This window comes from Physella acuta, unplaced genomic scaffold (genome assembly GCF_028476545.2).
Source record: "Physella acuta isolate Inbredline_101_S28 unplaced genomic scaffold, ASM2847654v3 ptg000211l, whole genome shotgun sequence".
NCBI classification, from domain to species: Eukaryota; Metazoa; Mollusca; class Gastropoda; family Physidae; genus Physella; species Physella acuta.
In genome coordinates this window covers 220,001-275,018 of record NW_026731730.1, presented here as the reverse complement: position 1 = coordinate 275,018, position 55,018 = coordinate 220,001, and the positions used below count along the sequence as shown (strand labels likewise).

The window sequence follows — 55,018 nt, the reverse complement described above, 5'->3', positions numbered from 1 at the left end:
AGATTAATTATTTAGGGAAATTAATTTGTGAGCACGCTACGTCATAATTAACATATATTAGTTTAGGCTCCTGCGCTTTAAGTAAACCATGTGCAAGCAGAAAATAATTAAATCTTGTTTGTTTTTAAATGTTCTGTGATTTTTTAGGTGATTTTTGTTTTTTAATTTAAAAAGACGACCAACTTGGGTCTTTGGTGTACCGAAAAAAAAATGTTTTAAAATTATTTTTTGCATGATTTTTATCAGAATGGTCATAGTATAGTAACTTGCCTAAATTCATCATCATCGTCTTTTACCGTCGATGCCCAGGGTAAATGGGGCCACCAGAGAAAGCCAGTCTTTTGCAACTTTCTCTGCTCTTGTCAGTAGTTTTCTGCTCAAGCTTCATAGTCCTCTTAGAGCTGGACAATCGAACGCCATTGCTGTAACCTCGTCTGGTCTCATCCTTAATACATGGCACATCCAGCGCCATCTTTCTTCAGTTAATTCAGAAAGTTTCAATTTCTAAGTCTCCTAGTTCCTAGATACATATTATTAAAGACAGTCTAGCGCCGGTGGTTGCCATTTATCATTCATTGGTAGCCGGCCCGGTAGGCGGCCCGGTAGGCGGTCCGGTAGGCCTACTTACTATACAAAGTATACAATATGTAGATGGAAGAGATGGTTGCTTTCCTGCATTTATTGATAAACAAAAGAACAGTTAGGACATTATTTTGGAAAAAAGATCTGCATTCGGTCTCTTCCTTCGATAGCCAGTTGTTTTGTTTTTGCAAAAAATCTCGCTTGGCTTTAGTTATGCGTGTTTTATTGTCAGTAGTTGACATATATATATATATATATATATATATATATATATATATATATATATATATATATATATATATATATATATATATATATATATATATATATATATATATATATATATATAACAATGATCTGCAATAACATCCTAGGATTTCCATGATCCGCCACAACAGAGCCTGCACTAAAAGCAAATAACATCATAATCTCGTGGCGCAATTTCATTGTCTCACGAGGCAAAATGAAACATATATATATATATATATATATATATATATATATATATATATATATATATATATATATATATATATATATATATATATATATATATATATACTAAGAAAAAGAAGATATCACAAAACCATTTAGTGAACTAGAAGCAACATCTCTGCACACAGAACTTGAAGTAAGTAGCCAAACAAACATACATCGTTATGGAAAAAAAATTCAGGAGCCCGTGTCAAACTATCACATCCCCCATTCCCTCCCTATATTAGACTACATAGTTTTTCACGCTGGTTTTAAAATGCCCACTCCACGCATTTGGAAAGGCTGGTGGCACTTTTAACAGTCCCGTAAAGGTTATTTACTTAGGGCCCTTACATTTGATGTCGAAACAGTTAAGTTAGTGTGTAAAGCCATGTAGCAGTTTACTTTATTAATTTTGATTGTGTATAATTCAATATCCTAGCTTAAAATAACCGTTTAAACTCTTTTCACCCATTTTGGCGCAACCTTAGGATCGGCTCCCGTGGCGGCCGCCCCACCTGCCCTCCCCTAGCTACGCCACTGGAAGACCATACCAACAAAAACGTGGATTTATGTTGTGAATTCTTTTGTTGAGCCTGAAAATCACGCGACAAAATTTTTTTGTTGGTCCTAATGATCTCACATCACAATAGATTTTATTATGTTTATCTGGTACATTTTTTGTTGAGCTTAAAAATCACACCACAAATATTTTTTTTTAGTTTATGAACTAAATTTTTTGTTGAGCTAAACGATCTCACATCAAAATTTGTGGGGTTTATGAAGTGAAGTTTTTGCTGAGCCTAAAGATCACATATCAAAATGTGTATGCTAGAAAATTATTTGTTGTACCTACAGATCACACATTCAAATGTGTGTGGTTTACGCAGTACATTATTTTTAATGGAGCCTAATTATCTCGCATCAAAATGAGTAGGTTTATATCATGAATTATTTTTAGCCTAAAAATCACTCATGAAAACGCATCGGTTGTATGTAGTAAATTTTACTAGTGTCAGATGTGTTACTAGTCCGAATCTGTTTCATCGTAGTCCTCTTGACTCCAATGTGCGTGAATGTAGGGCTCGACCTCATCAGGGGGATACTCTGAGTAGCCATTCACCGGTCTCGGTAACTCTTTGATAGGTGGCAGGCTGCGAGTATAGAAACAAAAAAAAGTATTATATAATTATTATATTAAATTATTATAAAATTATAAACTTTTTATATAAGGTTTGTATCTACGATAGACTTTCTCTATCCCATATGTGATGCTGTCCCAATTAACGAACTTCGTGTGCCTGAGTAGATTTTCGTAATTTAAAAATAAATAATTTATAAAGCGAAATTTTAATTGGTGGTCGTGCTAATTTAATAACTTTAATACTCTAATGACCTTCATGAACATATGCCTTAAACAGATTTTGAAATTGAGGTGGCAGGACAAAGTGCCGAACATAGAATTATGGAGAAAGGCAATGCCGAAGCCTATAACTGTGCAAATAAGAAGGAGGAAGTGGCGCTGGGTGGGACACACTAGGAAAGGCTCACCCAAATGTTACACGCCAAGCGCTTGAGTGGAACCCCCAGGGAAAGCGGAAGAGAGGGCGCCCAATACAGACCTGGAGGCGGAGTCTTCTTGAAGAACTGAAGCCAACAGGGATGTCTTGGGAGACGGCAGAATTTATAGCCGGGGATCGGATAAAATGGAAGGAAATGGTGGAGGCCCTATGTTCCATAAGGAACAAAGAGGACTAAGTCAATAATCTAATGCTAAGAAGTTTCTAATAAAAAGTACAAGTCTATGACACATCTGCACTACCTGTCAACATTTAGAAATAACGGAACTGGATCCACTAAACTGATCTCGTCAGATTGGTAAGGCGTGGGTTCGCATCTCAAAGCGTTGAGCGATTCTTTTTCTATCAAAGCACTAAAAAATAAAATTTAAGCGTTTGGTTTCAGACGTGGGTCCATGTCAACATCAACCAATCATTAACCCTTCTAATACAGAACTACATCAGCCTGATGAGATCTTGTATCCTTAGTTTAAATAACATGTTTATCCAAGGAGATCAATAATATTACAGACGGGGAGGAGGGGCGCTGATTATACAGACGAACAGGGTTAGGAGGTGAAATCAAAGGAAAAATATTCTGATTAAACCTTGTTCCTCTCTAATTACATTAATAACTGGTCATAGGTTAATAGCATACACCATTAAAAGCAGACTGACACTATCCAAAAGGCAAAAGGGAGAGGGGTGACACCAAAACATTACTAATTTGAAATAAGTAAAGCTGCATGACTGTCTCACATCATACAAAGTGCTTGACTGCCTGATTATGTCACATCATACAAAGTGCTTGACTGCCTGATTGTGATTATGTCACATCATACAAAGTGCTAGACTGCCTGATTATGTCACATCATACAAAGTGCTAGACTGCCTATCTCACATCATACAAAGTACTTGTCTGTCTTACATCATACAAAGTGCTAGACTGCCTATCTCACATCATACAAAGTGCTAGACTGCTTGATTATGTCACATCATACAAAGTGCTAGACTGTCTCACATCATACAAAGTGCTAGACTGCCTGCCTATCTCACATCATACAAAGTGCTTGACTGACTATCTTACATCATACAAAGTGCTAGACTGCCTATCTCACATCATACAAAGTACTTGTCTATCTTACATCATACAAAGTGCTAGACTGTCTCACATCATACAAAGTGCTAGACTGCTTGATTATGTCACATCATACAAAGTACTTGACTGCCTATCTCACATCATACAAAGTGCTAGACTGCCTATCTTACATCATACAAAGTACTTGACTGTCTCACATCATACAAAGTGCTAGACTGTCTCACATCATACAAAGTGCTAGACTTCCTGCCTATCTCACATCATACAAAGTGCTAGACTGTCTCACATCATACAAAGTGCTTGACTGCCTATCTCACATCATACAAAGTGCTAGACTGTCTCACATCATACAAAGTGCTAGACTGTCTCACATCATACAAAGTGCTAGACTTCCTGCCTATCTCACATCATACAAAGTGCTAGACTGACTATCTCACATCATACAAAGTACTTGACTGCGTATCTCACATCATACAAAGTACTTGACTGCCTATCTCACATCATACAAAGTGCTTGACTGTCTGACTATCACACATCATACAAAGTACTTGACTGCTTGACTATCTCACATCATACAAAGTGCTAGACTGCCTATCGTACATCATACAAAGTGCTAGACTGTCTCACATCATACAAAGTGCTTGACTGCCTATCTCACATCATACAAAGTGCTAGACTGTCTCACATCATACAAAGTGCTAGACTTCCTGCCTATCTCACATCATACAAAGTGCTAGACTGACTATCTCACATCATACAAAGTACTTGACTGCGTATCTCACATCATACAAAGTACTTGACTGCCTATCTCACATCATACAAAGTGCTTGACTGTCTGACTATCACACATCATACAAAGTACTTGACTGCTTGACTATCTCACATCATACAAAGTGCTAGACTGCCTATCGTACATCATACAAAGTGCTAGACTGCCTATCTCACATCATACAAACTACTTGACTGCTTGACTATCTCACATCATACAAAGTACTTGACTGCTTGACTATCTCACATCATACAAAGTGCTAGACTGCCTATCTCACATCATGCAAAGTGCTAGACTGCCTGACTATCTCAAATCATACAAAGTACTTGACTGTCTCACATCATACAAAGTGCTTGACTTCCTGAATATCTCACATCATACAAAGTGCTAGACTGCCTATCTCACATCATACAAAGTGCTAGACTGCCTGAATATCTCACATCATACAAAGTGCTAGACAACCTGACTATCTCACATCATACAAAGTGCTAGAAGGCCTATCTCACATCATACAAAGTGCTTGACTGCTTATCGCACATCATACAAAGTACTTGACTGCATGCCTATCTCACATCATACAAAGTACTTGACTGCCTGCCTATCTCACATCATACAAAGTGCTAGACTGTCTCACATCATACAAAGTGCTAGACTGCCTATCTCACATCATGCAAAGTGCTAGACTGCCTATCGTACATCATACAAAGTGCTTGACTGCTTGATTATGTCACATCATACAAAGTACTAGACTGCCTATCTCACATCATACAAAGTGCTTGACTGCTTGATTATGTCACATCATACAAAGTACTAGACTTCCTGCCTATCTCACATCATACAAAGTACTTGTCTGTCTCAAATCATACAAAGTACTTGACTGCTTGACTATCTCACATCATACAAAGTACTAGACTTCCTGCCTATCTCACATCATACAAAGTACTTGTCTGTCTCAAATCATACAAAGTACTTGACTGCTTGACTATCTCACATCATACAAAGTACTAGACTTCCTGCCTATCTCACATCATACAAAGTACTAGACTTCCTGCCTATCTCACATCATACAAAGTACTTGACTGTCTCACATCATACAAAGTGCTAGACTGCCTATCTCACACCATACAAAGTGCTAGACTGCTTGACTATCTCACATCATACAAAGTACTTGACTGTCTCAAATCATACAAAGTACTTGACTGTATAAAATCATACAAAATACTTGACTGTCTCAAATCATACAAAGTACTTGTCTATCTCACATCATACAAAGTGCTAGACTGCCTATCTCACATCATACAAAGTGCTAGACTGCCTGACTATATGAAAGAGTTTTGAACCTCACCCAAGCTTAAAGTACTTCGCGTCCCCTGTGGCCCCCTCAGACAGCACCTTTGATTCGGCCAGCCTCAACTTCCGCTCCTGCTCAGCTACATCGACAGAAAACGACCAGCGTATACCGTACTTGCCTCCATTCTTACGCGACTGATTGTGTCGCCAAACATCCTACAGATTGTTCATGTAAGTCACGCGTCATTATCTAACCACGATTAAGTATTACGAGTCAACTTGTTAGACGCCTTATAAGCTGTTGACTCCGATTTCAGCCTTTATTAGGATTTACCTCTGTGGGATCATCCATAAATGACGTCACACTTTTTTGAAGATGTTTACCTCCCCCCTCCCTTCCTTCACACATCTTCAAAAAAAGTCAGATCTGCCCCCCCCCCCCACACACACACAAAATAACGTCACTCCTCAGCCTACAACTCTCTTCACAATTGCAGTTGAATTTTTCTTAACACACGATATTTATCTAAAATCGTGTCTGAACTCTGTCAACAGAGTATTTAAAACAATTCCTATTACATTTTATTAAAACAGTTTTCTAAAACGCGAAACGGCTAAAATTCGTTTTCTAACATTGCTTTTTTATTATGCAAAAGTGTGACGTCACACCATCTGAACCCCCCTCCCCCTCATCACACACCGTCACAAAATTACGGACCCCCATCCCCCCTACGAGTATGACGTCATTTATGGACTGCCCCCTATAGCCTTTGTCCAACCAAGAACAAACTACGAGGAAGCAGTTGTTTGATTTTGGAGTTGTCTCTCCTACAAGAGTTGCTGTCCCCAACTATTGAACCTCATCTGCCTGCGGGGTTCAAGCTCGAGACGTTTCTCTAGAACAACCATAGCTTTACCGACTCGACCACGTTTGTTTTTAAATTAAATGTAATTAATGAGAGTAACTCAATCGGTACATTAACGTTTTTATATTGGCCCAACTTCTGAAAGACATAGACTCAAGTTGACTGTTCGAAGGGCAGCTCAAAATAAAATGAAGACTCAAAGAACAGTGAAGACAGAAAGTAAATTGTAGAGTGGGTTGATACTATAACTAAGCGGATTTGCGTACCCAGCAGTTGTTATAACTCAGAACTGGGTTTCTTCCAGACGTTTAGTTCCGGGGGTGGGGACACTTGAAACTTAAGGGAGAGTGGGAAACAATGCTGAAAGTGTATATTATGCTAATTATTTTATTTTGTACTGGTAAAGAGGTGGGTGTGACCCCCCCCCCCTCGGATAAGATGCCCGAATGGAAACACTAACACAGATGAATGATGACGACAAGGCAACTTGTCCAATGTTTCACTTGACTTCAGAGGCGTAGCGACCCTACCCGGCGCCCGGGGGAAAACTTTTCGATTGCACCCCCCCCCCCAAACTTTCGATTTGCACCACCCTCAACCTTTCAATTTATTTTTCCAACCCATTACGGCGCCCCCTAAAGTCGGCGCCCGGAGACATGTGTCCCCCCCCCACCCCCCGTCCCCCCCACCCCTCGCTACGCTACTTCTTGACCTACCATCTTACGCATTTCCTTCCAGACCTGTTTCCTGATTTTGTTCCAGTACTTTTTCCCACGGTTGGTGTGCTCAAACATTTTAGTCTTCGGCCAGTTTCTCTGGAAACCTTCACAATCATCCGGGCCGTCACTGGACTGCAGTAGCTCAAGTATTTGATCCTCGCTGTCGCTTTCAACAATGCAACAACACTGCATTTATAGGTATAGCGGCCATTTGATTGGTCTATAATGGAAACAGGATGTAGATTACGTTAAGGTAAGAACTAACATACACCAAATCGCCTACCGTTGTCTTTAGACACCCCCCCCCCCCTTCTCCACCGTCCCCCATCAGTTTTCAAAATCAGCTCTAATGTAGGCCAACTAGATTTATAATCAGTTATGGGCAACGAACCCTTCCCAAACAGATGATTTCGTTCTTACCCCACTTACTTCCCCTTCCCAGATATATGTTCACTGTATAATAATTCAATTTATTTAAAGGTTAATCAAAGTTTGTTAACTTCAAAACACACCACACAAAAAATTGTAAATTTTCATTAATTTTTTTAAAAATAGAAGGTCTATTTAACAACTAAATGTGTGATTTAATATAGATCTAATAACTACTGACCAAAAAGCCTAAACAATAGCTTCGTGTGTACCCAGTCTACATTTCAATTGCGTAAATCAGGGGTCTCCAAACTACGGCCTGCGGGCCGGATGCGGCCCGCGAAGTCCTCTCAACCGGCCCGCGGAGATCTTTTTGTCTAAGGAAAAATCGTTTGTTGGTGATGGTTGAGGAACTTTGCCCAGAAAAAATAAAGACATACCTGGAAGAAACTGGCCCCCGAACTGAAATTTGATAGTTAATGCGGCCCTCGGACTGAAAAGTTTGGAGACCCCTGATTTAGACAAATGCGCACGATAATTTTCTAACACTTAAATCCATCGATAACCAGCGACAAACAAACATATGCGTTACAGAATTGAGCTTTATATATTAGACAAGGCAATGTCGAAAGGTGTTTCACTTCGATAGCATTAAACTCATACGGCATTGTGCTACACAGTAACCAAACTGTACTAATGACCCTTTGGTAAACAAAATATGGTCAAAAATCCTTGTCTTTATTTCTTGTCCTTTTTATTTCGATTTGTTTATGGAGACAAGCAATGAATTTTATAGCTCCATCTCGACGACTTAGCTGACAATGCACTCAACTCTTCCATCCTATACTGTCAACAGAATACATAATAAAATGTGTTGAGGATTTACTCGAGATTCTATAGTAAAATCTCATTCCTCTCTAGAAAAAGGCTAAACCTTTCTTCTTGAAAATAACTGCACCTTTCGGGATAAACAGACCCTGACCTTGATGTGGGCACAAAGGCTTCACCCAACAACCAGGAGATTGAGACGCTGGCCGTCGTTAACCATTTGCCAAATTGGAGCTGCGTGTTCTGCTAAAAGATGTGCGCCATCAACTTCACTTTATGTTGGTCTATATTCCTATACCATCAGAGTTTCTTCCAGGCATCTCTTCGGGAACACTGCCCCCCCCCCCCCCGAAGAAAGTCTACCGCCTCCCCCCCCCCCCCGAAAGAAATGGAATTTATATAGAATATATTTACATTTAACAGTGTCCGCCTCCCGAAGAAAGTCTACCCCCCCCCCCCAAAATTTCAAGTGCCCCCCCCCCCGGAGAAAAAGTCTGGAAGAAACACTGGTGGAGAAGGAAGGGGAAGCAAAAATCCAAGTCCATCCCTTCCCGATAATTAGGCCTAAATGTCATAGTGGTATCAAGCGGTTACATTTTTTAAGCACACAGTATAGAATAAATCTTTTAGTATCGTAGGCCTAATAATTTTTTGGTAAATTACTAACAATCCTAACATTAGTTTTAAGTGGAGTTTAATACTTTAAAATTAAATTATCAGTATTACTACTAAATAGCGAAACTTACTCGTGCTAATAAGCATTTCCGGGTCAAAAGTTTTATTTAGACCTACTGCTGATAAATACTAAAAAATAGTTACATTTTCCACTGTTTGGCATTACACTACGAACTCTCCGGTATAATCTATTTTTAAAAGTTTCTAACTCGTCTTTTCTCTACAGAGCTATATTAATAGGTCTAGCAAAAGTATATAGATATCTAAGATGGATATTAATATAGGCTAGACTACTCTTGACTTGTAGTCTCAGACTCTAACAGACTGAGTCTGAGCTGAGTGAAAAGAAGTCGAGTTCAACAAATTAATTGAAATTATGAATCACTGAAAAGTAGCAAATAAAACAACTAAATAGCGCGTATGCTTACCGCGCGGGTCAGCTCGTATTAAATAATAAATAAACTTGATTTGCTGGGTTCAGCTGGGTACCACCCAAAACAAGTGGGTAATATTAGTAATAATAATTAGGCCTAATAATTAATATTATAGATCTATAGGGCCTACGTCATATGATGGTAATTTTAAACTAATAGTAATTCAGACCTATTATTAAATTATTAGTTTAAAGTTTAAAGTAACCATCACAACATTGAGTAATGGGTAATGTAGTTAGTTAGGTACTAAAATTGTCTGAAAGAAGGGTGACTCATTAAATTTAGTTATTTCACATTTGTAAGGGAATTTATGTTTTCGAAGTGACTACTCGAGAGAAGCTTCTTTCCCCCCAGCGCTGGTCTGACCGGCAAAAGATGCGAAACGCAATGACCTTAATTAATAATTAACCATTCCAAGGTTTGAATGAGTCACTTCTGTGCTAGACTGAGTTGTATCTAGTAGTCAAACTAGTATTACTACCTGACTTAACTGACTACTTGATAACTCTACTGACTGACTCTTAAGTTTACTCTGCATATTGATCATACTCAGGCTACTACAACACAATGAAATCAACAGGAAACCTGTCCGAAGACTAGTCTAGCACCACATATTATGGGCACTTAGTTGTTTTTTTTTTCAAGTTAAACACACTTATCACACTGCTTATTTTTTAATTTATTAAATTTAGGCCTACTTATAACACAGGCTTACTTAAATTTAATGTTATTAAAAATCATTCTCTTTTTCTGGCAGAATTTATGGGTGCAGAAAATAGTATTTTAGAGGGTTGCCAATGGGATGACCCAATAGAATGTCCTCCAAGTTTTCAATGGCAGTTGTCGCCTATAAAAAAATCTGACGGCACAGAAGCTACTGTATTTGAACCCAAGAATACAGAAGGAAAAGATGCTCACTTGTTAAAAAAATGTGCTCTGGTATGTTTGTAGATTTTCAATAAATATAAAGTAGAATGAAAATATTTATTTAGATTAGATCTGACACAAAGTATCTATATGCTTCTGGCCAACGCATGTACAAGAAGGTTACATTTTGATATATATATATATATATATATATATATATATATATATATATATATATATATATATATATATATATATATATGTATGTATTTTGAGATAGTCTGTAATGTTTGTTTCAGTTTTTTTTTAGGTATTACTAATTGATTATAAATTGTTAACTGACAGGTTCTCCGCAGTATTAGACACCCCAATATCCTTCGCTTTGTTGGCTACAGTGAGTCTTCCACCAATGTCTGGCTGGCCACAGAATCCGTTTTACCCTTGGTGACCGCATTAAAGATAATGTCATCAGAGGAACTCTGCCTTGGTCTCTATGACCTCCTGCAAGGGCTACACTTCCTTCATTCCAAGGTAGAGATTTCTCTTTTCCAGACATCTTTCCAGTAGTTGCTTCCCTTTTAAACTTTATCTCAATGCTAATCATTGCATACTTTTTTTTTTCATCAGCTAGGCATCAGTCATAACAATTTGTGCCTGTCGTCTGTCTTTGTAAGTCCAGATGGAACATGGAAACTCGGGGGAATGGAGCATAGCTGTAAGTTTACAGAAGCAACACAAGGCTACCTGGACAAGTGCAGAGCTTTCAGGTGTGAGAGCTCTCTAGCGCCAGAGGAAAAGGTCATTTTATAAGACAATTTAGTAGAATCCTTACTTTACTCTCAAATGTTTTGACTTCAGTAGATGTTTGCTATAGAAAATGCAATTTAAAAGAATTGTAAGAGCTATTGAAAGCTAAATTTATTTAAAAACTGATTCAATATTTTTCAAAAATTCAATTTCAGTATGGCCAGGTGTCTATAGATGGAACCCTAGGTCATGCTAGAGACATCTATGCTATCAAAACATTAGTGGATGCTGCTTTAGACTTGGTGTTGATCAAAGGTAATTCTTCATGTTTTCTTTCTTTCTTTTACAATTTTTTTTTTATTTAATAATACTATAAGCGGTAACACATTTCCTTTAATTAGTTTAATTAAGATTTTTTAGCACTGTAGTGTCAGTGACTGAAGGCAACATTGAGATTTGTTTGAAACCAATTTCAGATGAGACCATCCAAACTATGGAGCTAGAGTTGTCAAAGTGTAGCAGTGTTGACCCTGGGTCTAGACCTAAGGTGTCGGATTTATTGGAAGCATCATCTTTCAGGTCAGTGACACTATACAAGTAACTGTTTATATCAGTGCTGTAACGCTTTATATTAGTGCTGTTAAATCCACATTATGGTGAATACAATTCACCTCCCAAGTACCTTTTTATATCAGTCAAGTAACTGTTTATATTAGTGCTGTTAAATCCACATTATGGTGAATACAATTCACCTCCCAAGTACCTTTTTATATCAGTCAAGTAACTGTTTATATCAATGCTGTTAAATTCACATGGTGAATACAATTCACCTCCCAAGTACCTTTTTATATCAGTCAAGTAACTGTTTTTATTAGTGCTGTTAAATTCACACTGTTGTGAATACATTCACCTCACTGTTATTGATCAATGAATTTAATGATGGCACTTGCTGGTATATGCTAGTGATTTGGTGTTGTAGTAGACAATTTACTGTTAACTTAATGCAAAGCTAATTCATATGAATAAAATGCATCCACAGTTGAAAATTTTAATTAAATAAAAGTTCCCTTTTTGAACCAGGCGGTCCAATGGGCAAGTGAAGTAGAGTTTACCTGTTTCTGTGACCTCTGCCTATGTAGGGATAGTGTGGTCAGCACTGTGCCCAGCCGCCTTTACTTTCCCTAACATAAGTCAGGTACCCATCAGAGCTGGGTGGATTGAGGGAGGTTCTACTGACTTGAATCCAGATTCAAACTCGAGACTTTTGGGTTCACAGTCTAGCATTGACCACGAATTTTATTTACTACTAGACATAAACAATGTACACTTATAGTCACGAATATAATTTATAGTGTAAACCCATTTGATGCATTGTATGCACTATCTGGTTTATAATTATAGTCAAAACTAGAGACTTGCAAAGGCACAGCTTAGGGTCACATTTAAAAGAAACAGTTTCTTTTATACAAAGTTTAATACACACAAAGGCAGCTTTTAATTAAATTGCATTTTTATTTTTAGATCAGAATTGATCAACATCATCAATTTTCTTAAACACATCACTGTCAAGACTGAGACAGAGACAAAAGAGTTTTTCAGGCAAGTCTGTCTTTAATGTGTTTGACCACTCATGTGGATTGTAATCAGATAATTTTTATTGACTTTCTATTTATGAAAAATGTACAACAAATATATGTGAATGTTTTTTTATCAATAAATATTTTAAAATCTTAGATATCTTTTTAATGTTGTTAGCATTTGTGTTGTGTTTTCTAGGCTTTTCCAGAAATATTTTGACTACAGTATTTTGAAATATTATTAGATATTTAGTGTTATTTCAATGCTTTGGCTATGACTTTATTGCTAGACATTTATGACAAACAATGCATTGTAATTTCAGCAATTTGATGCCTAGATTAAGAAAGCTCCCTGAAACAGTGATAGCTAGAAGACTGGTTGTTCCACTTCTAGCGAGGTTTGTTTTGTTGAATCAGTGGGCGGAAGAGTTAGTGTTACCCCATCTACTAATGCCTAAAGGAAGTAAGAAAATATAAAAACTTGCCTTTCAAATTTTATTTTGTTAAAAATAGTACTTAGAAGTACATTGAGGTATTTACTTAGTTGACGTGCTTACATTGTGTTTCAGGATTATTGGTAGGATACAACTACTGAAATGTCTTTCTGCAATTTTATAAATACCTACATTGCTTTTCATTATTTTTTTATTTGATTATTTTAAATAATTAAAATTTATTTATTTCCAGATTCTGAGCTGAGAACATCATCAATAGAGGGACTTATAGATGAAACACTCTACAGGACCTATGTTATCAATCATTTATTTAACATATTCCACGTTCACGACAGCCATATACGCTTGATTCTCCTCAAACATTTTTCACACTACGTCCATTTGTTTTCACGTACTCAGCTAGAGGAGGACATATTTATCCAGGTAATTTAGCTACAAATAGAAAAACTTGATTGGTCTTTGTACAATTCTTTGGTAACTTTCCAATCTATATGAAAATTTGGTTGGCTTTGCTATTGTCACAGCTGAATGCGCAATATTTAGACTTGATTCAAAGCTAAAAAATTTTCCTAATGCACTGAGTGAAGGTCAAACAGCCATCTAACATTAAGTCTAACACATACAACAAGTCTTATCTGGCAATACAGCATACATTTAACAATGACAGATGGCTAGGCATAATGCTGACCACGTAATTAATCTATTCAAATTCCAAGACCACAGGAATGATCTCATCTGCAATAAGGACCATTAATTCTGGGTAACTTCCATTTCCTTTCACAGACGTGCCAGTTAAACACAAATATTTATTTGAGATTCTTGTTTTGGCCAGATACTCCTTGGTGTGAGAGACTCTGATGACAGAATAGTGGCAGCAAGTCTTCGAGCATTAGCAGACCTGGTGCCTCATCTTGGGGGGGACTTTGTCATAGGGGGAAACAGAAAACCATTTTTCTTTCATGGCATTCCAAAAGTAAGTTCTTCATTGCTGGCTTTGATAGGGCTGGCAGTATTAAAAAACACCTGGATTTTTGACTCAGGTCCTTTTTAAGGCTGCTTTACAAATTTTAATTAACTCCGAGAACTTTTTCAAAGTTTATAAAAATCTCAAACATCTCAAATTAAGTATCCTTCTACAGAGTGATGAAATTAATGTTTAAATTTGGTATATTTTAATGGATATTTTTTACTGGTTGTGCAGAAAATAACACATGATGAAATAGTGCAGATGGATATACCACAGAATATGATGTCAGCGCTCTCTTCCCACAAACCTTTGCTCAAAGACTTGGCTAAAGGGAGGTAAGAAATACACCTATAGATGTGTTTGACTCCTTTGAATCTGCTGTGCTGCTTTTTTTGTCCATGCTTTAAATCTCTGTTGCCTGGCAGACCGTTAAATCAATTTGACACACTTTACCCCAATCCACTGTTTCTACTTAAAAAATGCTACATTAAAACAGTACGTGACTTGCACTATTCTAACAATCTTCATTCTACCCATGTTGTTGTCTGTGTAGGACTGCCATCATCTTTTGTTTCATTTCAGCAAGAAGTTTACTCTAAGTAAAGAAAAAGTTTTAGCTGATCAGGAAAAGAAGCTGAAGGAAAAGTTACAGAAGAAGGAAGAGGCCAGGTTGAAAAGAGAAGAAAGGAAAAGGAAGTTGAAGGAGAAGGAACTTGCAGGTATTATGGGAAACTCTTGTTTTACTTTATATAACATGGCTTCTATTAGAAGACAGCTTGGACCAACAGGTGCTAACTGTCATTGAGTGTTTGATTTGGGGGGGGGGGGGGGGCTTGTGTGTTTATTTTTTAAATGTATGCTTTGTCCTAAAGTTTGTATATTGACTGTTTGTAGACTAATGGCAGTGTAAATATAAACATGATAAACAGTCATGCATTTCACTAATTGTGGCCAGAATATTTTGATTTTAATGTTAAACTTATTAAACTTCTTATGTTAAAGTTTATTGGTCACGTAGTATTTAATTTTTTATGAATGCAAGTTTCTTTCAATCTTTTGGAGGATCTAAAACAATCAATTAATTAGTATTAGCATACTGTATATAAAAAATTATACCTTATTGGTGTCTGACTTGTTTGAAACTTTAACGGAAATAGTAAAGTTTTGATCAGCCAGAAATGTTATACTAGACTCAAATACAATTTTTGTTTCCACACAGGATGTGTTGAGAATGGTTTGCCCCCTACAAGCGAAGAAACAGCAGACTCAGGGAATGATGAGATAAGCGAGGAAGTGAAAGATGATGCAGATGATGTTGATGTGGAAGAGGAGAGCTTACAAGTGGACAAAAACTCCCCCGCCTGGTCAGAGTGGGACGAGTTTGACCAACAGATTGATGCTGAGATAGAATCCGAACTACAGAGTATGACCACCATCACTGATGGGGATGGAAAGGTCCAGACATCCCCGAGCCCATACAGAAGTCAAACTCCACCCTCCCCGCCACCGGTAAAAATGGACTGGTCTGACCCAGTTGTGGACAGTGATTTGAAAAAGGGTGTGGAGGTCAAGGAAGATTGGTTAACCTATGATAAGAATAATAAAAACAATAATGAGCAAGTAGAGTGGGATAATGCTGCTGGCCATACCATGTTTGGGCATGTGAAATCAAGTCACCCATCAGCTGGCTCTAAAAGTCTTAAACTCAATTCAACCGCAGCTTTGAACAAATCTCACACAAAGAAGACAGAAAAACCAGTGGATGACTTAGGAATGGGCCTAGACATCAAATCTATAGAGATAAAAACCAAACCTGATCCAGAGCTGGACTTTTTTGCAGACATGGCACCCAGCATAGCCCAGCCCAAAGGTGTGGTTCCTCTTGTGGAATCAACAGATAACTTCTCACCTAAAGTCAGCGGTCAAAACGTTGGTACAATTTTTGCCATGGCAACTCTAGAGGAGGTTAGTGATTTTTTTTTTTAAAGTTCATCTTCTAAATGTTATTCACAACCATTCTTCAAAATCTCTTATTTGCATTATATTAGAGGTGGTTAAAATAGATTGGGTTGTAACATTCTTTTAAAACTCTAGTGGGCGGAGGGAAGCAATCATTATAGCAAGGAAATTAAAAGGGAATCACTTTAAGTTAACCGAGCAGATGACTGTATAAGCATACAATTATTTGTGGCTTGTTCCCAGGTAATCAATAAATATTCTAATTTTACTAGGTGAGGGAATCATTAATTATTTTTTTTATTCCCAGGATGCAGCTGGATGGGGAGATTTGGACACAGACTGGGGAACTGACCAATGATAGGTGTAGTTTGTAGGTTTTTTTCAATTGAAGTGTGATGGTTTACACAGTTACTACTGTCTATATTTTAGACTTTAAAAAATTTGAAGGCTGGTGAACCAACATCAGCAGCTTCTTTGATTTTCACGCAAGCGTCTCACTCCAGTGTGTTATACATCGTTAGAAAATTGTATGTTCTGGAATAATTTAGATAACGTTATATTTTAGAATTGTTATATCCGTTCAGCAGGTGATATTGGTGTTTACTGAACATAGATTATGATAAATAATTTGAACCATTTTTTTTACTGGATAACAATGCTACATGTTTACACTTCTTAACTTTCATCAACCTGTTTTCATTAACCTGCTACATCTTAACTTCCATCAACCTGACTTTATCAACCTGCTACATCTTAACTTCCATCAACCTGACTTTATCAACCTGCTATGCCTTGATCTTGACTTCCATCAACCTGACTTTATCAACCTGCTACATCTTGACTTCCATCAACCTGCTATGCCTTGATCTTGACTTCCATCAACCTGCTATGCCTTGATCTTGACTTCCATCAACCTGCCATGTCTTGATCTTGACTTCCATTAACTTGAATTTATCAACCTGCTACATCTTGACTTCCATCAACCTGCTATGCCTTGATCTTGACTTCCATCAACCTGCTATGCCTTGATCTTGACTTCCATCAACCTGCCATGTCTTGATCTTGACTTCCATTAACTTGAATTTATCAACCTGCTACATCTTGACTTCCATTAACCTGTCTTCATCAACCTGCTACATCTTGACTTACATCAACCTGCTATGTCTTGATCTTGACTTCCACTAACTTGAATTTATCAACCTGCTACATCTTGACTTCCATTAACCTGTCTTCATCAACCTGCTACATCTTGACTTCCATCAACCTGCCATGTCTTGATCTTGACTTCCACTAACCTGTCTTTCATTCTGCCCACATCTTTATACCAAAAGCTGTGCAATAATTAATTTCCTCTCCTAAAAATATTTGTGTGCACCTTAACCCCAGATTGACAGTAAACAAAATCTATGTAGAACATTTATCTGGCTAATGCATCTGGGCTAGATGTCCATTCATAACTTACACCAAGTATTAAAATAGTGAAACCTCTCAGTTGTGATGTACAAACTATTTACACATTGTGTACAAAGCATTGTGTTAAAGCTCACGATCTTCAAGCAGTATTTTACTAGTTACCATATAGGCGACAACCTCTTTAGCTGAATAAGTTTTCTGTTCTTATAGAAAGATATTTTATCTTGTTTCACTCAAATAGACAATCAACAAGAGCAGTCATTTTTAAAGTTGTATCTAGATATGTGCTGTGTTTCGAAAGGTATCCTGGTTGCACCAGATCTAATATTTGTAATAAAAAGAAAATAGTTTGGTACATATTGTAAGATGGTTTGAAGGCAAATTAAAAATATTTGTTCAGCCAAAGCCATTTTAACTCTACACATGTTACTGACAATTCTATATTTACTTAATAAGGAAATTAAATATTTAAAAGCACTAAAGTCTCAAACGACAATTCTTATGACATAATAGCTGCACTTGTAATCATGGCCCTCTGTAATTTGTATAATTAAATTAAACATGTTATTCCATGTTACCATTTTTTTCAAGTGCTCCTCACAAAATTGCTGGTTGTAAAAATAATTTTAATGTATTGAAGCATTACTAAAAACAGGATGTGAAGTAATTTAATCTAATTGCTGTATGTATGATTTAAAATTATTCTCATTGCCATAAGTATGATTTAACTGGCAACATATTGCCATTTTCTTGTTATTGCAATGTTTATTGTACTGGCCTGGTTTCCAGATTTTTATTGTTTTAACACTGCCAGAATTTTTCACCAGTTTCTAGAAATATTCTACACCAAGTATACATTTTAATTTCTAATTAAATCATTGATTTTTAATTGAAATGAATTTATCATATTCTAATTTGAAAGCAAAGCTTTTTTTTTAAGTATTAAAAGAAGTATAGGGAAAAAACAAGTACACATTTTTAGCATTGTTTTTAATTGATTTATTGTAGTTTAATTTGTTAATTTATACTCCACCTTTTTACTCCTGCTGATGCATGATGGGTAGCTTTTTTTTTTCTTCTCACCATTGTGTAAACTACTTTTTTAAGCTTGAAATATTTTGTTGTTTATTGTAATATAACTTAATGGTATACTTTGTAAGCTTTACAAATCGTGGTGTGAAATGTTCTCTTATAATTTATTTATGGAAATTGATTGTACAAATGGAGAGGTGTGCTAATTTTAATTAAGTGGCCCTCGATGACAAAATAAAGTTGCTTTTACTTTTTTATATGTACTTTTTTGAGCTACAGCCAAACACACAATCTGTGGTGGACTTTCAAAGACAGATAGATCTAGTAACCATTTTTTATCAGGGATGGTTGGTCAAATTTCAAAACTGTATCTACTCCCATTTTAAAAAAAAATTTTAATCGTTTTTTAAATAGGTAATAAGGCAACATTTTGTGATGGAGGGTCAATTTATATATATATATATATATTTAATTAACAAAGAATTAAGGCAAAAAATCGGGCAAAATAAAAAAAATTGAAAATAAATTTATTAAAACTAAAGCTGACAATGTACAAGTTATTTTGTCACATGTATTTACATCAGTCTTGTTGTCTTAGTTTTCAGCTGACCAAAACAAGGGCAATGTACTCCAGAATCATTGTTGTTTTAGACTGCTGGGTACTGTGCCATGTAATTTTTCAATGTGTCCATCAGCTGAGACTAGAAAAGAAAATATGTTGGCTGCTGTACAAATCCTACTTGTTAAACATACAAAGTTTAAAGTTCATATCATGTTTCAAGAAAATACCTGTATTGTTTTTAACTACAAAACTAAATACATCCAAAAATTTATCTCCGTGCTGGTACAAAAAATTAGAAGGCATTAGTTATTCGCAGATTAAATTTTAAATTGATGCAATCCGTACTGGGATTAGTAAAATGTCAAGCAAGTTTAGACAACAAACAGGTTTCACATAATATTATCAAACAATATGAAATAAATATTTTCAGGGGTGACTATCATATCACATTTAAAGCACTTTGAGATTATCGATATCCATATTCCTTGTAAAATGGGCTCTTATCATGATCTCCATTTATATATTGACCATAATCTTGGCCGTAGGGGTCAAGTCCACGAGGCTCCATTTGATAGCCATCATGAACAAATCCCAGGTGTCCTTCAGGTCTGATATAAGGGTCGTCTGCTTCATACCTGCAATTATACAATTTTTATCTGGTCAAATAAATGACACTGCTAAATCTGACTCAGCCAAATGACTGACTGACCTGGCTAGACAACTGACTCCCAAACAACATGCAGGTCCCCAGCTTTCATTTTACTTGCGCTGTATAGGCTACATTCAAGTTAACACAATTGGAATATCTTACCCATAAGGCTGCTGAGAATAAAAGTCACTGTACAACCCAGCATCATCAATATACTCAGGTGTCAAGTGTCCATTATTATCATAACCTTCTGAGGAAAAATAGGTGGAAAATGTTTCCATGTTTAGAGAAAATTACCTTTGCTATTACACTCTATTGTGTTCTTTAATTCAATAAATCATCAGATTTAATTTATTTATTTAGAGAACACTCCAGGGCATGTATTGTATATATTGCTGATTTTATGAAATAAGTAACATGAAGAGCAGATCAATATGTAAAAAGTAAAGACAATTTTGTCTACATATAAATTCTCGTTACCATAGAAGAGATCAGGCCTGTCTAGAATGTCAGCATCCTGCAGGTAGGGGTCGAACCCCTGCTCCTCTGGGTACATGAAAGCTGAGTCTGCCAGCTGGTCCACCTGCCTGGACTCGACCATCTCCAGCCACTGGGAGTTGTGCCAGCGGAATTTTTCGAGCTGGATTTTCTTGGCCCATTCTTCATCAAACTCCTGTTGAGGGGGAAAAAAGTTACATGTGTCATTGTATCCTATCCTTTTTGCCTCCTCCACAATGCTACATCGGCATGTGTTCCTGGGTCGACCACAGCGTTGCTTGCCCTGGGGGTTCCACCCCAAGGCTTTTCTATTACCCGCATACTTCCTAAGCATGTGCCAAATCCATTGCCATTTCCTGCCCATGATTTGCCATACTATTGTTTCCTGTCCACATATCTCTCCCAGTTTTTGTGTCTCCTGCATCAGAATTTAAGAACATATTATTTTATAAAACAAAAAAAGAGAATATTTACCCCAATCATGTCCAGGGTGTTTTCACAAACACTTCGTATCTCAGCATTCTTGTCATGCATCAGGTCAATTAAATAGGCAGGAGCCTCTACACCAATGTTAAGGACATTTGTATTATGTTTTAACATTTCATTAAGGTATAATATAAGCATACCTCAAATCAAGTATATAGATACATAAGCATATTATCCAAAAAATTTAAAATGCTACAATGCAGAATTTATTTATATTACTTTACATTACATACAGGTTGACCAAGTTGTTGAGATTGGCAGGGATAGAACTACATTGAGTGGAAAATAAGTAGTTGATAATAAAATATTGATCTTTTTTTTCCAAATAATTAAAGCTCTAATTAAGTCATATTTTATGTCACAGTATATTGTCACTGAGTCTTAACCTTTTAAAGAAACCAGTCCGGTAGGTGATCTTTTTACTACTTTGCTTTCATGAAATCAAAAAAATAAGATCATAAACTTATTTAAGAAATTCCATCTATCTAACTGAAACAGTAATCAAGTTATCGTATTCACATAAAAATAAAGTGTAAAGTACCACTTCAAGTTACCGGAAGTTGTTCAAAAATTTATAGACACCTGTGTGTACAATCTTTATACTTATATGTGAAATTTAGCCTACATGACATAAACAGTGCTCTAGTTATTGACTTTTGAGACAAGGTAAAGCAAAGTATCGCTCAAAAGTTGAAAGAAAACTACAAATTTTATATATTTTTTCAATAGGCCATTACAATACATCCTTTATGTTCTGTATATGATAAAGTAGGAGGGTATAGAACTCAAAAAGCTTTTCAAAATGTAAGCTAATTATTCAGATCTATTACAATACTTCTTCTAAACTCTATATACAAGAAAGTAAAAATGAAAACCAAGTGTGCCTAGCTAAAATGTTTCAATTGATAAAACTTATAATTTTAACGGAGATTAAGCAATAAACAAAGTGTGGGTCTATGTACCCCAGTAAGAACTAAATAGTAAAAGATACGTGTTTCTTTAATGATAATTTCTCTGGTTGCCTCGTGGAAAATCATCTGATAGAACACATACACAATCTGACAGACAACCTCATCATCTTCCTGTTTCGCTGGAAATAGAAATAATTTTTTTATTCATCAGTAAGCTGAGTCACGCAGTTTATGCCAACTTAAGTTGAACAAGCTGGTTGAAAGATATATCACTGACAACAAGCTAACTGTAAGGTATATCACTGACAACAAGCTAACTGTAAGGTATATCACTAACAACAAGCTAGCTGTAAGGTATATCACTGACAACAAGCTAGCTGTAAGGTATATCACTGACAACAAGCTAACTGTAAGGTATATCACTGACAACAAGTTAAGATATATCACTGACAACAAGCTTACTGTAAGGTATATCACTAACAACAAGTTAAGATATATCACTGACAACAAGCTAACTGTAAGGTATATCACTAACAACAAGTTAAGATATATCACTGACAAATGGCTAACTGTAAGGTATATCACTGACAACAAGCTAACTGTAAGGTATATCACTAACAACAAGTTAAGATATATCACTGACAACAAGCTAACTGTAAGGTATAGCACTAACAACAAGTTAAGATATATCACTGACAACAAGCTAACTGTAAGGTATATCACTAACAACAAGTTAAGATATATCACTGACAACAAGCTAACTGTAAGGTATATCACTGACAACAAGCTAACTGTAAGGTATATCACTAACAACAAGTTAAAATATATCACTAACAACAAGCTAACTGTAAGATATATCACTAACAACAAGTTAAGGTATATCACTGACAACAAGCTTACTGTAAGGTATATCACTAACAACAAGTTAAGATATATCACTGACAACAAGCTAACTGTAAGGTATATCACTGACAACAAGCTAACTGTAAGGTATATCACTAACAACAAGTTAAAATATATCACTGACAACAAGCTTACTGTAAGATATATCACTAACAACAAGTTAAGGTATATCACTGACAACAAGCTTACTGTAAGGTATATCACTAACAACAAGTTAAAATATATCACTGACAACAAGCTTACTGTAAGGTATATCACTAACAACAAGTTAAGATATGTCACTGACAAGAAGCTAACCTTACCATTGAGTAGCTCAATCAGCAGATGGATTATGTTGCTGTCAGCCAACAGCTTGGCACATGCATCATCACTGCACACGGTCCCTACAAGTATCACAACCTCCAGTACCACATCATCATCTGCAGCACCTGAAGTTACAGCAGAAATTAAAAAATTTAAAAAAAAATAGCTTACCTTGTTGTAAACCAACGTCAGTAACAAGAAACTAACCTTAACGCACAACCTCTATGATTACAGTACTTATAAGAGTAGAGCAGCTTATGTAAACCAACAGTGGAGAGATGAAGCTGTGATGAAGAGGTGCATGTTAGGTATGAGAATTTTTATGTACAGAAAGATTTTTGTGTAAATAAATAATAAAGAATGTGATAGTAATGTGGTATGGAAGACAGAGACATTTTTGCAGTGAGTACAAAGAACTGTCTTAATAGTCTTGCTATGGGTCTTTGATAGGAAAGTAGTGGATTCTGAGTGTATCATACATCTAGGATTTCGTCATCTGGTATGGTAGTAAAAAAGAGACATCTGTACTGGATTAATTAAATTATTAAATGAGTTGATGTACTACAAGAGCTTGGTGTTAGTTTTTAATTAACACATGTGCTGTGGATTCCATAGGTAGTAGAAGATTAATAATTCAACAAAATAGGTAACAGGACTACAACACTAACCCTAACTACATCTAAAATACTGCAGCATCATGTTCATTTGCTAGCTTTACAGTTGAAAAAGTGAAGCCAATCAATTTTTGTACACACACATTTTTAAAAATAATAATTTTGGTGTTTCTGACCAGGTAGAAAAATTTTGGCATTTCAACTGACCAGGAAAGAAAATCAAATAAGAAACATTTCAACTGACCAGGTAAGAAAATCAAGTAAGAAACACTACAACTGGCCAGGTAAGAAAATCAAAAAACATTTCAACTGGCCAGGAAAGAAAATCAAATAAGAAACATTTCAACTGACCAGGTAAGAAAATCAAGTAAGAAATATTTCAACTGGCCAGGTAAGAAAATCAAGTAAGAAACATTTTAACTGACCAGGTAAGAAAATCAAGTAAGAAACATTTCAACTGGCCAGGAAAGAAAATCAAATAAGAAACATTTCAACTGGCCAGGTAAGAAAATCAAGTAAGAAACATTTCAACTGGCCAGGAAAGAAAATCAAATAAGAAACATTTCAACTGACCAGGTAAGAAAATCAAATAAGAAACATTTCAACTGACCAGGTAAGAAAATCAAGTAAGAAACACTACAACTGGCCAGGTAAGAAAATCAAAAAACATTTCAACTGGCCAGGAAAGAAAATCAAATAAGAAACATTTCAACTGACCAGGTAAGAAAATCAAGTAAGAAATATTTCAACTGGCCAGGTAAGAAAATCAAGTAAGAAACATTTTAACTGACCAGGTAAGAAAATCAAGTAAGAAACATTTCAACTGGCCAGGAAAGAAAATCAAATAAGAAACATTTCAACTGGCCAGGTAAGAAAATCAAGTAAGAAACATTTCAACTGGCCAGGTAAGAAAATCAAATAAGAAACATTTCAACTGGCTAGGTAAGAAAATCAAATAAGAAACATTTCAACTGACCAGGTAAGAAAATTAAATAAGAAACATTTCAACTGGCCAGGTAAGAAAATCAAATAAGAAACATTTCAACTGACCAGGTAAGTAAATCAAGTAAGAAACATTTCAACTGGCCAGGAATGAAAATCAAATAAGAAACATTTCAACTGGCCAGGAAAGAAAATCAAATAAGAAACATTTTAACTGGCCAGGAAAGAAAATCAAATAAGAAACATTTCAACTGGCCAGGAAAGAAAATCAAATAAGAAACATTTCAACTGGCTAGGTAAGAAAATCAAGTAAGAAACATTTCAACTGGCTAGGTAAGAAAATCAAATAAGAAACATTTCAACTGGCCAGGTAAAAGAAAATCAAGTAAACATTTCAACTGACCACGTAAGAAAATCAAATAAAAAACATTTCAACTGGCCAGGTAAGAAAATCAAATAAGAAACATTTCAACTGGCCAGGTAAAAGAAAATCAAGTAAACATTTCAACTGACCACGTAAGAAAATCAAATAAAAAACATTTCAACTGGCCAGGAAAGAAAATCAAATAAGAAACATTTCAACTGACCAGGTAAGTAAATCAAATAAGAAACATTTCAACTGACCAGGTAAGAAAATCAAGGAAGAAACATTTCAACTGGCCAGGTAAGAAAATCAAGAAAACATTTCAACTGACCTGGAAAGAAAATCAAGTAAACATTTCAACCGACCAGGTAAGAAAATGAAGTAAGAAACATTTCAACAGACCAGGTAAGTAAATCAAATTAGAAACATTTCAACTGACCTGGAAAGAAAATCAAGTAAACATTTCTACTGACCCAGTAAGAAAATTAAGTAAACATTTCAACTGACCAGGTAAGTAATCAAATAAGAAACATTTCAACTGACCAGGTAAGAAAATCAAATAAGAAACATTTCAACTGGCCAGGTAAGAAAATCAAGTAAACATTTCAACTGACCAAGTAAGAAAATCAAGTAAGAAACATTTCAACTGACCAGGTAAGAAAATCAAGGAAGAAACATTTCAACTGGCCAGGTAAGAAAATCAAATAAAAAACATTTCAGCTGACCAGGTAAGAAAATCAAGTAAGAAACATTTTAACTGACCAGGTAAGAAAATCAAGTAAGAAACATTTCAACTGGCCAGGAATGAAAATCAAATAAGAAACATTTCAACTGGCCAGGTAAGAAAATCAAATAATAAACATTTCAACTGGCCAGGTAAGAAAATCAAGTAAGAAACATTTCAACTGGCCAGGTAAGAAAATCAAATAAGAAACATTTCAACTGGCTAGGTAAGAAAATCAAATAAGAAACATTTCAACTGACCAGGTAAAAAAATTAAATAAGAAACATTTCAACTGGCCAAGTAAGAAAATCAAATAAGAAACATTTCAACTGACCAGGTAAGTAAATCAAGTAAGAAACATTTCAACTGGCCAGGAATGAAAATCAAATAAAAAACATTTCAACTGGCCAGGAAAGAAAATCAAATAAGAAACATTTCAACTGGCCAGGACAGAAAATCAAATAAGAAACATTTCAACTGGCCAGGAAAGAAAATCAAATAAGAAACATTTCAACTGGCTAGGTAAGAAAATCAAATAAGAAACATTTCAACTGGCCAGGTAAAAGAAAATCAAGTAAACATTTCAACTGACCACGTAAGAAAATCAAATAAAAAACATTTCAACTGGCCAGGTAAGAAAATCAAATAAGAAACATTTCAACTGGCCAGGTAAAAGAAAATCAAGTAAACATTTCAACTGACCACGTAAGAAAATCAAATAAAAAACATTTCAACTGACCACATAAGAAAATCAAATAAGAAACATTTCAACTGACCAGGTAAGAAAATCAAATAAGAAACATTTCAACTGACCAGGTAAGAAAATCAAGGAAGAAACATTTCAACTGGCCAGGTAAGAAAATCAAGAAAACATTTCAACTGACCTGGAAAGAAAATCAAGTAAACATTTCTACTGACCCAGAAAGAAAATTAAGTAAACATTTCAACCGACCAGGTAAGAAAATGAAGTAAGAAACATTTCAACAGACCAGGTAAGTAAATCAAATAAGAAACATTTCAACTGACCTGGAAAGAAAATCAAGTAAACATTTCTACTGACCCAGTAAGAAAATTAAGTAAACATTTCAACTGACCAGGTAAGTAAATCAAATAAGAAACATTTCAACTGACCAGGTAAGAAAATCAAATAAGAAAAATTTCAACTGGCCAGGTAAGAAAATCAAGTAAACATTTCAACTGACCAAGTAAGAAAATCAAGTAAGAAACATTTCAACTGACCAGGTAAGAAAATCAAGGAAGAAACATTTCAACTGGCCAGGTAAGAAAATCAAATAAAAAACATTTCAACTGACCAGGTAAGAAAATCAAATAATAAACATTTCAACTGACCAGGTAAGAAAATCAAGGAAGAAACATTTCAACTGACCAGGTAAGAAAATCAAGGAAAAAACATTTCAACTGACTAGGTAAGAAAATCAAATAAGAACCATTTCAACTGACCAGGTAAGAAAATCAAATAAGAAACATTTCAACTGGCCAGGAAAGAAAATCAAATAAGAAACATTTCAACTGACTAGGTAAGAAAATCAAATAAGAAACATTTCAACTGACCAGGTAAGTAAATCAAATAAGAAACATTTCAACTGGTCAAGTAAGAAAATCAAATAAGAAACATTTCAACTGACCAGGCTGCAGCTTCCCCTTGATCCAAGGAATCAGGTTGTATTCCTTGAGTATCAGCTCGTAGTCCAGGTCTGGTATTGTCAGGTTACCCAGAATTCCTAAACATTCAAGGCTGAAATCTTCATTCTCCCACTGTAGTATATGTGTACACAAGTCGGAGATGTAGTCCTAAAAATTAAAATTCAGATTTTTTTTCAGATATTTTTGCTAAAATAAACTAATACAATGTACAATTGAAATAAATTTGTTACCTAAAAATAATGTATAATAAATCATAAATATGATAAATGGTTTATTAGCTATTAAGATTAAGGTAGCAATAGCAATTACAATAAAAGGTGATTCAACAGTATATTAGTGATTTCAATATTACTCAGTCAGCTGCTTTTGATGACCTGCGCAAATGAAGAGCGTGAAGTTGCACTGATTGATTTTAGCAAGCAATTTTTGGGAGATTTTTGTAGCTGTGTTACTCAGCGCACAGAAGTCAAATGTTGTCAAGCTTTTGAAACTAGTTCTAACTAAACCTAGACAGGTATGAAAACTTGAATCAGATGAAAGATGAACTTACAATGAAGAGATTTTTTGTAGTCCCAGAGTGCTGGGACAAGTTTCTGATCATCTTCATGAGGAAAGGATCCTTGAACTTGAAGGCTCGTTTCATGAGCAACTTTAGGCCAGGCCCATCACAGATAAGCTGAGCTGCTCGTTTGTTGGCTGCCAGGTTTATACACAGAGCCACAAGTTCAAGGTCAGGGTCTTCAGGACTCTCCAGCAACATCTTCATGGCCTAAGGGACCAGATCAATATGAATTAACACATTTTAAGCTTGCCAGGTCAATATTTTAGAAACTTGCTGTTTTTAATTTCATGACTGTTGCCAGAAAAAAGCAGTGGAAATATTTATAAATTGCACTATAATAAACTAAAAATAACCTTTATTTAAATGTATTGTACATGTTAGATATTTATTACATTTTTCTAGAAATAGTTATTATGCCATAGCATGTGTCATATTAAAGTTTGACATGTTATCGATTTTGTCTCACTTTTAGAAGAGTTAAATAAACTTACCAGTGGGACACAGTCTGTGAAAGTAAACATTGACTTGGCCTTGTCATCCATGCTGATGTGGTACAGGATACATAGAACCAGTTGCCTGTGGTTCTCATTGGCTGAAACATGCGCAGAAAATCATCAGCTGCTTAAAAACTTTATTATCTAAATATTTTTTGTAACATATAATAAAGATATCTGCATATGAAGTTATAATAAAGAAACCTACTCAGCAAGTTGACAAGTTTGGGCAGCAGGCCAAACTTGATGATTTTGTTGCGAATGTCAGGATCAAAGCTGAGGTTAAGGAGTAACCGAATGATGATGTTGAGCAGATCCTCGTGGTCACATGGGATCAGTCTCGTCAGCTTTTCTACAATGTTCATTTCAACCTGCAATGAATGTAACGTAACTTCCTTGAGTCAGCTGTAAGAACAGTCTTAAGATTTATTAAGTTCTGAATATCTGTTCAACATTAGTTTACAGCTGTTTTTAATTGTAAAAAGAACAAACTATTTTATTTTGAATATTATGGGATTCTTTTTAACAAAGTAAATTCTGTCTACCTAAGTATATATAATACACCCTGAAAATTAAAACTGTTGCTGATTGTAATTTTTATTTCTTAAAGTTTAAATGTCCCACAAGTAATGATATGAGAAGCTCCGTTTTGAAAAAGGTTATAAATATTACTGTGGTTTTCAGCTTGTATTTGCCAAATACTCTGTATTGAAAGCCATGTGATAATTTTTTATATGTTATACAAAGTATTGTTTTTTATAATAATAATTCTATCATGATGAACTCTACAGCTGCACACCCATCCATGACTAGAACGATTAACCTACAATGCAAAAAATGATGACACCTCTATAATTCAAACTCACCATTTCCTTTTTGTTCTCAATAAAAATGCTGAGTTTTTTAAGGAAAGAAACCACCAAGATGAGCAGTTCAAAGTTATTCCTGTCCAGCGTGTTGACCAGCATGCGGACAATGCCCTTGTTCCTCATCTTCAGCTCAACGCTCAGATCTTCGGCCAAGTTCAGAAGCAGGTAGTAGGAGACTGACCAAAGAATACAAAGACAGATGTTACATTGGCAGAATGTCCTTATGGTCATCACAGATATTAAGACTAATCCGATACTTAGAGAGTCCAACAAGACAAAAAATGTATTGTTTAACACATCTTTAAATCTATCAAGTCACCTCGCAGTAGTTGCTCCTGTTTCCGCACAAGGCCTTCATATTTCTTTAAGCTTTTTTCATAATCTTCTCTCAATTTACCATTATCTTCAGCTGTAATGAGAATGAAGAATAAACATTTTTATTCTGCAAAAAGATGAGTTACTCAAAAATAAAACCATTTTCAAGATCAGTATTGGTTGTGGACATTACCTTTAATTATTTTTTAGCTTTAATGCTTTATGTTCAATTATATTCTATTCTTTAATTCTAAGAAACTTTTAAAAAGAATTATTAACCAACTAATCAACTAAGAAAATGTAAATTATTTTTAGAACAATAAGTACAATAACTGTAGCTAATGAAAAACTAAACTTAAATGTACACAACAACTTAAAAAAGAAATATACTAAGCTAACAATTTTTTTACTCTAGTAGATGAAATTTTGAACAAAATGTACAAACTAGTTAAGAAAAAAAAAACGTTCAGGACTGACCCGATTTTTTCTTCTTGTTGAGCTCCTCCTGCCAAAGCTCATGTTTCTTGAGTTCGTGCTGAATGATGGTCATGCACAACGTCCCCATCTTAAAGTGGAGGATGACGGCATGAAAGGAGGAGAAGGATGAAAAACAGAAGAAGATGTAGATGATATTGGTGGCCAGGTCTGTGCTGCGCTTCCACTCTTCTCGTAGCAGTCGAACCAGAGCACTCACAACAGTTTCTAGAAAAGAAAAGAGAATACATGGATAATACAGTACATTGTTTTTGTAGTGTTATTATAAACAACAATGCATTGATGAATATAATTAATACAAATCATAGTCTTATTTATCACCTAAAATAACTGTAAAAAAATGCTAATTGCAATGAGCCACATAATTGTAAAGAATTATTTCCAGCTATTAAAGTAGAAAAGTACACAAAAAAGCAAGTTAACCTCACCATTTTGAAACAGTTCCTCCAAGTTGTCAGGATTGCGGGCCAGCTGCAGGATAAGGGCACAACCTTTGACCTTCTCAGGCAGCTCTTCATACAGCATTTCAAGGTAATCATCAACATCATTGATGTTTGCCACTTCATCAGTCTCTGTCCCATCACACACAGATGGATCCCCTGGTTTATCTGAAAGCTTTGTTTTGCCAGAGGCTGGAAAAATTTTTTTTTTAATTAAATCACAACCATGCAAAACAAAAACATTACTGTTAACATAATTTTAACAAATAATGTTTGCAAGGAGAAAAATTGTTAAAGAAAATTAGTCAGGAAATCTATTTAACCCCCCCCCCCCCCCCCCCCCAAAAAAAAATCACCTTTAACAGGAGCTGTTTCCTTTCTGTTTTGTAAATAATAAAGCAGCTGTTCTACTTCAGGCAGCTTGCTTGGATGAATAAGTTTACATTTTTCGATGATTTCCTTAGCTAGAGTACTTAAATCACTGTTTTCATGTAAACCTTTCACTCGAATGCTGAAAAGCAAATATAGAAAAAAAAAATGATAGAGAAAAAAGGCCGGACAAAAACACTGAAAACTGCTATACATACTGCAATGTCAATTAAAGCTTACATTTTTTTGTTTATTGAACACTCGCTTTTCATTAAAATTTTAATTCTCCCTAAAAAAATACAACAACATAAAAGAGTTGATAGAATGAAACAAACTTAAAAGATATTTAGTAAAAAAAATAACAGTCTACTAACAGGCCTATATTATTGCTGTGTAAGTTTCATTTTTATTTTAACCACTTAGAATCTTATTTAAGTATGCCTTAATTTTTTTTTTTAATGTACACTTAGGACTTAAGGGAAAAAATAGCACTACAATAAGTATTGTGAAAAAAAATCGACGTACATCTTCTGGCACTCCTTTCTTTCCCCCAACATAGGGTCACCCATTTCACCCAGAATAGTTGCTTCCAATTCATAGTTGACAACCAGGGCTTTTTCTGTTGGGTGCACATCGATACTGCCACCTTTCACCTTTCTAGAAACAATATTTACAGTATAGATTATAGATCTAGATTTCTAGTAGTATTTGATCTAGGTTTTAATTAGTTAACTAGTATGTCATAGTGGCAATACGAGTATGGATGGTACTGTTGTTTGGTAGACGATGCAGCATGATGCTGAATGATGGTGAAAAAAAAAAAAAAGGTAGGGCGTCCCTGGTTACCTGGTGAAGACAAATAGTAGTAAACAATAGTTTATTAAAAAAACAACCGTTTTGTACCTTTTAAGATATCTGGCATCCTCTGCTTGCATGGTTATAAAGGGTGAATATAAAATTTAAGAACGTTTTATCGCTTTTGTAATATCACTATCTTAGTGCAGTTAGTTTTGTCAGACATTTTGTTTTCTAAAATATTTTAAACTCTCAAACCGGTTGATAAATCTAATTATTTTTAAAAAATTGAAAGTTTAGGACTATATTGTAAATTTTTAGAAAATTACTTTTAGATAATTAAAATACTATTGACTAATTCGTAAATAATGCAATATAAAATATTCTAAGGCATAAGCTAATTTAATCAGTACATTTGCTAATGTTTTAGAGAGTATATTTCCGGAACTATGGTAATCGCGTTGTGGAATTCAAAGTATCGAGTAAAGCAAAATAAATATTTTCATAATTTTGCTAGAAACAATAATAAATACAGACTAATTGCTATAAAATACTTATTGTTTTTCTTAAATCTTTAATTATTTTGTGGAAAATATTCCTTATTAATAGAATAGAATGAGTGAGCCAAAATAAATTTGTATTGAGATATCGTTCACTCGAATATTAAAGCCTTTCCAAGTACCCCAACAAATACTAGATTGTTTTCAAAATGGCGGAAAATACGGAATCTAAAAATGAAGACAACACAACATCGGATCCATTTTACTTAAATGCAAAAAAATACTGGGCTAATGTAACGCCTACTGTTGACGGAATGTTAGGCGGATTTGCGAAAATATCCCCAACTGATATTAATGGTTCTAAAGCATTTTTACGCCCTTTCCTCAAGGTGACAATCTGGGAAACAAGAGAGTGAAGAGGGGGGGGGGGTGGACTTAAGGCAAACGCCATCGGCTAGGCCGTACATTGTAAGATAGGTTCAGGAACCGAAAGTCAAGTCACATTTTGTGGTAAAACTCCATTTTAGCGTATTTTATTCTCTGCTTCTTGTTTACCTCCAGTTGAGCGTATGGCGTATATTATTAATTTATTATAATCTGAAACTCTGAAACACACCAAAACATTAGGAAACACGATTTATTTATTTAGGCCTAGGCCTATTTGTATTGTTTTTTTGTTTTAACAAAAGAATAAAAATAAATTAAAAAAAAAAACACAAAGAGACTGACTTTGTTTTAGATTTTGATAATTTACTTTTGTCAAAACTTGAGAAAAATCCAAATTTAGAATATTGAATGGAATGTGCTATGTTCATGTGTAAGAATTTTCATGGCAATGGGTGAAGTACGTAAATGTAACTCACAATGTGACAATTGCAAGGCGGTGAAGTTTGTATTGTTACAAGTATCTCCCAGGCATGATACTATAAATAAACATTTATGAACTTACAAACAATGACCCCAAAACTGAGGCCAACACAATTTCAAACAGTTATTGCCCGAGCTATGACGTAAGCTGATAATTAAAATCTGTGTCAACTCACAGTGAACCCGCGACCGTATAAGGATTTTTCTCCCACTGACGATCACACGATATTTAATTGGAACAGTTTACCGTTTCTAATTAAAAATCACATTCATAAAAAAATAAGTAGATCTAGTGTTTTCCTAACGTTTTTGTGTGTTTCTGTTGTGTTTATAATAAAATACGCTCAACTGGAGGTGAACGTGAAGCGGGGAATAAAATACGCTAAAATGGAGTTTTACCACATTTTGTTTCGCCCATTACCCACCTGTGACTGTGGGTAAAATGCGAAGGTGTTTGTGAAAATTACACCATTACCGAATTTTAATGTGCCTGGCTTTCTAAAATAATAAATAATAATATAAATGCCCAGACCTCCTATTGTTTAAATAAATAGTTTAGTTTATAGTTAGGACCATAATATATAAGACTAATAAATAATAAGTTCAGATTTTGATTGAATAACTTCTTTCTTCTATTGTGTTGACTTTGAACACCACCTTTTTCCAAGCCGCCCTGTACTGGAGTATCGGCCTATAAGTATAGTCTATAGTATACTGAAGTGACATTTGGGTTAGGCTTAGCCATAGGTCGCCATAGGCCATAGGGTTATTTATGATATGGGTAATGCATAAAGATAAGGATAGACTTGTGATCTAGATCTGAACTTTTATTCTCACACTACTAAAAAAACCTAGGTCCAAAAGTGTCACGCTATTTTTCTGCAATTTAGTTTATTCAGCAAGTATGTCTCGCATTTTCCTCTTGCATTTTACCACCTCACCATTTTGCATCTTCTGTTTTACCATGGTACCAAGTGGGGCGGAAATGAAACTTGTAACTATTAAATAAGTAACTAAATCTATTCTAGGACTATTTATTTTATTAAAATTAAATCAATATTACATTATTTCTTCAATACTACAAAACTAGTTAAAATTGATTAGAAATTATGTCTATATCTAGTACTAACAAGTAATTACGCTCATTAGGTGGAATATTGATATTACAGATGTTCAATAATTTGCTCTCTGAGACCATAACAATAGGTAGTCCAAACTGGCGAAAAAGTGCGTTTTAGGGTCAGTTTTTGCGGTTTTCAAAAATAAAATTTCACTACTTCTATTTGTCCTATAAGAATAAAAATTATATGTCAATAAAGTTTAAGCCTTTATCTGTCGTAATCTGGTATTTTTATATCTGTAACACATGTTTGAATGTGTTTTATATTTGTTTGAAAAGTATCAGTTACGTCAACAAATTTCACCGTTTTGCGTGTACCGATCGACCCCACACTGTTTCATTTAGTTGCGGCTTCGCGACAAAGCATCGTAGAAGCATAATCTTAATGTCATTTTAAAGAGCGAATTCTAGTCTATCGTTTGATGTATAAATTGAAAAAATAACTTGCTTATTTCATTTAAAAAAATCAGTTTTTAAACTTTAAATGACGATATATACACGAAAACAAACTAATTCTGTTTCAATCTTTACACCGATGTAAAGTTCACTTTTATAACTACTTTGTGTTGTAAATTCAAGTCTTTCTATGTTATTTAGTTTAGAAAATATGGGTTCTCAAAAATGGCACTTTTTAAAAATCAGTTTTTTACCAAATTTTGCTTTTTTAAAAATCGCAGAACTTTTTTATTTATTAAGATATTTTTATAAAATTTGTGGCATAGAGCTTACAATTAAAAGTTCTTTCATGACATACTCACTCCAGAAGTCTGCAATCAATAGTTAATTTCAGTTTGGACTACCTAATAATAAGTCATATTTGTATTTCACATTAACTGCCAGTTGAGTAGCCTAACAGCCATTTTTTGAGAAGATTCTACTTTTTGGCATTATCTGACAAGTGTGTAACCTACCCCATGGAATAAGCAGACCTAATCAGTGGATGGAAAAATAAACTAGACTATATTTTATATCCAAATTCAGAGTCTTGGTATTTAAGATGTCTGACAATAGATTTCCAAATTGTCAGAAATGAGAGTTAGGGCTGTGGTAGGACTTAGGTTAGGGTTTGGCTTGGGAAAGGGTTAGCTTTTGGCTTGGGAAAGGGTTAGCTTTGGCATTAGGAAAGTCATATTTGTATCTAGTTAACTACCAGTAATCTAATAGGCCATATCCCTTTTTAAAGTAGGTTCAATATTTGTGGCATTATCAGAAACTGATATATATTATAACACATACCTGAAACCCCCCCCCCCCCCCCCAAATTATTCAGATTGACATCAAGCTTTTTTGGATTATTCCCCCCCCCCCCCCCCCAATTAGCACATATTGTCAAAAAAAACCAATGTAGTAAATTAAAATAAATAAAATGTGCACACATACATTTTTAGTGAGCTTCCATTTTCAATTTTATTCTGATGCTAGATCACCACCTTATACATTACGCAATATTATAAAATTGTAATGATTCTAAATGCCTCAATAACCATACTTTAGCCCTAGTTGCACTTAGACTAACTCTCCTCAACTTAACCCTACGATTATCATTATTAGTTTTATACTTTTCAGAAGTGGGTACTGTTCTCCTGATAAAAAAATAAAACATATTATCTCTTTTGTTATTACTGAGACAGCACTACTATACCTCACTTATTTTTAGATAACTTCTAATTTTAAAATATGTATAGTGTTAAAATGAAAAATATAAATATCTTTCTTTCCCAGATATCTGGTGGTTCTGTCTCACCAAATCATGCATTGGATTGTGGGGCAGGCATAGGAAGAGTGACTAAACGTCTACTTTTACCCATTTTTGAAAGTGTTGACATGGTCGAACAGGACCAACACTTCTGTGACAATGCCAGAGAATTCATCGGCCCTGATTCGTCCAGAGTGAGCAACATTTTTTGTACAGGTCTCCAGTCTTTCACCCCTGCTGAGAAAACATACGACCTCATATGGTCACAGTGGGTGCTGGGACACTTAGAAGATGATGACTTGATTACTTTCTTCAAGAAATGTCAAAAGGGATTAAGGGAGGGCGGTGTGTTTATATTAAAAGAGAATATTCTAGAATGTGGTAGAAAAACTCTTGATGACTGTGACAGTAGCTACACAAGGACTAAAGAAGACATGAGAGAATGTATTCGCAAGGCTGGCTTGACCATCCTAGCTGAGCAGAAGCAAAAAGATTTCCCCAAAGACCTTTATCCTGTCTACATGTTTGCTGTACAATAGAATCTTGTATTGGAGTAAAACAAATTGCCTTATACTAATTTCATATTTTGTTTTTGGCTTGACAGGGTGATTTGTATTATATTCATATATGCACCTCTGCATCGACAATGTATGCTAGGAATAATTGCATGCTGAGCTCACACTAGCACCATATTAAAAAAAAATAACCACAAATAAAACATAAATAATTTATTTTTATGAGATGTTTTGAATTCTTCCATCCATCCATCCATAGTTATACTTTTGTAACTCTGACCATTTCAGATTTTCTAAGGCTAGTGTGTTTCTTATAAATGTATTTTTCAGAATGTCTGAAGAAGTAATTTGCCTTAATAAATCATCAACTCTCTGCTTTACTGTTACTTTTCTTTTTCCATGACCATGTGTGTAATTGTCATAATCATTACCTAAATCTTATTTATACTACCTACCAATAACAAACACATTATCATTAAGTACAACACTTAGTATGAATTTTTTAAAACTCTGTGCCAAAATTGAGCTATGTATAACAAATACAGTTTTTTTTTAAGTTGAGTTGGAAATAGGCCCACATATACATACATTAGCAACAGGCGTAAACAGGGGAAGCAATTTCAGGAGAGTGACATTTTTGCATAAAAAATGTTAAATAAAAAAACTAACAAATCAAACAATCCCCTGTTAGAAAGCTCTAAACTGTCAACAACTCAAGTTAATTGTGATATTTTAAGTAAATTACACACTTTTAAGAAGGCACCTCATCATACGCAGGCTGTAACATCATGTTCTCAAAACCAGATAAATGCGTTAAAAGAAAGGGATATTAATAGAGCAAGGATAATCACAGCCACTTGTAAAACTATGTTACGTAGGTTAGAAAAGGCCATAAAAACACTTAAAATTCTCTCCATTGATAAAACATTGAATGATGAATTGTGGAAAGGGGATTCAAATGAAACTTCACAATTGTCTTTGATCTTGCTCAATTAGTTACTGAGTAACAAAAAACTACTTTAACTTTAATAGAATTTTATTGACAAGAATGGAACAGGACATGTCCTTCAACTCCTAGACCACCAAGCAAGCCTTAGAAAAGATAAATCCTGTATTGGCCAAATGCAACTTGAACATTTTTTATCAGTCGCAAGATTGGAAATAGCTTCAAATTCATAGACTACTAAAGTGCCTTTGATAATGTAGATGTATATGGCAAGCCTGTGGAAGCTGTTTAACAACTATAGGTTTCTACAAAAGCAAGGTAACATATTCAAGCATTATACAGAACCCAAAAGAAATTCTTAACACAGACTGGAGTCTGACAGAGTTGCTTCTTTATGATTTCTGTTTGTACCGGTCATTGAATAAATCATGAAGAGGTCTATAGGGAATGAAATAGGGGTTCAGTCAAACCTGGAGCTGACTATATGATCTGGACTTTACAGATGACTTATTCCTCCTTTCACTTTCCCGCACAACATCAACAAATGCAGGAGAAAAAGATCAACATATTTATATTAATTGGTTCTAAACATCAACAGAGAGACATAGTCATCAAAGTGAACTCAGCAAACACATGAAGACATGGAAGAATTCAACACATAACACTTGATTGAAGAGAAAGACATGGAGACATTACCGATCTGGTTATTCCTTTTGTATTTGTATATTCAATACATTCAAAGTGAAAAATATGTAAATTTAATTTGGTTAGATGGGTCATGGTTGTTTCTTACATAATAAAATTTATTTACTAATAACTATGATTGTGGAAGGGCCTACAGCTAGTACAAAAATAGTAACATTCCTTTAGTGTGGAGCCATTGTTAGTAAAATTGAGCTATAGATAAGAAAGGCTGTTGGAACTTGCACTGTACCACACTGAATTTAAAATTTAAAAATGTATAAGAGCTGGATTCAAATACATTAGTTTATGGAGATAACATTTTATACTGTAATATATATATATATATATATAATATTTGTTTTTTAACTATATATATTCAAAATAGTCAGCTTTAAAAAGCGTTGGCTGGGGCTAATAGTTTGGAATGTTGGTTGATGGAAAGTTGTTTAATTTTTTTGCTGGCTATGTTAGATATGTTGGTTGTTCGCTGGCTATGTTAGATATGTTGGTTGTTCGCTGGCTATGTTAGATATGTTGGTTGTTCACTAGCTATGTTAGATATGTTGGTTGTTCACTGGCTATGTTAGATATGTTGGTTGTTGGCTGGCTGTTAGAATTGTTGGTTTTTCAATGGCTATGTTAGATATGTTGATTGTTAGCTGGCTGTTAGATATGATTTTGTTGGTTGTGTATATTAGATTTGTTGGCTGTATGTTAGAAATAGATATGTTGGTTGTTCACTGGCTATGTTGGTTGTTGGCTGGTTATGCTGGGTGGTTGCAGGCTATGCTAGATATGTTGGTTGTATGTTAGATGAATACAAAATATATGTAAATACACATCATTGTAAAACCCTCACCCAAGATAAAAATAGATACACACCATGATAAAACCCTCACAAAATAAATATTGATACACACCATTGTAGAACCCTAAAAAAAATAAATGTTGATACAAACCTTTGTAAAACCCTCACAAAATAAATATATTTACACACCATCATAAAACCCTCACAAAATAAATATATTTACACACCATCATAAAACCCTCACAAAATAAATATATTTACACACCATCTTAAAACCATCACAAAATAAATATATTTACACACCATCATAAAACCCTCACAAAATAAATATATTTACACACCATCATAAAACCCTCATAAAATAAATATATGTACACACCATTGTAAAATCCTCTTACAAAATAAATATATGTTCACACCATTGTAAAATCCTCTTACAAAATAAATATATGTACACACCATTGTAAAACCCTCTTACAAAATAAATATATGTACACCATTAAAAAATTTACATAAAATTTTTTTATGTACATAACATTGTAAAACCCTAACATAAATTCAAAAATGCATCTATTACTTAGTGCTATAACATTTTTTTCCAGTAAAATCACTGAACAGACTTGTTGAATAATCATTTCACTTAACTAACACTGCTGGTAAAGGTAAAAGACTCTAGTTGCCAAAAATCACATAACTAAATAAAGTTATCCCTAAAATATATAAGGACACATAAGGTTATTATATGTCATGTTGATCATTATTTAGGGCGGTGGACAGCCTCAGATCTATGGGTGGTTTTCATTTTCTAATCTGTCATGTTGATCAACATTCGGGCAGTGGACAGACTGATCTATGGGTGGTTTTCATTCTCTAATCTGTTATGTTGATCAACATTCGGGTGGTGGTCAGTGGCTAGCTCAACCGACAAATGTACTTTGGTCTCAGGGGACACTGTAATAAAAAGAAATCAACTTTATCACAATGTTTATTTCATAAAGTTCTATAACTCACTTTACATAGATCAATGAATACATGGGAATAATAAGTCATTAATTAATTAACAGAAAAAAATTATAATAGACAAAAATTTAAAAAGAAACCACTTTGTTTTGCTGCATTACCAGAATTACTATTAAACCATTAAACAAGTTAAGATCAGTTCTATTTGTATGGAACTCAAAAGCTACAAGAAATGTCTATTATTTTCTAGGAGATAATCAACACAAAAATTAATTTATTAGAAAATATTTTTAGAAAAACTTAATTAAAAGATTATGCAAGCATCTAATATAAAGATTATATCAGTTATAAAAATAATCCGCTGCAGATATGTCATCAGATAGAAATTTGTTGCTCAATTAAAAAATTTTAATTTAACCTATTCGAACAATGTTGGCCACTTTCAATATTTAAAATGTTCTTAAGAATAAGAATCTGGAAGTCTATAAAATGTTAGCCTATAAGTATCTGAAAGACTCTTATAATATTATTCTTGAATAGAAGTTTAATCAAATGTAAGTCGATAAGTATCTAGAAGTCTATAAAATGTAGTCTACTGGTATCTGAAAGTCTATTAAATGTAAACTTGCAAAAAGACCCAACCTATAAAAAGTATATTAAGTATATTATAAACCATAAAATTTACAATCCTACTACATGTAGCCAGACTATAAAAAGATGTAACCCACATGTAGCTCAAGCCTATTACTCACCAAAGCTCGCCTGAGAAGTAAATCGAACTAATGCAACATCACCAGGCTGTATAAAATAAAATGTAAGCACTATTAAATAAATTATATGGTTATTAATCTTTAATATTTTAATGACATACAAGGAAGACAGCAGTTTTTAAAACATCATTTCATATGTGTCTCCCAGTTAAAATTCTACAAAATATTGACAGCCACCCCTCCCTTTACCCCATATTCTGTTTCATCACATGTACTGCATTAGCCTACAGAGACATTACAACTTTATGAAAATTAAATCTTTTCAACAGAAACAACATTGTACTATTTACTAAAAATAAAGGGGTTCGGCGTGGTCGAGTCGGTAAAGCTCATGGTTGCTAAACCGAAAAGTCACGAGTTCGAACCCTCGGGCAGATGAGGCTCGTTAGCTGGGGACAGCCACTCTTCTAGGAGAGACAACTCCAAAATTAAACAACTGCTGCCTTGTAGTTTGTTCTTGGTTGGACAAAGGCTATGGAAGCAAATCCAAAAAGAAAAGCAGGCTGAAATCGGAGTCAATGGCCTCAATGGCGCATAACCAGTTGACACGTATTGCTTAATTGTGTTGGAGGCGTGGTCGAGTCGGCAAAAAGCTCATGGTTGATAAATTTGAACAAAGTCTTGAGTTCAAACCCACTGGCAGATAAATCTCGATCCCCTTCAACACTAATAATTAAGAACGAAGAAGAAGAAAGAAGAAGACTAAAAATAAAAGGAGATACTAGCCTGTAGCTCTTGAGTTTTCTTATTTGATATCCCCAGCTTTCCTGGAAAATGTTTTTTCCACAAGGCTTTCACAGCAGCTCTTATCTTCAGAAAAAAACAAATTAAATTCTCAGGGACATACAATAAACAGCCTGTCTTGTTTTTACTTGAGCACAACTCTATGCTGAATATTAACTTTTTAGCATCAGTGTCATATAAAAGTAAGTAAAGTTTCCCTTTCAAACCTGAAGGTCTTTGGGGCAAGTGAAGTAGAGTTCACTTGTTTCTGTGACCTCGGCTTATGAAGAGATAGTGTGGTCAGCACTATGCCCAGCCGCCTTTACTTTCCCTAACGTGAGTTAGGTACCCATCAGAGTTGGGTGGACTAAGGGACGGTCTACTGACTTGAACCCGGATTTGAACTTGAGGCTTACGGGTTAGCAGTCCAGCTCTCTACCTTCAGTGTCTCTACCTATCAGTGTCATATATCCTCTGCTATTATGATGACAATATATTTTACTGTAAGATCTTTATGTACAAGGTTTCATAAGATTGTTTTTCTAACAAAACATTGCACATTTTAAGTAATTTTTCAAAGTACAACATTAAAGTACCTGATGCTGAAGCAGACAGTGAAAAATAAACACCAAGACTCCCTGAAGAAATGATACATATGATTACAGAGTTAAACAATATATGCATTAGGTAGAATAGAAAAAAGTAATTTTTGTCGAAGAGAGCAGGATGGGATTGAGAAGATTTGGGTTAATGTAGACATCCATGCTATATAATACATATAATATCAATATACTTATGGGTTATTAAAATGCAAAACATAATTTAATACAAAATGTTAATTAAAACAGCTCAGCACTATTAATTTGTATTTATAAAACTATTTTTTTCTATTTGCAGAAAATATTCTAGATTCTACTTTTAATCATCCATCATCTTTTCCCATTCGTGCCCAAGACACATAGGGCAGATCAAGTGGAGTTCATCTGTTTCAGAGACCTCGGGATGGTATGGTCGGCACTATACTTCTTACATTACATTAATTAAAAAATTACATTAATAACAAAACTTTTCTAATGCTCATTTTCTGTTAAAAAAAGCAGTTTATATTGGTGTTTGACAAAGAAAACTATCACCTCACCTGTAAGGAGTTGAGTATAGCAAAAATATACTGGAATGCTATAGTTTCATGGTTGATGGATAAAACTCCAAAAAACCAGGTGAACCCTAGAACAGGATACAGCACAACAACAGCTCGGAGGGCAGACCTAACAACAAGAGCATGAAAGAATCATTTGTCAAGCTTCAGTTTTGTTTAATTTGTATATTCTATTATTTGATTCAGTATTATCCATCAGGGGCAGAACTATTATACCGCCAAGCTGTTTAAGGGGAGCCAAAATATGACCAGAAAAAAAAAAAAAAATTCTTTTTGCGCTTTGATGGACTAGTGGTTTTTAAAAAAATAGAAAAAGATCTCCTGAAGCAGCAATTGTTCTACAGAAACTTACACTGTTGCGAAGTAAGAAAAATTTACATTAGCTGTAGTGAGAAACATAAGCCAACCTTAAAACCACCTCTATGACTTATTGCCCTTCTTTAAATTGTCTAATAGGAGTGCCCATAAAGCTAATTTAAATAGTTTTGTACTAAGCAAATTAAACAGCAATTTTTCTATTAATTATTATTAAACTAAGACACACTAAAGAATGACATAGTTTAAAAAAGGAATGTATTCAAAATTAATAATATAACTGAAAAAATCCATAAGAATAAAGTGATAACAGGAAACCATTACATATTTCATATTTTTTGTCATACTAGACAGAAATGAAGTTACATATTTCAAAATTTTCTGAGGGCATAACATGCTGGTAAAGACAGCTTCAGAATCTGGATTTTTTTATTAGTAAAATAATTGAGTTAGAACCTATTTCAGTGTGGTTTGTTGATCATAATAGATGTATCTACTTTGAAATAAAATAGACTAAATTACTAAATTAGGAAATGGTTAATTTTTTAATTTAGTGAGACATTTTACTGTATATATTTTATATATATATATATATATATATATATATATATATATATATATATATATATATATATATATATATGCAAAGTTTTGCAGAGGGGTCTTTTTTCCAGTTCCGCCACTGTTATCAATTATAATAAAAAGGAGTAAAAATACAACTGAAAATATTTACCCTATTCTTAGCTGGGCCGACTGGGCACGGATGATCTGTGACTTCTGCATTTTTTTAATCACAATGACAAGGATGAATATATTTACCTGAATTAAGAAAAGGTGTCGTCCATAAATGATGTCACACACGTAGGGGGGAGGGGAAGGTTCAGATGGTGTGACGTTACTTTATTGCATTATAAAAAAGCAATGTTAGAAAATGAGTTTTAGCCATTATTTCGCGTTTTAGGAAATGGTTTTAATAAATTGTAATAGGAATTGATGAATTTATCAAAATACTCTGTTGACAAAATTCTGACAAGATTTTGGAAAATTATCGATGTTTTAAGAAAAATTCAATAGCAAATTTGAGGGGAGTTGTAGGGTGAGGTGTGACGTCATTTTAGGAGGTGTCTGGCTTTTTGTGACGTGTGATGGAGGGGAGGGGGGAGGTAAAAATCATCCAAAAAAGCGTGACCTCATTTATGGATGACCCCAAAGACAGATGTCTTAAATATTTTTCAAGTGGTATAAATAGGCAGTCACGAGGAGAGATAACTACATGGGTATTTCTAGTATGGTATAATAAGTTTAAATACACTGCTAAGAAGAAAAACTATTTTTTTTTTGTTCTTTTGGTGTAAAGACATTTGCAGGATCTAGGAAAATTTAGACTTACAACAGTAACCAGCAGTACAGGCCCAGCAAATGCCCAGATCAGACCATTATCCACAGAGAGCCAGCAGCTGGGGGGGAGGGGAGGGAGAGAATTTTAAAAGAGATTTTGCTACTACTTTTCTAAAAAAATTTTTTTTATAAAACTCATTTGAAATTTGAAATTACAAAATTGGCATACATTTTTAAAGAAATTGAATGTATATTTAAAGTTCTAAAATAAAGTAATCTATTCTGTTGTAATAGCAGTATAGTCTATATATTCAGACTTGGCATACCCTAGGGGTATGGCGTAGTGTGGTCGGGTAGTAGAGCACATGAAAATTTTGAGTTCAGATCCTGGATTTTTAGTACGTAGGACACCCTGGAGTCCAGCCAGCTATAATGGGTACCTAGCTTATGTTAGGGAAAGTAGTGTTGTCTGAGCATAGAACTGACTACACTATCCCTTCATAGGCAAATGGCACAGAAAGAGGTGAGCTCTATTTAATTACATCTGCTATATTGAACATCAAGTCCAAAGAAATAACTTTGCTTTTTCCCTCCTCCCAAGGGTAAGTAAAGCAGAGGTAATATGAAATCCTATTTATTTCACTCAAAGGAAGGCTAATCTATGCTTTTATAAAACAATGATTAAATGACTCATCAATATCCACATTAATTACTGAAGAAAGCCTTGTGTACCCCCACACTAATTATCAACCCCACTCCCCAATAATCACTGGTAAAAGTATTCCTCCCCCCACCAATTACAGAAAAAACCTCAACCTATGCCCACATTAATTACTGAGAAAAAGCTAATCTATCAACGAATCTACCCCTCTAGTTACTGAGAAAAAACTTACCTGTCTTCGCTCCCATAACCTTCTGTTTGGGTGATTATCACAGCAATGGAAACAACGATGAAGGGAATACCTTTAAAATGTTTAAAAATTCTAACTAATTGACGGATTGATGTTCTCTCCAATGCTTTAAAATATCTAAATTAGTTGAGTAGTTTTATAACAACTGTCTAAAAATAAATATTTAAATTGAGGTTGGCTTTTCTTAAAAGCTGTTTATAGAACCAATATTTGTATTAACATTTAGGACCTACTGTTTAACTATTATTAAAATAGCAAAAAAACTTCTTGCCAATTATTTTAACTTTAAAAAATTTGGAAAAATTAATGTAACATAAGATTTCCATCAGTTTAATATTCATTTCGTAGGTAATAGAAATGTTCTCAATAGTTTTATGTTACTTGATAAATATTTAAATTGAAGTTATGATAATCTTACCATAAGAAATAAAAATTAAACACTTTAGATAGGATTTGGAGGTCCTGGTGAATACAATCACAACACATCTGACGAGGTTGATTGCTTCTGTTAGCATTGTAAAAATGGCAGACAAGAAGAAAAAATGCAGCAAAATGGCCACAATTGTGCACCCCACCTAGATGTCCAAGGAGAACAATTTAGATTAAAAATGAAACTCAGAAATGTTTAAAATAAAAAGTTGTTCCACTATCTGGAATGTAGTAGCATATCAACATAGTAAAATTGAGATAATGGTACAAGCAAATTTTTTGGTCAAAATGTTATCAATAACACTTGAAATGTTACTACCACTTACCATTCTTGGTTAGGTTGTCATATTAGTGAACACTACTTAAAGTTTGCAATTAGAATATAATAATTTTAACAAAGCTTGACTAATGAGTTATTTAACTTGCCTCATCTTCTGTTCTATCAACACCAGTTAAAAATATTAAGTTGCCGATGGCTAGTGTGACACTGAGATTGAAGTGCAGGAAAAACCAGGTTTCTTTCACACGCCTACAAGAGCAGATAATAGTTGTACTAAAATATATTTTAGACACTAACAACTTAAAACTTCTTTTCTTCTTCTTCGTTCTTAATTTTTAGTGTTTGAAGGGATCAAGCCTTATCTGCCAGAGGGTTTGAACTCAAGACTTTTTTAAATTTATCAACCATGAGCTTTTGCTGACTCGACCACGCCTCCATCACAATTACGTGTCAACTGGTTATGTGCCATTGAGGCCATTGACTTCAATTTCAGCCTGCTTTTCTTTTTGGATTTGCTTCCATAGCCTTTGTCCAACCAAGAACAAACTACAAGGCAGCAGTTGTTTGATTTTGGAGTTTTCTCTCCTAGAGGAGTGGCTGTCCCCAGCTAACGAGCCTCATCTGCCCGTGTGAACTCGAGAATTTTCTGTTTAGCAACCATGAGCTTTACCGACTTGACCTCGCCGACCCTTAACTTAAAACATTTGAAGTGATTTTAAGATGTATTAAAATATTTTAACGTTTAAGTTATTGATTGAAGTTCAGTAGTAATTTTATTTGACATTTTTGTTTTGCCAGTAGCTTTTAAAAAGAATGCACAAAATGAAGTCCCTCCTACTAAAACATGTAGTCCTATGGAAGAAATGTAAAACCTAAACAGATAAGTAGACTAAAACAAGTTGCTCTATGGCAGAAATGTTAAACCTACCCCCAAACAGCTAAGTAGACAACAACTGTTAGAACTAGTCCCACCAAGGACGAGGAACACCCAACAGTCGAAATCATGTTCAAATCAAACAACTCCTCACCCTGAAAGAAATGTCAAATTGATTTAATCATTTTACTACTAAGTAGTTTTCTAGTGAAATTAATTGGTTGCGTTCTTGCAAAAGTAGTTGCAGATTTCAATGAAACAGATTGAATAATTACAATAGGTGCATTAGCTGTTAAAATAACTGTAGTGGATGAATAACATTTATTTTACTTACACTGTAATTCACAAGATGCAGACTGCTGTACGCTTTCAAGACATTTAAGAGAAAAAAAAAAACATTTGAGTTGTCAGAATTAAAATTAGCAAAATTTTAAGACTCACAGAGTTATGTGGGCTCATAAGCGCAGCAAAGTTAGTAAGATGTGTACAGATACACACAACATGAGTTCTGTTCATAGACTTCACAGCACAACCATTTGTAGACCAAAGGCCTAGTTGACCATCACTGAAATTATGTTTTTTTTTTGTAATTTTTTAAATAATTTAGTTTTAATAATCTATAAGAACATTATTTAAAATAGGCTTAGAAATTTAAAATAGTTTAAAAACAAAATTACTTGATAGATCCGTTCAAGAATGCGCATGATGGATTTGTATAATTCTAAGAGAAAGAAATAACATTTAATGTTTAAGAAAGTAAGATAAATATGATTACCTGATAAAAAATACTTATATTATAAAAACTTATGCATTTAAAAAAATAATGTAATTATTAGGTAAAAAATAATATCTTTTTACCTTTTTAGTTAAAAAGGTCAGTTCTATAGACGTGTTGATGACAGCATGGGGGAGTGACACCGACACAACTGGAGATGTCATTTTCTTGTCCAGGATCTCAAGGCCTAGATTATACCTGCAAACAAAGTGTATGGACATCCGTTGGAAGAAAGTTTTGTGCTGTATTTACTTGCGCCCTCTACGTGATTAAAAAAGAGAATAGTTTTTGCACAAATGTTTTGCTTCAATTACTGGCGTTTGTTTTTAAATAAATCATTTGCATTTAAGTGAATGAAGCAAAAATTAAATCTTTAGTTGAATAATACAGTTATAGCATGGTTTAAGGAAATTTTTAACACAGTGGGAAAATTATGGGCACTAAATGCTTTGGATTTTTTAAAACATTTCTTTAAGTTTTTTCTCTTCTTTATATTTTACCAGTTAAAATAACTTGATTTTAAATTAGTGTGATTTTCTATAGCTTTAATTTTTGGAAAAGCACAGTTTAAAGTAGATTAAAATACTTCTTAAGTAATATTTTTTTTTGCATTTGGACAACTGTAAATTGAGATAAATTTTTACTGCTTTTGGAGTTGCCGGTTCAAGTGAACTTTCTCTGCCAACTGACTGTAAATAATCACAGAGTAGCTCTGAACACCTTTTTGGGAAAAAGATAAATATCATCATGACATTAACTTACACAAAGCTTTTCTCAGTTCCTGTCTCAGCAAAAGATGAAACATGTATTCTTTGATTAAAGTTAGGTAACTCATGAAATATTTTCTACATAATTACGTTATCTAACCTGATCAAATTGTTAGCTTGATATTTACGCTTTTTCCCCACTTACTTTATTACAACACAGCTATATTCAGGCATATGTATTTAAAGATTATTTTACAAAATAAATACCTTTACTGTCGAGAGGGAGATAAATCTGAGCTCCCAAATCAGCAATCAAACTAGAGTTAATGGCAGGCCCTGGAAATGTAATGTCACCATAACCTCGAAACCTATTATAGACCACTAAAAATTGAAATAGAAAAATTACAGAAGTGTAAAAATTACTGGTGGAAATGTTCAACATTTAGATTTATTGTGCTTATAAAAATGGATTATGCTACTGTATGTATGTAATACTCATAATGTGGTCTCATAATTTAAACCACCCACTAACATATTATGTAACCGATCATTTAAAAACAACATTTCTTGATGTCAAGTTATTTTTACCTAACGTAAATTGTTTTTTTTAAAGCATATTTTTAGACAATGATGTCAGATTGTATGGTCTAAATTAATTATTGAGGCTTTAAATTTTAAATGCATAATTTAATGAATTTATCACAACTATTAAAAAACATGAAACACCATTCAGGAAGAAGATAATATTTAACAGGATCCATCAAATGATAAGCCTAGAAACCTTAAGATAGTAATCAAACAATGAGTAGCAAAACACCAATATCCCATGAAACTAATTTAAAGAATGTTGCAGGCTTTACAATTACAAGCCTATTCCATGATCATGTACACCATACATTATACAAGGCTTGTCAAAGGTGTGCTATTCATGTGCCAGATCATGTGCACGATCCCTAAATTAGTACTCACCAAGTGAAGGGAAATTAATCCAGACAGACTTTGTCTCGTTGAAGCCACCGAGAGACGAGGTTACTATCTGTTCCATGGAGTGGAGAAGCGTTGCCGTTTTAATTAGGTCAGGTTCGTCCTTCCAAGCCTCGCTGGCAGCCGATATGAGTCTGCTTGTGACCTCGGCAAAAGTCTAAATGAGTGAAATTAGTTTTAAATAGCCTTGACCTCTGTATAAAAAGTTCAAAGTCTTGTAGATACTAGCTATTAAAGTTACCAAATGTCTCGAAATATATTAAATACCTCTAGGCTTTTATCGCTCACAGCTGCTTCAGAATTGGCCAAAGCTATCCCGATGCTATTGAATTCTCTGAGAATATCGGCAACATCAGGGGCTAAAACGGTAGGGTTCTCCTGTAGACTGGCACCAAACAGCTCGGCCATCTGGGCAATTATACCCGTTATATGGTCAGCACTTTTGTTAGTTTGTTTCAGACTCTCTCCCTAGGCATAGAGACAAACAAACACATTAATCGGAGTTGGGAAATGTGTGGCATAACTTTCTTAATCTTAGTAAGTGAATAGGAAATAGTAATAGCCTTCATACTTTACCAACTGATTTGGTAAAATAACTATCTTAATCATAGATCAGTTCACGGGGAGGTTTCGGTTGTTGGCTAACTTAGCTGATATGCTTGTATGTATCTCAGTAGGAATAGTACACTACTGAAGCTAGTGATAAAACCAGATTTTAAACTAAAAGTAATTTTGGCCTTACCAGCCGCTTAGCCTCATGAAGGTTTCTCCTTGAACAGTTGCCTAAGTCCACAGGCTCCCACACAGCAGAATGGCATGATCTCCTTATTGTTCCTAGGTAAAATATTATCTGCATTTACGATCAGAGGCGTAGCGACCCTTCCCGGCGCCCGGGGACATACTTCCAATTTGGCACCCCATCGAAAGCAAATTTTCGATTTGCACCCCCCCTCGAACTTTTCATTTGCACCCCCCCCCCCCCCTCAAACTTTCGATTTGCACCCCCCCCCCCCCTTCGAACTTTTCATTTGCACCCCCCCCCCCCCTCAGACTTTCGATTTGCACCCCCCCCCCCTCGAACTTTTCATTTGCACCCCCCCTCAAACTTTCAATTTGGCGCCCCCCCTAAGGTCGGCGCCCGGGGACATATGTCCCCCCCCCCCGCCCCCCCCTCGCTACGCTACTGTTTACGATACACATCTAACTCCTTTTATATAAGCCCTATATATATATATATATATATATATATATATATATATATATATATATATAATTGAAATGGAAACGAAGTAAGAGATGAATTAATCTGAACAACTCCCTGTACACCTCAACTACTTTATTTTATTATAGCTATGGCAATGTTTTGGGCGTCCTACGATAAGAATCCGTCCAACTTCCAAGTCAACTTCCTCGCGCGCCTCATCATGAATCGAGTTCTGATGTTCTGAAACACAGCGCCAGTCTTAATTTCGGAAAGGGGAACAAGGTTTACAATTGGGCTACTAATTCTATTTGAAACAAAAAATAATACTCGACCACGTAGCGTTCGAATAGCAGCGATCATCCTTTATATAACATTGCAGTCAAAGTGGTCGCCCATATAAGACTTTATTCAGATTTAACTGATTTTTACCTCCCGTTCATACTTACTAAAGGAAATTATGTGTTTTATACAGTTTCAAAGACATAATCATAAAGTGTATAATATGGTAATTAAATTAAGTTTGATAAGAATCTCACCTAGTCTATTTTTTAGAATAATGCTGGCTAGGCTGGTCGGGTAGCCATCTTGAGTTTCAATTCGTTATAATTATGAACAAACTCGTACTTTTTAAAAACAACTTCAGAGAAAAAAAAACATACCCTCGTACCCAACAGGACAATTGACAAGAGCAAAGTGGTCGGTCAGTGTCGTGTTGAAGGTCACACCATTCACACTCTCCATCAAACAGTAAACTGCTTAGGAAAAAGTGTTTTGGAAATTTGTAATTAGCCTACACTACGACCGTTAATAACTTCCGTCAACAACTTATAGATTAAAAACACTTTTAAAAATGACAATAGTACATTGTGATTTTACTAATTTGTATTTGAATGCTTACGGGAATTTCCTGCCTCTGTTGTCGTGTCTATGATTGATGTTGTCTGTGTTGTCTTTTTTTCAACTTCACATTGTTCAGAATTGTTGGTACAATCTGCTTTTGTTGACCCAAATACCTGTGTCGTGGTTTCAGCGTCAGAAACGGTAAGGGTGCTCGTCTGGGTTGTCGCGCCTGATAAGGCACCAGTCGTCAGAGTTGACTGGCCAGGTGATGTACCAGGACCAAAAGATGTACCAGGGTCAGGTGATGTACCAGGGTCAGGTGATGTACCAGGGTCAGGTGATGTTCCAGGGTCAGGTGGTGTACCAGGACCAAATGATGTACCAGGGTCAGGTGATGTACCAGGGTCAGGTGATGTACCAGGGTCAGGTGATGTTCCAGGACCAGGTAATATACCAGGGTCAGGTGATGTACCAGGGTCAGGTGATGTACCAGGGTCAGGTGATGTACCAGGACCAGGTATTGTACCAGGGTCAGGTGATGTACCAGGGCCAGGTGATGTACCAGGGTCAGGTGATGTACCAGGGTCAGGTGATGTACCAGGACCAAATGATGTACCAGGGTCAGGTGATGTACCAGGGCCAGGTGATGTTTCAGGACGAGGTGATGTACCAGGGTCAGGTAATGTACCAGGGTCAGGTGATGTACCATGGTCAGGTGATGTACCAGGGTTAGGTGATGTACCAGGGTCAGGTGATGTTCCAGGAACAGGTGATGTACCAGGGTCAGGTGATGTACGAGGGTCAGGTGATGTTCCAGGACCAGGTGATGTACCAGGGTCAGGTGATGTACCAGGGTCAGGTGATGTACCAGGGTCAGGTGCTGTTCCAGGACCAGGTGATGTACCAGAGTCAGGTGATGTTTCAGGACCAGGTGATGTACCAGGGTTAGGTGATGTACCAGGGTCAGGTGCTGTTCCAGGACCAGGTGATGTACCAGAGTCAGGTGATGTTCCCGGACCAGGTGATGTACCAGGGTCAGGTGATGTTCCAGGACCAAGTGATGTACCAGGGTCAGGTGATGTACCAGGGTCAGGTGATGTATCAGGGTCAGGTGATGTACCAGGGCCAGTTGATATACCAGGACCAGGTGATGTACAAGGGTCAGGTGATGTACCAGCGTCAGGTGATGTACCAGTGTCAGGTGATGTACCAGGGTCAGGTGATGTACCAGGGTCAGTTGATGTACCAGGGTCAGGTGATGTACCAGGGTCAGGTGATGTTCCAGGACCAGGTGATGTACCAGAGTCAGGTGATGTACCAGGGTCAGATGATGTACCAGGGTCAGATGATGTACCAGGGTCAGGTGATGTTCCAGGACCAGGTGATTTACCAGGGTCAGATGATGTACCAGGGTCAGGTGATGTTCCAGAGCCAGGTGATGTACCAGGGTCAGGTGATGTTCTAGGGTCAGGTGATATACAAGGGTCAGGTGATGTACCAGGACCAGGTGATGTACCAGGGTCAGGTGATGTACCAGGGTCAGGTGATGTACCAGGGTCAGGTGATGTATAAGGGTCAGGTGATGTTCCAGGACGAGGTGATTTACCAGGGTCAGGTGATGTACCAGGGTCAGGTGATGTTTCAGGACGAGGTGATGTACCAGGGTCAGGTGATGTATAAGGGTCAGGTGATGTACCAGGACCAGGTGATGTACCAGGGCCAGGTGATGTACCAGGGTCAGGTGATGTACCAGGGTCAGGTGATGTACCAGGGTCAAATGATGTACCAGGGCCAAGTGATGTACGAGGGTCAGGTGATGTACCAGGGTCAGGTGATGTACCAGGGTCCGGTGATGTACCAGGGTCAGGTGATGTACCAGGACCAGGTGATGTACCAGGGTCAGGCGATGTACCAGGGCCAGGTGATGTTCCAGGACGAGGTGATGTACCAGGTTCAGGTGATGTACCAGGGTCAAGTGATGTATCAGGGTCAGGTGATGTACCAGGGTCAGGTGATGTACCAGGGTCAGGTGATGTACCAGGGTCAGGTGATGTACCAGGGTCATGTGATGTACCATGGTCAGGTGATGTACCAGGGTTAGGTGATGTACCAGGTTCAGGTGATGTTCCAGGACCAGGTGATGTACCAGGGTCAGGTGATGTACCAGGGTCATGTGATGTACCATGGTCAGGTGATGTACCAGGGTTAGGTGATGTACCAGGGTCAGGTGACGTTCCAGGACCAGGTGATGTACCAGGGTCAGGTGATGTACCAGGGTCATGTGATGTACCATGGTCAGGTGATGTACCAGGGTCAGGTGATGTACCAGGGTCATGTGATGTACCATGGTCAGGTGATGTACCAGGGTTAGGTGATGTACCAGGGTCAGGTGATGTAACAGGGTCAGGTGATGTACCAGGACCAGGTGATTTACCAGGACCAAATGATGTACCAGGGTCAGGTGATGTACCAGGGTCAGGTGATGTACCAGGGTCAGGTGTTGTACCAGTCATCTGAACTGTTTTAACTGTTGAGGTACCTGCCGTCTGAGATTGTAGCGTTTCATGTGTCTGTTTCTCTTTACACAGCAAATGGCTCTTATTAAATTTTATACAAATAGAAGGTTCTTCTTTTAATTAATTTGTAATGCTGTAAGGGATTTCCTCCATCATAACTAAGTATTAAGTGTCCACATCTTATGCGCCATAAGGCCCGTTGACTGATTTCTGCCTCCAAAACGGCGTTGTCCATCTAACTACAAGACATCAGTTGTTTGATTTTGGAGTTTTCTCTTGTGTTGTAGAGGGTTTGCTGTCCCCAACTAACAAGCCTAACTGCATGAGGTTCGAACGCATGAATTCTGGAGTAAGCTCACCTGCCCGACCACGCCGCCGGGGCAGTGAAATGGGGTACTGTTAAGTTTCCTTTTCAAACCTGACGGTCTACGGGGCAAGTGAAGTAGAGTTCACTTGTTTCTGTGACCTCGGCATATGAAGAGATAGTGTGGTCAGCACTATGTCCAGCCGCCTTTACTTTCCCTAACGTGAGTTAGGTACCCATCAGAGTTGGGTGGCCTCAGGGACGGTCTAGTGACTTGAATCCGGATTCGAACTCGAGATTTACGGGCTAGATGTAGAGCTCTCTACCGCTAGACCACTGACAGGTGGTAATATCATAGACACACAAATGTATATATGTTTATATATATTTACATATCAATCTAAATAAATATATATATATAATGTGTGTATATATTTTATACATTTATAGGTATATATTTTATATATCAAAGTTAACGTAATGTTTTTGTTATTGATGTAGGAGATTATTTTTAAATGATGCGAACTTACTCAAATCTTGTCGGTTTGTGTTGTTTTAGGCCAAGTAATCCAAGTGTTGGAAGCCTGCGTAGATCTGCTTACATCACACGGCAGGTATATCTGTGTTCACCTCTATTACACAAACTTGAATGAAGGTTGACCTGTAGCCGATCTGTCCTGTTTAAAGTTGGATGTTTCCAGATGAGCCAAAGATTCCAGACTGGCCTAAACGAGACGAAGATACCACCCGCTACACACCCCACCGCTGATTGGACAACCCGTTACACACCCCACCGCTGATTGGCTGTAGGCTGTAAGGTGCGCGGTGACAACGAGGCTCCTCCGCAAAGTGTCGTTAAACGTTTCAATCACGTGTTTTTTTTCGGGCAGGCACTATTGACATATGGGCTCCAGAGCCGCTCTCATACCGCGATCTATGTCCGTCATTTTAAACTATTTTACATCATATTGCCAATCACTTATTATAATTAAACTCACGTAGAGTATTTTGTTTTAAAAACATTTTATTTAAACCTCAACCCATTTATGACAATACTAACGAGAGCGGATATATGGAAATGTATAAATTATTTTAAATTAAAACATATTATTTTCAAACTTATTGAAAGCTGTCCTATGAACTTAAGAGAATGGT

General features: G+C 35.5%; 4 protein-coding genes across 5 annotated transcripts; 2 read left to right on the top strand and 2 right to left on the bottom strand.

Annotated features, from left to right (window-relative positions):
• Nucleotides 1-2,083: 2,083 nt before the first annotated feature.
• LOC131937491 (uncharacterized) lies at nt 2,084-7,578 on the bottom strand. Its single transcript, XM_059294974.1, has 4 exons — nt 7,356-7,578; nt 5,829-5,989; nt 2,879-2,989; nt 2,084-2,210 (listed from the first exon to the last, which is right to left on the bottom strand). Exons 1-4 carry the CDS (start codon nt 7,548-7,550, stop codon nt 2,084-2,086), a joined length of 594 nt encoding a protein of 197 aa, XP_059150957.1. The 5' UTR covers nt 7,551-7,578.
• A 1,753-nt stretch (nt 7,579-9,331) lies between these two features.
• LOC131937479 (protein-associating with the carboxyl-terminal domain of ezrin) lies at nt 9,332-19,212 on the top strand. The gene is made up of 14 exons (XM_059294958.1): nt 9,332-9,411; nt 10,422-10,603; nt 10,877-11,062; nt 11,159-11,329; nt 11,494-11,593; nt 11,755-11,857; nt 12,800-12,877; nt 13,179-13,318; nt 13,543-13,733; nt 14,143-14,283; nt 14,512-14,612; nt 14,860-14,996; nt 15,497-16,242; nt 16,544-19,212. The coding sequence occupies exons 2-14, from the start codon at nt 10,427-10,429 to the stop codon at nt 16,592-16,594; spliced, it is 2,322 nt and encodes a 773-aa protein (XP_059150941.1). The 5' UTR covers nt 9,332-9,411; nt 10,422-10,426; the 3' UTR covers nt 16,595-19,212.
• Nucleotides 19,191-31,879, bottom strand: LOC131937478 (kinesin-associated protein 3). 2 transcript variants are annotated; one of them, XM_059294955.1, is made up of 18 exons: nt 31,750-31,879; nt 31,372-31,503; nt 30,834-30,988; nt 30,466-30,669; nt 30,020-30,244; nt 29,547-29,636; nt 29,225-29,403; nt 28,567-28,729; nt 28,356-28,456; nt 27,853-28,071; nt 27,284-27,449; nt 22,993-23,118; nt 21,868-21,966; nt 20,865-20,950; nt 20,373-20,565; nt 20,055-20,142; nt 19,772-19,878; nt 19,191-19,382 (listed from the first exon to the last, which is right to left on the bottom strand). In XM_059294955.1, exons 1-18 carry the CDS (start codon nt 31,779-31,781, stop codon nt 19,318-19,320), a joined length of 2,430 nt encoding a protein of 809 aa, XP_059150938.1. In that variant the 5' UTR covers nt 31,782-31,879; the 3' UTR covers nt 19,191-19,317. The 2 variants fall into 2 exon arrangements, with proteins under 2 accessions (XP_059150938.1, XP_059150939.1); XM_059294956.1 differs by having other exon boundaries at nt 20,055-20,139.
• A 455-nt stretch (nt 31,880-32,334) lies between these two features.
• Nucleotides 32,335-36,710, top strand: LOC131937463 (N-terminal Xaa-Pro-Lys N-methyltransferase 1-like). The gene is made up of 2 exons (XM_059294919.1): nt 32,335-32,530; nt 35,851-36,710. The coding sequence occupies exons 1-2, from the start codon at nt 32,351-32,353 to the stop codon at nt 36,361-36,363; spliced, it is 693 nt and encodes a 230-aa protein (XP_059150902.1). The 5' UTR covers nt 32,335-32,350; the 3' UTR covers nt 36,364-36,710.
• Nucleotides 36,711-55,018: the final 18,308 nt, after the last annotated feature.

Bases quoted from the DNA above. Each gene is read 5' to 3' on its own strand.
- LOC131937491 (XM_059294974.1), bottom strand. From the start codon at position 7,550: ATGCAGTGTTGTTGCATTGTTGAAAGCGACAGCGAGGATCAAATACTT. The intron at 2,990-5,828 runs GTGAGGTTCAAA...TTTATTTTTTAG, and splicing joins GCGAAGTACTTTAAGCTTGG to TGCTTTGATAGAAAAAGAAT. The intron at 2,211-2,878 runs GTAGTGCAGATG...CTATACTCGCAG, and splicing joins TTATTTCTAAATGTTGACAG to CCTGCCACCTATCAAAGAGT.
- LOC131937478 (XM_059294955.1), bottom strand. From the start codon at position 31,781: ATGCAAGCAGAGGATGCCAGATATCTTAAAAG. The intron at 29,637-30,019 runs GTCAGTCCTGAA...TTCTCATTACAG, and splicing joins CAACAAGAAGAAAAAATCGG to CTGAAGATAATGGTAAATTG. The intron at 28,072-28,355 runs GTAAGTTTATTT...CTGGTCCCTTAG, and splicing joins TCACAGACTGTGTCCCACTG to GCCATGAAGATGTTGCTGGA.
- LOC131937463 (XM_059294919.1), top strand. From the start codon at position 32,351: ATGGCGGAAAATACGGAATCTAAAAATGAAGACAACACAACATCGGAT. The intron at 32,531-35,850 runs GTGACAATCTGG...TTTCTTTCCCAG, and splicing joins TTTTACGCCCTTTCCTCAAG to ATATCTGGTGGTTCTGTCTC.
- LOC131937479 (XM_059294958.1), top strand. From the start codon at position 10,427: ATGGGTGCAGAAAATAGTATTTTAGAGGGTTGCCAATGGGATGACCCA. The intron at 13,319-13,542 runs GTAAGAAAATAT...ATTTATTTCCAG, and splicing joins TCTACTAATGCCTAAAGGAA to ATTCTGAGCTGAGAACATCA. The intron at 14,284-14,511 runs GTAAGTTCTTCA...CTGGTTGTGCAG, and splicing joins TCTTTCATGGCATTCCAAAA to AAAATAACACATGATGAAAT.